At 43.4% G+C, this 60,948-nt stretch overlaps 2 long non-coding RNA genes across 2 annotated transcripts; one reads left to right on the top strand and one right to left on the bottom strand.

Moving 5' to 3' along the window:
- Nucleotides 1–491: 491 nt before the first annotated feature.
- On the bottom strand, nt 492–28,284 carry LOC128145266 (uncharacterized). The gene is made up of 3 exons (XR_008236402.1): nt 28,197–28,284; nt 28,068–28,140; nt 492–1,700 (listed from the first exon to the last, which is right to left on the bottom strand). It is a non-coding gene; the product is annotated as an uncharacterized LOC128145266 (long non-coding RNA).
- Nucleotides 24,261–35,293, top strand: LOC128145267 (uncharacterized). The gene is made up of 3 exons (XR_008236403.1): nt 24,261–24,813; nt 32,323–32,444; nt 34,248–35,293. It is a non-coding gene; the product is annotated as an uncharacterized LOC128145267 (long non-coding RNA).
- The last annotated feature ends 25,655 nt before the right edge of the window (nt 35,294–60,948 follow it).

Raw genomic sequence — 60,948 nt, 5'->3', positions numbered from 1 at the left:
TTCTGTTGCTTTTCAAGGGCATGATCATATTTCTCCTGATGTGGGAGAATATATCTTCCCTATCGAGAGAAAGCTTCTACAGCTCTCCAGCAGTTGGGAAGAACTGGCTGGCTGCCCTTCCCATCCGAGAGGTTTAAAGACGACTCAGTCTGTCTACCTTCACACCAAGTTACCTCAGGAGGCTTTCCACTCTAGCAACTGCAGCTCAAATGGCAGAAGCACCCTTAACATTTGCCTTTTCAAAGCATCATCTAAATTATTTCCCTGTTGATTATCTTACATGCTATTGCAATATTTTTTTGTTTGTTTCCTTTAGTAAAAAGATTTTCTTCAGCAGCAGAGTACTTTCATTCTCCACGAAAGGTGAGAGAGCTGTACTGGCAATTAAAGACACAGGACTCGTTAGGAAGTTGGTAGCACAACTCCCAGTGACTTCAGCACGCCCAGGAATGAAACCCAAAGCGCGTGCAAATCACTGCAGGTATCTGTAGTGCAGTAGCACGAACCTAAACTGTAACATCCACGGCAAGCATACCCATCTGTAGCTCAGAAATACTGTCCTTTTCCCGGCAGCTGTTCCGAAGGCTGATGTGAAGCCCGGTCCAAGGTGCCTGCTGTCAGCTGCTGGGATGTTATTGAAATAGGTATATGGGAAACAAGTCAGGGTTGTTCAAACCAGCCAGAAATTGGGGGAAACCAATTTCAGAAACCAAGGTGCTGTGTGTATATATAGCAAAGACACAATCCTTTGAAATTGTGCAGTGAAAAGGATACAGTTAGGAACATACTGCAAAGGGAACAAGAACATAGTTTTGCAGTTTTGAAAACTACTTTTTGAATAAGTAATCCAGTTCCCAATTCAGAACTAAAATAGCCTTCCTGTTAGTGCAGTGCTGCAGTCTGTCACAGTTGGCAACGAGAGTTTTCCCTTTCGGTCGACTCTGGGTTTAAGTAATAATAAGAATATGCCTGAAGTGCAGATTCTGTTCGCAAAACGCCTTTTTTGCACATGATTTATTAAAGGGCTGCCCCATCATTTCAACATTGTACAGTTACATGTTTTTGTAAATGCCACCTAATATGAGGTGCCATTTGAAACACGAGTGCATTTTCTACCTAAGTTTTGGTAAATGTATCTTGGGTGTCTGCTCTCACTCCCAGAAAGTCATTTGGTACTTAATCACCTGGCTAATTAAAGGTCTGATTTCAATTTTTCTTACAACTGGTGACATAAATCAGTAGGAGCATTACTGACTTCAGGCTTTTATTTACTTTGATTATATTACTAATGAAAACTTTAATATTACTTAATGAAAGCAGATGCCAGGTAAAGCAGTGGGAAATGTCCTATTATTCAGTTAATAGGGCTTCAGTGAGTCAGCCAAAGGCTGCCGCTCCTGGAACAATTTAGAAAAAGTTGATTGAGGAACCCAGGGAAGTTTGGGTGGACCCAGTGTCGCTGAGCAAGCACGTACAGTCAACCAGCACCGGACAGCAAAACGCTGGGGCACATGAGTGGCAGGGAGGAGCTCTAAACCACATCTGGAGATTTCTGCGAGCAGGCATTTCGTGAGACAGAACTGCAGTGTCGACTGTGGTACGAGAGACGGGTTTTGAAAGGAGCGGGAATGACCAAAAGTGCAGCTGATCCCAAGGTGAACCAGGAGCAGTGCAGCAAGGAATCTCAGCCATCAGCGTGTCTGAAATAAATAGAAAAGTTCTCAGGAAAAATTGCAGAGATCAATGTCCAAGCAATCCTGTGCATGATGTCTGAGTTGCTTATGAAGGAAACCAATTCTTTTGCTGAATTCAGCCAGGCGTATGAAACAATCCATCAGATTTGGAATGAGCTGTTGGATTGATTAAACACAAATGTAATTAGCTCTTTCTCTTTTGCTTGATGCTTATCATTTAAAATGATGAGGAAGCAGGAGAGAGCTCTATTGAAAAACTACTGTATTACACTTGTGAAAAATGCATGGTTGTTCTGTTTATAGACTGCTCCATAGCTGTAATCTTGAGAAACCAATAAGGAACTTTACCATCAGCGAAGTTAAATAAGAACAACCTAGTCATTGTGCCTTAGCAGTTTGCTTATTGCTGTAAAAACACAAAGTGCTAGTATTTATTTGTAAAGGATCTAGAGTGCACTACGGGCTCCTGTGACTAAAGGAGCTGTCCTCCAGTGTAATTTAAACTTCCTTGCTCATTCGTAACCACAACCACAAGGTTAAACTGACCTTCTCTGTTCTTCTGAGTTTCATCCCTGAAAAATGCACTGAACTCCCACCCCTGCCAAAACTAAGGATGTTCCCTTCACATCATTTTTAAGGCCAATACAGAACCCTGTCCCAGGTATGTGACTAAGTCTTAGTCATGTAAACAGAAGTTTTTAATTTTGAATGAGCCAGTATGTGTCCTTCCTTCTCTCACCTTATGACAGATTTCTCTCTTGAAATCTATACCCTAGTGGTATGAAAATTAACATATCAGCCTCAATCCTTCTCGATGACACTGCAAACACCCAAACCAAAAGAATGAAAAGCTTGAAGGAGATACAGTGTTCTCAGACCACTACAACAGAGAAGTAAAACATTGTATGAGATGTCAGAGCAGGCCTCGTGAAGGGAGCCAAGAGCTCCAAAGAGAAGGCTCTGTCCTCTCTGCTCCTTGAGTGTCCGGGATCTTCCAGTGTGCTCTCCCCCTGGGAAATACCAATTCAGGAGCATCTGACCCAGTGCAGAATGTTTGACTGTGATAGGCAGTCAAGAAAGTTGTTTAGAGATGTTCAGAAAATGAGATTTTAAATTTGGGATTTGGCAAGCACTGCTCTGACTTCTTACTCTTGAAACACTCTGCTGTGGGACTAGCATCAGAGGTTCACTAGTAAGTCAGTCCAGTGGCATCCAATTCCCAAATAACAGGATTGAATTGCAACCCAAAGTTAGGTACTGACGGAGACTAAGCCCTGAATAAAAGTTAAATATATGTATATACACATGCATGTGTATCCGTAGAGAAAAAGCTACTGTACTGGCTGCACTGACACGTCTCATCTAATGGCTGTCATACAGAAAGGGGAAACATACTCATGACAAACAGGCACATATTAGTTATTTTCAGGCCCCGTGATGTCATACTTTTTTTTCAGGCACTATCGCACTAAGTTTCTCTTTCTTGAGTTTCTTTTTCCTCTAGAAGAAAAAGAAACTTAGCAAGTGCTGCAAAGCACAGTCAATCAATGCCTGGATTGTGTCCAACTTACTCAAGTACATGAGAATGCATGGGAGAAATGGGTTGATTATTAAAAAGTCAAGCCTTATAGAAAGTAAAGGAAAAATATCAGCAGCTATTTTAGATGTTCTTCTTACTCTCAGTCCTTTAACCTGATTGTTTAAAGGCATGTTAAACTAAGTGTGAAATGTAGTTATCATTTCCATTACAGTGCCAATTTAGTGTCAATAGGAAATTCATTGTATCAGAGACAAGATCTTCATGGGTTTTTTAAAATAATCTGCAGCAAAAGCATAATCCATCACCATTCAGAGCGGTGAGGAAATTTTTACAAAATCGAGAAGGAAACTTAAAATGCCAAATACCTATGTTAGTGAGCTCTGGCCTATGATTTACAATTAAAACATCTGAATGTAAATGGTAATGAAATGGTCTTGAAATATCTCCAAGCACCTCTGTGTCCTTAGAAGATGCCGCATATATGTCACTCAGTATAGGAGAGCACAAAAAGTGTTCACAGCACCAACCTTACCCCATTCTGCTAGACTTGTTCTCTTAACATGAGCAATATGATTGTTTTTCATTCCTTGTCTTTCTGGTGCCAATTTCATAGTTAAAGCAATTAAGGCTACACCAGGTGGGACAGCAGGGACCATGTGAAAAACATAGTCTAGCTATGGGTGATGCAATAGGTCCATTTATCAGCTTCAGCCTTGGTATCAAAGGGGACTGATAAGGCAGAAGACAAATCATGGTCCTGCATCTTCACTTCTCAGCTGTGAGCTCACAGCTGAACTTTTGTCCACATTTAGAGAATCCAGCTCCTCTTGGCAACTTCTCATTCTTGCTCCACCCAGCCCCTTGCCTGCTAAGGTGTTATTGCAGTGTGCACTAGCAGCTAGCTACCCCAAGTTCCAAAGCATCAAGATGAGGCCATGCAGGCTTCAGCACAGGCTGCCACCAGAGTATAATGATGAGAACTTGCATTTTTATTGTGAACAGTGTATTAAATGCCCATGCTAGTACATCCTCACTGCTGCTACCAGTGCTAGCTAGCATAGATGTGCTATCCCTTCATTTTACTATGTAAATAGATTCCTTCCACATCTCCCTTCCTCCCACTGGCCCTTCCATATCACAGCAGGATTTTGTCACACTCTTAACGTATTTTTTTCCCCATCCTCATGTTTTTCTTTGAAAGCGCTCATTGCAGGGAGTGGTGGTGCTGAAGCCTGGTGTGACACCATCTGTTTAGCAATCCCAGCCTGGTTTCCAATAGTCTACCTGAAATGGATGGTTACTCCCGGGCTTTCCTTCTGCTGGAGCGCTGGCTGAGCAAGCCACCTTGCTTCTTGCTGGTGTCAACACCACAGCCTCCCTGAGCACATCAGTAGGGAGAAAGTTTTATTTCACAGCCAACACTTGCAGAGTTTCTATCAACTTCTACAGAGCCAAGATTTCACCCAGGATATCCCTGCTTCCCCCACAAAGTATTGCATAAGCACACATGTAATCCCAAGGTGGGTGGTAGGATTGGTTACTGCAGGACCCCTCTATGGCCACACCAGCTTTCTCCAGGCCCGAGCCAGACCGCATGCACTGCAATGATGTAGCCAAGTCTTGCATACCATGGGCTAGGGCAGCAACAGCAGAGAAAACTTTGCAGCTGGATGTAGCCCTCCTGTTAGTGGGATTCTGTTAGTGGGATGGAAGATGAGGGCTACGCAGCTGCTGCAACAATGTGTGCCCCAGGAAGCGTGCGATGCGCAGAGTAGTGCTGAGAGCTAGACCTCCTCAGTTATTCAGCCCACGCAGCGTAAAATAAACCCTAGGGACATATAGTATGGCCTTTGCTAGGAAAGGAAAGGAAAAGATCAAGAACAACAAAACCCCCATATGCTGAATATCTCCTACAGATTCCCCCACAGCCTGGCACAGTGCAGTGCCAAACTGACCCACTAACTACATCCAAACAAATCTCCAAGCGCTGGGCACCAATTCATTCTGAAAAGTGACTGCTCCTGGTTTAGGACCAAATATCCTTCTTTCCCATTAATGCTCTGTTGTTGGCTCCATCTTTTGCCATCATAGACCATGAAAAGCGAGCAGGAAAAAATAGATCTCAAGGAAAAGTTAATAGCACGATATGCTAATTAGCAAGTGTTCCTCGGAGTGTTAGCCCCACATAATAACTACTGACCCATTTGGGTATATTTTCAAATGCTCTTTCCTTTTTGGTGTTGGCTTGTTCTGCAGCTTTGGATTAAGCAGTTGCCTTAAAGCCTTCATTTTAAAGCATGTGTTGCACTCACCCATCTGGCAACTTTATGTTGTATAATACAAGGGAGCGCACAGTATGTGGCATAAATTACAGACAAGAAGAATGCAACAGCACAGCATGTAGGGTAAATTAAAGCAAGAATTCTTCATGGCCCATAGCAGAGAAGGACAGAACAATTTTGCATCATAAATACAGGAAAAACATGTGTTTTAAAATGAGAATTTAAAAAAAATATATAAAAAAGATATGCCCTCGGAGGCAGGCAGCTTGTTCCTAGTGGCAGCAGCAACCATGCAAGACCACATAAAGGAATAAAGAAAGGGGTAATGCTAGATAACAAGAGGTAACAGATTGCAGTAGGAGGACAAAGAAAGAAACCAAATGCTGAGATGGAGCAAGCCCCAGTGGACTTTTAAAAACAAGAGCGCAAATTGAAAATGAAAGGAGCAGAAAGCACACACAGCTCTGAGGATGGAAACCATTCTCGTCGGTTTTTGTGGTATGAATGTATGTAATGCACACCGTTTGTTAGTAACATAGCACTTAACGTCAAAGGGTTCATAAATGGTATCTACTGACCATGGTCTGGTGAACTCAGCATAGCTCCAGGAGCCAGGAGTTTCTGCTCTGAAGATGCAGAAATGCTGACCATCCTGTGCCACCCTCCAGCCTCTGTACCATCATGTGGACATATATATACGCGTGTGCGTGTGTGTGTGCATGCACACATGCATATATAGGGGAGGAGTGGGACAAATTGGGCTCCCGAGCAAACTCTGCTTGCTAGCACGCACTAGAGCAGTTACTCTGTGCCTGTCCTGCCCAGTCCTGGACATCCTACTTGTTGTTGTAGGCAAAGGGCTGATCCTGGCTGCAGGATCCTTCCTAGAGTGCTTTGCTGTCACCAGGCGGTTAGGACAGGTGAGGTTTGCAGCACCCCAGAGCAAGGGGCACGGTGCAGAGAGCGATGTGGTGGCATGGAGCTGTGACACTGCACACTGCTTTCTCCTACTCAGCACCGAGCTTGCAGAGATGGGACAGGTGCCACCTCCTCACATGTGAACTTCCATGGCAGCTTACGCCAACCTAGGGCAGGGCTTTTGCTCTTCCACTGTCCTGCCATGGCCCTTCCCTCGTGCCAGCATTGGTGCTCATATTGCTGCACTGTGAGTCGCTTCAGGGAGCTAATTCTGCTAAAGTAACCTTACCAAAAAAAAGGTGATCCTACTCTTCTCCTTGCTGGGATGCAGTTACTCAAGCCATGAGCCGGCTAAAGCCACCAAACGGGCAATCAGAGGTCTGGATTGGAGGTGTGGGACCGTGGCAACTTCAGTTTAGATGAGGTTAAGCTACCATGGAACGGTACTCTGGCTCTGTTTTCCTTTCCCACCCTGAGTTGTTTTTGTCAATTTAGAGTATGTTTTTCTCAAGGCAGGGAGTGTTTCCCATTATGTGTTTGTGCATTGCCTAGCAAGTTGGAACCCTGATCTGAGGTGGAAACTTGAGGCCCCACCATAGTACAAATAATAAATGTAACAAAGTGAAGAACAGATGCATTCACATATGGTGTATTATAATTCAGACAAATAAAAATTCTTATGGTGTATGTTAAAATCATTCTATATGTGTCACAGTTAGCATAAAAACTGAAAACAAAAACAAAACCGTGAAGAGTCAAGGCATCTAAGAGTACATACCCTACTTCTGCATCCACAAATACAGATTCCTCTGTGCCCAGTCCTCATTGCCAAGGAAATGATCATGCAACAGTGTCCTGTAACTTTAGCATTGCCCTGGTTGTGCTGTCATTTTTTTTTTTTTTTAACATTAATTTCAGAATTTCTTTCCAGCCTAAGCAAGCATCTCCCTAGCCTTCCGGCCCCTTGACTGCACATACACGCATATGGGGCTGTACATAAAATGTCTACAACGTCCTCATTTTGCATCATGCCCGAAGAGCACACCATTTTTGTCTTTTTGAGAATGTGGTCCTTAATGGCAGCATCATCCCAGGGCAGTTCAGGTTTCATTCCCACTGGACTGGGAGTAGGGATCATCATTGTGACAGAGGGTAGTTTTTCCTACTCTGTGCTGGCGTTGGTAATACTAGCAGCCACAGCTATTTGCAAAGAGGAAAGTTATTTGTGGCAATCTCTGGAATATAGAATTATTTAACTCTTTTGGAAGAGGAACCTTCAGATAAAAGAAAGAATGAATTTTTAGAGAGTTACAGCCACATGGTAATCCTAAGATGAATTATATAAGATGTCAGGATCTCATAGGCTGACAGAGATGGAAAAAAATTCTTAAAGCATGTCTGTAATAATTTTTTTAAAAATCACACTAATTCATACTTTGCTATGTCAATTTTCAGAAAATTCATTCTGTATATAACAAGTAAATGCTGTAAATTTTGGAAGGTTGCTTTATATGCTTCAAAAATAATTAAATTATTTAATTCCTGTTCTAAGCACCAAATTCACATCAGGCTATAAATTCACAAGCTTTGCCTCCATGATAATTAACATTCATAAATATAGACTTAACAAGGCTGCCTTTCAAAAGGATGATGCATTTCAGGAATACAAATTTACATATACAAACTGGATACACCAAACCCAGAACTTCTGACTTCTTGATACTGAGGTCTACCAATTTGCATCCTTGCACTAATCAATGAAGCACTAAGAAAAAAAGCAGTTTGGACAATTGCCAAAAGTACATCACAAGGAAGCATAAATCAAGGCACTAGTCCCCTATGCCAAGCATTCATTAGTAACTAACGTTAAATTGAAGTGAACCTTTTTACAAGCAAGAAAAATAGGCAATCCTGGAAATTGTTTTACTAGCAGCTCTTTATCCCCCTTTTCCTTTCCTTGGCAGCTAGAGGAAACACAGTCTAAGCAACACATTTGGCACCAAAGATCTTATATAGTTTCTACTTCATTAATGGATTTGAAAAATGTGCAGAAAATAATATGCATAGATAAGATACATAGTGCCAAGCAAAAGTCATCACTCCCCACCAGCTGTTGCCCAGAAGCAGTACATTTATTTAATAGGTATTTGTGATTGCCTTCTTTAGACACAAAAATTAACATTTCTACATCAGTCTCAGCTATCTGCTTGAGAAATCCATTCTAGCACTTAGATGTCAAGCACTGATCGTACAGAGGATCACAAGTAGTGCTTGGACTTAAGTGCTGGTTCTAGCAACTTGACGATAAGATAGAGCTGAAAAACATCTAGTATTTCTTCATTCAAACCAAACTGGTTCTTGCCAATACGGTGAAAATCTGTGGGATTAAGTAGTTGAAGAATAGGGCCAGACTCTCTCTAGCCAGTGTATGAACTCAAAAGTTTATTTAGGTTGGTGGAGCAGTGCCAGTTTACAACAGCTAAGTATATGATCCCCACAATCTTTTTTCCTTTTAAAACAGTCAGAATTAACCAAGATAAACTCTTCAGTCCTAAGCTACTGGTTGCCTGAGGAAATATTTTGAAAGGATTCTTGCCCAAAGCATGAACACCTCAAAAACTAACTTCTGGGCACACATTTGATGTATTATTAGAATTGCTGAATATCCTATATAATATGAGCATGTCCTGCATCCTACATGAAAAAAAAACATGTAGCCTGCAACTTTCTGGTACTTTTGAAACAACTGCTCACTTTTCCAGCAAAGCAGTTCACATGCACTATTGGAAGTGCTAGCATGCTATGCTAGATTTATTTTTCCTGGATTCTAGCATGTAAAACCTGGCAACTTTACGTCGGCAAAGGACTGCAGGTTCACCAAAGCCTGCCGTCTGTCTGAGCCTTAGCTCTGCTTAATGTGGGGAACACCCTGGTCAGCACCTTGGGCCTCTGTGGTCTCTACCGGCACCATGTCAGTACAAATAACCGTGAACAGCTCACCGAAGGCCAGCAGAAATCAACCTCCTTGCTTCAGAGGCATTCCTTACAGAGAACAGACTTGATCAGGCCTGCCCAATATCGCCTTCTCCCTCTGTCTCCCCACAGCGAATAGTGGGATGGATTAGCGAGAGGCCAGGGAGGAAAAAAAGCAGATCATAGCCTGCTCTGCAAATCACTGGCCCAGCTACTCTTTCCATGTCATAGAACAGAGTAAGGCAATGGACGTGTGGCCAAGGGGAACACCAGAACAGATGTACTTCTGAGACACAGCTCCTGATTTAGGTCCCTGCTTTCCTCTCCAGCAACACATACTCAATAGCATGGTGGGTGCTGGTGGTACTCTCTTAAGCTGCTTAGTTCCTCCGGAACCATACATCAGCTCTGCCTTTCTTCTCTGCACAACTCCATTCTCTTTTCTTCATGTCTCCCTGCACTGCTGTTTGGACATCCTTACTCTTGCAGTGAAGACCATCACCATCCACTTGTTACTCCCTTCTCTGATTTTCTCACAACCATCTTTCTACAGTGAGAAGAACATGGTGTCTTATGGGCTCCAGCTCCCATCCAGCTGGCTTTATCCTTTTAAAATTCTTTTTCTCTAACGATCTTAGCTGCCCCCCTCTAATCCTGGAGCCCTTTTTTGGACTCGGCATTAATCACCGTGAAAAAGAGCAACAACAAAACTTTCTCCAACCCTTTTCTTCCATTTGTACACGGTCGGCAGAGTTGCTCAGTGCTTGGGATCTGGTTCATTTGGTGAACTCCTAGTGAGTCACCAGGCGTACATGCCGCAACCCTCTGAAGGCATTTAAGCCACGTGCTGACCTGCTCCAGCCCTGCGTGGCTGGTGGGGTCTCGGGGGACTGCAGCAGATGAGTCCACAGCCAAGGAGTCAGCAGCATGGTGATGGCTAGGAGGAGCCGTGGTTTGGCAGGAGCTTCTTCCCTGAGGCTCCTTGGGCGGCAGCAGCTGGCTGGGCACCGAGCAGCCACGCTGGCCCTGGGGTCACACTCCATTTTACATCTGTGTGTGTGCACGGGCAGAGCCAGTCTGTCTGCGAGCAGGAGAGCAAGAGCCTGAGCGGGTGCATGTGGAGAGGGCAGGGGGAGAAAGGGGGTGTGTATGGGGAGGAGCTGTTTGAAAAAAGAGCTCATAACCATGGTTATGTGTTCGTACACATGTGGATCTGTAGGAGAAGAGAGAGACCAGCTTGTACGCTAGGAGTGATAGAAAAGTTTTCTGATTTTGATTTCGACAGTTTCTCCGAAGATAGCTCGCTGCTTCTTGAGCAGTTCACAGAGTAGCTGAATTATTTCTTTTCCAGGGTAGCACTTTGAGAAAAGCCTTTCTGTGAATTTTTATGGTATTTTTCTACTCGCTGTGGTATTCACAGATGTTAAGGGAGGTGGGAGCGAACAGGCCCTCTAAATCCATAATCACTCTGTGCAGTTACATTAATGAATGTCACCATTGATAAGTACTGTATGTTATATAATCAACCAAGCATTACCCAAACACAGAGCATTTTTATGTGACCCATCAGAGCTATAAGGAGACATTTTGGTGCCGGGAGTATGTCCTCCACTCCCCACTCCCGCTAGCACTTTCCCAGCTCCAAAGCTCCTTCTGGCCACCGCTGCTGCCTGCAGGTCCTCATCTTGGGTTGTAACCACAGTGACAAGAGCTGCTACCGGTCTGTTGCATTTCCCCCAGTTCAAAGTACGCCCTTCACCCCGCTGTGCCACTCCTGTCCATGCAAGCCGTGCACCCTCCTGTAAACTGAGTCTTCCCTCTCCTGGGAACGAGTCCTTGGTCTTGTGTTGCAGCCTATCCGACTTGAACAAGTTCTTTTTGCATGTACTTATTGTGTGACAATAGACATCTGAAGTATCTTCCAAAGATGAACAATCAGCCTCTTCCACTGCAATCAAGGGGAGATTTGCCAACAGCTGTACAAAAATTGGGCTCAAACCCTCATCTGAAAGACAGATGAATAAAAAATGCAACAGACATTGCTGCTGAAAATAGATAATTTCTAATTCCCACAGCTCTCTCTTTGTGGTTTCAAATAAGCCTTTCTACATTAAGACTACAGTTTTCAAACCAACAAAATTAAAAAACCAAATGTTCTTTCTGAGTGTTGTTTCAATTACGTTTCCATGAGTGTACATACGTTTGATGTGTGAATTTTCCCATTAGATTCAGATTACTTTGGTCTGGACACCATTGATGAGGCATACCCTGTACAGTGGCAGTGGGATTAGACCTCTCATTTTTACATCTGAGGGACCAAAGGAAATGAGTCAGCAAATTGGCAAGGTCCTGTCTGATTGCAAAACTGCTGAGCATTATCAGTCTTTGGGATTCAATACCTATCCCCATGCCTTGCGGCTCCAGATCATTCTGCTAAACGTTCATGGTTCCAGGGTCATGAATAAGCAGGTAACTGTTATTATGTATGCTACTCCAGCACAGGGCTTTTTGCATGGCCTATATATGCATTTTAAGGACTGACTGTTAGTCATTATTAAGAATCTTTATTACTCCTGTGATCGAATTGGCTGCTGCCCAGAAGCATTAAATTCATGTAATAGATTGATGTTACTAGCGGCTTTTGAGTTAAAGCAGACACCACAAAGATTGTCCTGGCCACAAAGAAGCTTGTGGAGGAAATCAGAAAAAGATAACTTGGAGGAGTAAGATTTGGGGTAGCCTTTCAAGAAGCAGGAAATCATCTTCTTTTCAGGGTAGAACTTGAGCCATTCACGAAAAGGACTCTATGTTCGTGCTGCCTGTGGCTGGACTCGATGGTTCAGGAGTTTTCTTCCACTTCTGTGCTCCCTGACTTCCACCTTAGGTGTGCTTTAAGCCTACTTTGTGCAGCAGGGAACCCAAAACAGGCCAAGATGGACTAAGCATTTATTTTGCTTCTTTTCTTCATGCTCGCCTCTAACGTTCTTCATCTGCTATGGGCAGCAAGTGTGAACCATATTGAAAAAATGAAACGTCAATACAGAAATAATACCGTTTTTCAGGGACGATGTAAAGAGCAGGAATACAAACTGAAGTCTCAACAGGAATGAGCGTTCCTAAATTAGTCTTGAAAAAGTGCATTTCATCTAGACAAAATGTATGAAAAGTTACAGATTTTAGTATTATTTACTCCTCTCCCATGTCAAGTACATACTGCTTTGCTGACTATGGAATATGGCTACGTAAGGAAGGTAAGTTTGCTCTAAGGAAGTCACAGTAATTGCCCCTGTACTTCCATTCAGCCCCCCTCCCATTTTTGATGTCCAACCCCTCCCATTATATTATGGCTAAATGAGGTTGGAAATCCATTCCTATGGGATTTTGCTACTGATTTGGGTTGGAACAGGATTTCATCCCGGGAATGCCCACAGACTGGCGACTAATAATGACTAGACAGCCTGTGCATCTGGGGCTTTCACCTACCCTGGCTCTGAGGGAGTTAAAAATTTGTATACAAAGAAACAAAAAGAGCTGCTTAATATTTGATTTCCAGTGCAAGTCATCATATACCATATGGTAAGGTATTTATCCCGACTACATATTGTTCAGTAAATCATAGGGGTTTGCAGGGGGTGGGGTGGGGAAGGAAGGGGGTTGTTGTTTTGATCTTAAAGTTCTGTGCGGCAAACTGTCTCTGTAAATTGCTGTCATCGCAATGGCTGTGAACCAGTCTGCTGTGTAAGTCTGATTGGAACAAGCCACCAGAAGCACTGCCCTTTTTCCTCCCCCTCCCCACACCCTTGGCGTGCAGATGGCAAACGCGATCGTCCTTCAAAGCTGGGCTGGATGCTGGGACCTTTCATGCACAGCACTGCCTTACCTGATTTGCAAGCAGACAAGACCTGTCAAACCAGGCACAGGAAAGAAAGACAGACAGCTAATACTAGCGTTTTCAACTTTGTTACTACTTTCAGTGGTGAAAAGCAAGTTCGCCTTGCAATAGTTGGGCAACTCAAGTTGCCAGAAAGGCAAATATCCAACATACACCCACTGGCCACCTCTACAGGGCTTTATGTTGTTGTTTGTCATTTATTTCTGTGGCTGGTAGTAATTTTCAGTTTGTCATCCTTTGACTCATAGAAATCCTTCCTCTTCAAAAAGGATGCATCTCCCTGTTGACCACGGAAAAAATGTGGCATGCAATTCAATCCTTTCCTGATAGCACCGGAGACAAGGAGAGGGCAAGTTAGAACACCGTGATGAGGAAGTTCTGTCATTTCCAGAAGGAAGCATGATTCACCGTGCAGAGCATTTTTGGGAGCCTGAATCAGAGCTGTCGAGGAAGTCAGTTCTTGGACAGTTTAATATTTAGTTTAACTATGACTTTACCGGTGAAACGTGTGCCTCTCCCCACGGCCAGTGGGTACGGCAAGATCAGATTACGTGCCACCGAGGAGCAGGCAAGAAGATCGCCAAGGAAATGGCTTTCAAATGTTTTGGATAAAACGAGAAGTACCGCAGAAAATCTGTCCTTAAATGTCATTGCAAAGCAGAGCTTTTCTAAAGCAGATTTAAGGGAGAAATATTTTCTCACACTTTTCCTGAGCACAGTGCAGGCAGTGGGAGGGACCTGCAGGGTGGCCATAAGGAGCCTGCAAGGGGAGGGCCATGCAGCGAGCTGCAGCCGGGCTCCTTCCCAAAAGGTCTGGAATTAGCACACTAGCGGAGAGATGGCTTCATTAGTCATGGCACAGACCTGCTAAGTAAAGCTATCCACAGAACGAGTGAGTTATGTGTTAGCTGCCAACAGGCTGCAGGATAAATTCAAGTTGTTTTTAATCGCCTATTGTACCCTAAAAGGATCACGATTTGATTAACGTAGTGTCCCCCCTCCACCGCCCGCACACACCACCTCATACACACATGCCGTATTGCAGGAAACAAGATTAGACCGGAGTGTCTTCCCCTGCTCTTTTGCCTCCCCACCTTCATTTCTCCCTCACAGGAAAGACAAAGACTTATTGGCAAAGTGCTATACATCTGGGAAGGGTCCTCAGTTCAGGAACTTGGCATATTCTTGGTCTACCACAGGTCTGAATTGCTGTCTGTTTCGGAGCAGGCGGCCAACTACGCCTTTTCTCCCCAAACATAGTTTAATAAAGTGGGGGGAGAGAAGAAGATCTATGTTGTTATACGTGATGATTAGCAGACTGTTGATGTGTTTGTGTCTCCGGGGGCACATGTATATCACTGGGGTCGAGCAGAGGGAACCGGCTGTTAAGATATTTACTGTACAGACGTATACACAAGCACCCAAAGCATAGTGCTGGAGGGCGGTGTTTATGGCCTGTACATTTAAATAAATAGAAACCATCCTTCATACTCGCTCTTTGCACTCTGCTGCACAGGGATTTACATTTCTGGCCTCATGGATAAGGAAAGACTGAGTATCAGGGAGAGGCAGAATTCCTATAGGATGTGAGAGGAGAATGGGATACACGGAGCATGCCTACGCATCCCTCGAAGACGTCACTCTATCTGGGAGCCAAAAGGTAAGGGAGTGGGTTTGCTGACTATGACACACGGTGGGAGGAGATCCGAGACACAAAGGAGTCATGGGTGTGAACCAGGAAACAAGCCCGTGCCCACCCAGCTTTTTTGTTTGCTTGAGGAGGATGTAAAATATGCTTACACCAGTTGTGCTCCAGCTCCAGCGCTAATTGTTAACAATAAAAGGTCACCAGAAAACAATTGCTGGGAACCAGAATTACACAAGGGGCCTGGGTAATGCGATCACTCCTTCGCGGGAGAATGCCACCCTGCCAGGGAGCAGGGTACGGGGCGATCCTCGGGGGGGACTCGCCAGGTCAGTCGAGGAAGGGAGGTGCGCGCTTGTGTCAGTCAAACCTCCCCCCGCCAGCTCCCTGCTCCCAGATGGACACGCACGCACCAGGCACTCTCTTTCAAGCTTATTTAGCCCTTATTTTAGGGAATTTAAATGTAAGGTGAAGTGCTCTTCTTTTGCCTGTTATCCTGGGAGGAAAATATTGGCTTCGACTTCCCTTCCTACGGCAGAGTTAGGGCTTTGAGGGGGAGTGCCAGGAGGTTTGCATGGCAAGAACGAGGACTGCCGTCTGGGGGAGGGCTGGCGTGAACTGGAAGGCTGCTAGCATAGACCAAGGGAAAAAGAGGGAGGTACCTTTTGAAGTATCTTCCTCCCTCCCAAAATACATCCATACTTCATGGGTGTGAGTACTGCTCAGGAAGAAATTTCTAAGCTAGCATTAAATTCATCTGCATAAGCATCAGTAACACCAGCAAGGGCTGAAAAATCCTGCCAGCATGCTGGGTAAGTACTTTGGCAATCCATCCCAGGCCAGCTCTGTGCTGTTACGGCCCCCTGGTCTACTTGCGTATGTCTACTTGTGTGGTCAGCACACCATGGGCTGCTCTCTGGGCATCTTGCTACTTTAACCTTCAGGACTTAGCAAAATTAAAGGATGTCTTAACCCATGAGAGATGCTTTTAGGTCATGTCCATGCTGAGAAACAGGCTGACTGTCGGCCAGAGGCTGAATCCAGGCTTTCAGCAGTCAGTAGCAGGTACAGCTACAAAAATGCTAACTGTGTGTGGAGGTGGAGGCGTTCTGGAGCACCCTGTGACTGAGCAGCCTCAGACCCTGCCTGTCCTGCCTTCACTCCAGGTCCACACAAGTGTGACTATTCCTAGAGGGTCCAAAGACAGTTATTTACCTTTTCCTATACCTTGCCCTCTGAGAAGTTGTATGTGTATTTAGCCCACCTTCACCTGAAGTCCAGGCCCCTGAGCTTTCTGTAGCTGCCTCCACGCAAAACAGCACAACTTTTCTGCCCTCACAAACACTCCCCTCAGCCACCACAAGCTCCCTCCCAGCCCTTCATATCCAACTCCTGCAACCAGATTGTATAGCCAGGGAGAGAGAACATGGTTCGTGGGACAGATACATGTGAAAAGCAGTCATTAGGGGACAGTACACAACTGTTTTCCCTTCCTCTAGTGACTGCACATGCCTGCTTCCCCCTGGTGCAATTTTGAAGCTGTTCTCTTTGGTGATGGGGCTCAAGTCTATTAAAAAAAGCCACTGCCAAAAACCAGTTTCCCAAAAATTCCATCAAGTCTAGAGACAGTGGTAAGCATGCAATGCTTTGCAAAGAAAAGAACAGATGACCAAGTAGCTGCTCTGTAGATACTCTGTACTCATAAGTTTCTCAGGAAAGTCACAGGATTAGCATGCAGTATAGCAAGATGGGGGTAATAAGCTCTCAGGCAGCTGAAGGACACTGTGAGAGAGGTTAGATGATTTATGCGAGGAGAACTTGCTGAATTCTCAATCCTTCCCACATGCAGTTCCCTCACGTGAAGGATTTTGCTCTCTGCAGACAAGGAGAGCTCAATGACTGCCAAGGCGCATCATCTTGTCCTGTGTGGCTGTGAGGTCTGGGAGCAAGAAAGGGAAGCAAGATTAGTTTGGGGCCAGGTTCTCACTGAAACACCATCATTATAAAAAGTGGAGGCAAGAGGCCTATAGTTTCCTTTGAAGGGGTGCCATGTATATGCTAGAAGCTGCTGGAGCATGCCTGGGGTTGTGCAGATGCTATATGCAGGTCATACAGTCTGGGGGCTGTGGTGTGCCCAGTACTAGTGCTAGAAAAGAAATTCAAGGGCCAGAAGACTCTAGGTGACACTGATATTTTGACTGTCTATGAATCTGGCCCCATTGGATTCAGTGAGGTCACAGCACATAAGAAAGACACAGATAATCTGGGGAGGGTCCAGAGCATTGCAGCAATCACCACAGCTACAACAAACATTACCTGTGGGGGGAAGACTGGACAAACTGTATTTGCTTACTGTAAAGAAAAGGAGATGGGAGACGATACTGAGAATGTCTTTAAATATCTAAACGGTTACTGCAAATATAGCAGAAGGATATGTCTGTGTTAGCCTGTGGTGAGCTGGAGAGGTAGGGAGAGGCTTAAACTGGAATAGGGAAGATTCTTATCAGATACCAAGGGAAAAAAAACCAACCTTTGTCATACTAAGATTATGAAGCCCTGTAATGGATTGCTTGGAGAAATTCTGGAGTCTCCAGCACTGGATGCCTTTAAAAGTAGGAAAACAGCAACCAGGAAGGACAAGCACGTAGCTGATGCTACTACCACAGATAACCTCCTGAGTTCCGTCCAGGTAGTAAGCAAGTACTACAGTGAAGAAGAGGAAAAAACTATTTTCCAAGTTGTCCCTCATTCATTCCTGTTTCCGCCTGTATCACTTTTCATTCCAAATGCATTAAAATGCGCAAAATCATTCCTCTGTTAACATATGACTGTATAGTAAAACCCATGAGTTAGGAAAGAGTAGGTCTTGTGAAAACAGAGGATATGAAAAATTTGTACTTTTATTATGGTTACCAAATCCTTCTTTTTCATAGAGCAGGTCTGATTTTGTTCACTTGCTCTTAGCAGGCAGAATTAATGGTTACTGTTTTCTGTAAAATAGAGCTTCCATTACTGAAAAAAATCATTTTACAGCACTCAGTGTTCAGCCTATAAAGTTTAAAAGCTGTATGAGGAGTTTTACATTTTGAAACGTTTACTTTTTGGTGAACTATAAAGATGAGTCTCAATGCCCAGATTTCTGAATCAATAAAAATGCTCAAATGTCTTTGACAGCAGGGTAGTGAAACTAAAGCCAAAATGCCACTAAACAAAAGATAAAATCTTGGATGAAATGCCCTAGCCTTTACTGGCATTTGTGAGAAGTGCTGCCTCCTCATATAGAGATATGAGCAAAAAGTGAGTCCTGCCACCGTGTCTTACCAATGGGTACGCTGAGCGAAACAGGCCCTAAATAGGCCAGTTAAAGTAGTGCAGTGTTTCCTGTGTGCACTGGGGCTTTCAGCACATACTTTTGATGAGAAGATCTTTATGACAGTAAGTGTAGATACTTATTGTTATACTTAAGGTTGAATTCCAGCTTTTGTCCAAATCCTACGTCCTTCTCCTCTCTGCTACATTTTTAGCTGCTCAAAACTTTTGTCACGTTTGCTGTTATCACTTCTGTGGTAAAAGAAACCATGTTAGATTGAATAACCTTTTTCTTTTTTAATTATTTGGATAACCATTAGCTGTAATTTGAAATGCAGCCCTAGCATAGCTCAGAACTAACAAACTGTACGCCCTAGAGGGATCTGAAAGAGACCTGTGAAACAAAATCAGGCCTCAGATGACAAGTGGATCTGTAAGAGTCCACTTTTTATGGGCTCACAGTCCAAGGTTGCAATAGAGCTCTCAGTGAGTAATCTAAAATTGGAAGAAAAAACCTCCAGGGTTCAGAATGTTAAAATCATTAATGTCCTGGAAAGTACTGATGTGACTGTGGATTTGAAATCTCACATTTTCTTGTCCCAAGAAGGGCGTGTGCATGTGTGCGCTCTGGTGACCCTTAGGTTTGGTCCAAAGAAAGGATGCCCCATTCTGATGGTGTTCATAGATCCTGCAGTGTCTCAGGTAACTTCATGTCAGGGAACTAAGGGGACAAATTATTTGAAGCATGATGATTAAACATGGCTTGAAATCATGATGGGGGAATGTAGACATGTTCAGATTTGGCTTTTCAGTTGTTGGTTTTTTTCCTACTATGACTAGGTAGTATAGTGTGTGCTTACCAAAAGCAGCCCTAGCCTTCAAGCACCGTGACTGAAGAAAAGCCCTTTCAGTACCTGCAGAGCTAGACTTTCAGCAAAAGGCAGCCGTCCCCCACACAGCAGAGGCGTCAGTGAGAGCCTCTCAGCCGGGGCTATGCTGAACCAGGCCCCATTTAGAAAAAAATCATTCCTAACATGTGAAGTTTTCTGATATCATACAGACCCTGAAATATAGTCCTAGCTTTCCATGGGACGGGATTTCAGGAGCCTGAAGGAATATAAATTGCTAGATTGGTAGCAACCACGGTCTACACTGTAAGCAGTTATTGTAAGATTAGTGTCTTTGCTAGGAAGGGTGGTGGGGGTGTAGGGATTGCAATATTTATCTAACATATAAATGTGTGTAGGCATCTATATCTCAGTGTTACCTGTAAGTGGAAAGCAGCCTAACCAAATTCCCTTCCTCAGGGCATAGCTTGCCAAGTGTACTGCCTGTCCCATCACGTGTACAAATCTTCATCGTCAAACAAGAACTTTCTCTGGCTGGAAAGCAGTAACTTGTAATGCAAAGCATGCCAGCGTATGTCAGCAGTATTACTCCCCTGGCACTGCTCCTCCCTGTTAATTGTAGAGTAGAAAACATTCTTCTTCAGGCTTTTCCTCCAACTACCCCAGTGCGAGAGCCAGAAACCGTGGACATTTGTGTGGAGGGAATTTGGCAGCCGAAACGCGTGGAAGCCTGGCTCTGGCATGAGCATTTCCAAGAGCAGCATCTGGACCCCTGGTTAACTTCCTGACTGATCTCCTGCCTCAGACAGGACGCCAACCACGATAAGTGCACCAAACATAAGGGGGAGGGCTGGGCAGAGGCTTGGACATTTCTTACAGTTTTAAAAATAGCAGAGCAAATCCAAAGCACATTGGCAGAAAGCATGTAACTTCAAAACTCAACTGGAAAGTGCCTCCTCCTGATGATTGTCTTGCAGATTATTCCCTGGGTTGATTTTCTGCCTGTCCCAGCAGCAAAGCCACAGCTGCAACCTCACTTACAGAAATGGGTGAATTCGGAGCTCAAACATGAGTACATTTCTCATGCATAGTGAACAGCTTCTTGGCTCGATTTACAGAGGCATCTGTGTCAAAACTACTGTGATGTTTGCAAAGTCCATCAGCGTTTTGATTGTATGGGGGGAGACAGTAGTTTTGTATGATGTGCCATTTTCCTTGTTTCCTCCATTAGAAGAAACCTTATACTGGCTTTCCAAAACAAAAGGGAAAAAAGGTCCTGTTTGGGTTACCTCCCAGCTGTGCATACATATGCGTACATACGTGTGCGTATGTGTGCACATCTATATGCACAGGAGAGACTTTCCTTCAGTGGTGAATGGGAATTTAGCCTGTGCTGACTCATAGGCTACAGATGACTGCAAAGTTATTAGGTTCTTCTTTCACCCAAACAAATCCAGCTTCCTGAGTGTTTGACTCATTCATTGGTAGGTGTTAGACTAAAACATAGTTTAACGTTGCTACCTGTCCATCGACCTACCTAGAGATAACTCTGTGTACAAGGAGAAGCCAAAACACCAAAGCAAAGTGTCTAAAGCAGTTAGCGGTATGTTTTCCAGTACCGTACTCCTGCACAGGGCTTGTACACCCCAACCCATGCCCAGCTTTCACCACCACGGTGTCTGAGCATTCAGGCATGGAAGTGTGACAAGGCTTCTGTTAACTTCTCTGGGACCAGAGACAGTCACTTTTCCTGCACGCCAATACCCTATACATACACACATGAAAACATGCAAGTGCTTGCAAATTTTATAAACATCATCCAGCACACCCTTTATACAAAAACCACTCACTTCTTTGTTGATTCACCATTTCTCTTTTCATAACAGGGAAGACTAACACTTCCTGAATAATAAGTACAAAGTATTTTGCAAGTGGGAAATAAATGGCATCAGATAAAAACTCGTGGTTGATTTCTCTTGTCCTTCTGCTGCTCTTTCTTTCCATTACCATGTTTACCCTATCATTATTGTCTAAATGTGCAGAGAAGAACAGAAGAATAACAAAACCCAAATGCTGTTATCTGAGATGTACATTGCATCCTGAGACTCCTCAGCACAAGTACAAAGTTGATTTCCTACCATGACAAGGTGGCAAGGAAGTAGGCCAGAGGAGGAAAATGATCTTTTTACAAAGAGAACCTTGACAAAGACAACTTTTTTTACCAGACATAAACTCAGAGAGTTAAAAAACTTTTTAAAAAATGGTCAGGTGCAGGGTAGAAGGATGAAGTTAGGACTTAAAAGCATTCCTTCAAAATGTGGCAAATAGATTCTGAATTCTGATCATGTCTGGATCGTCGGCAGGTGACTAATTCATCTGCAGTATGGAAAGAAGACTTTTTAACACCGTCTGTACATAGGACATACCACTGCTTAGAGGAAACACTGGCATACTTCAGTCACTAGGCAATTCTCATCAGGCCATGAAGGTATGTTAGTCATGCTTTTATTAACAAAGTTTTTGATACTTCTGCTTTGCAGTAAGCAGCGAAGCCTTTGTATCTCAGAGAGACACTCCCCCTTAGAGATGTCGTGCAACGAGTGAGACTGTAATATCTTAAATTTTGTTCCAGGTTTGTCTGATAAGTGGGCGGCAATAGTTAGAGGCCAATTTGTGCTTTTCCATCACGCTGTCTAGACATATTTGCAAGCACTGCTTTGCCTGAAAGAGGAAAGGGTATATCATATATTATACAATAATGGTTTATTTTTACTTGTAATGCATTAAGAGGCTGTTTTCAATCAGAAACCATTTGATATGAGGGTATGTTCTGGACAATAAATGGAAAAAGTGGAGCATATCCTTTTTTTTTTCTTTTTTCACACAGCAGACAATACCCATACTTTCCATATAGACAGGAAATGGCTTAGGTTTATATATAGAAATACAGTATATTTTATATGCATACATAATGTATTGATTTATTTTAAAACTATCACTGTATAATTGGTTGAAGCTGCAAAATTGATAGACACCTATGTAAATACTTTAGTACAGCCCAGAGAAGACAAACCTGGAAACTTTAAGAGAGATTCCTTCCCATGAGACTCTGAAGACATGACATGCATGGTGTGAGGGTCATGTGCCATTCCGCAGTTGCTCAGAGCCACCGTATCTGCTCTGTTCGGCATCTGTGTGTCGTAACTTATGGTCCCACTTGGCTCCCCACAATATCTTCTCAAAGGTGCGTATCTTCTCACCTCCTCTTCCTCCCACCACTCCTAACGGGCTACCAGTTCTTTGTTCTTACTGGCACTGCAACCAGCAGGGCTGGGTCTGGGGCCCAATTTGTCTTAGGGCTGCAGGCGTCCCCAGTCCCATACCTCCCATACCCCCTGGCTACCTGGTACCTCTTTTGGCTAGGGCTGTCCACTGCCGCCTTCTTTCCTGGGACCTGGAGAAGGTGCCCTGCATTGCTTAGGAGTGGGACATCTCCATAGCAGAGCAGTTTTCTGCAGGGCCACATACTGTCTGTGGGCATGCTTTCCCCAGTGGAGGGACACATAAAATCACTTTCATGGGAGGGTGACAGTTCCCAGGCAGCAGCCCTGGTTTTGGTTTTTTTTGTTTTTTTTTTTTCCTATCTTTCTTTCCCTGCACCTGCAGTTTCCTGAGGACACGGATGTTGGCACGGTGGTGAGCTGCTCCTGGCTTGCTGGAGTCCAGGCCACTTAAGCAGTTAAAGGACATCTGCTTTACCAGTACTGTTCTGCAGTTTAGTGGAGCTAAATCACTGTTTGACTCTAGCTTCTTGCAGAAAATATTTGGATTGTTTTAAGATGATTTGCCACTAAGCTAAGGCATCGGAGGTTAGGAAGGCTGGGAGTTACGTGTTTAAAACTATGTTCATTTCAAACTGGATGAATTCCTGCTCACCAGACTATGATCCACAGTCAGGCATTATGGTCAGATTATTTAATACATTAGCAAAAGTGAATTTGACGGACACAGTCACCAGCTGGACTGTGATCTGATAAGGCTGTCTCAGAGAAGACACAGTAATAGGTCAGAACAAATATATTTGTTTCTTTCAGGCACTGTAAACAGATCTGTATTTAATTTATTCTAAAGGGCTTTTTTTTTCCTGTGCTACCAACACGTAATTTTTCACTTGACTTAATATGTGTTGGATTTTGTTTGTTTGCTTGTTTTTACGTATGCTAAAACTCTTAACAGAATTCTTCAGTCTTGTATTTCATTTCATGCAGATAACAAACTTCTCCAGTGTTTCTTTTTAGATTTCTTAAGCCCCACGTGATCTTCTTGCTCTTTTTAATACATTTTTTTCCCAGCTGGTTTTTAATGAAAGAAGGAAGAAGTACGGTGAGACTACTAGGCTACTTCCAATTGCAACCATTAATGGCCATGGTAGGCAAAGATTCACAAATCCTGTTACAGATAAGAAAATAAATCTCTCTACCATGAAGCTGTGGCGTAAGGACTGAAATACTCTCTAAGCCATAAAAGTTGAACTTGGAGTGAGGAGAACTCCAGCCGTCACCTTGCATATTTCATTTGTTACAGGCCATCTGTGTGCATCATCAGGGATCTCAGGAAAATATTACTCAGCTGTCTTTTATCTCTGTCTAGTCTAGCTAGAGCGTGGGTAGCAGAACACAAAGAAAAAAGTTCCCAACTTCAGTCTGATGATAAAAGATGCTGGTAAGCTAATAGAAGCTAATGTTTTGTATTGATTAATAATACAGGGCTATAACCCGCTGAATCTGCTGCAGATGGAGCGTAGTTTAGAAAACAAATAATGAGTTTCTTCCTTCCTAATAAGCTCTTTATTACTTGTTGAAGTGGAATGTGAGAGTAGAAAGTAAAGCTCAGGTATCAAAAAAAAGTGGTGATGATGGGTTGAGGGGGGTCACTTGTGAAAACAGTGGAAATCAAATCAATTAGGCTTGTCAGCTGGAAAACATCATGGGGAATTAACACTTGTTTGTCTGGATTCCTGCAGCCTGAACAAAAGTGCACAAAAAATGTATTCAGGTAACAAAGGAAGTGCTGTATGAAAATTGTGGTTTAACTAAAAGAAAAAAAAGCATTATGTAAGACTTACATCCACTGACAAATGAAATAAGTAAATAGGATAAACCTTTAAAAACAACCACATGCTTTTAACCTTCAGAAGCAAATGCATCTGCACAGCAACAAGGGATAGAGGTAAAGGTACCACCTCTGTCAACTTTAGGGCTCATAAAGAGTAGAACCTGGCAGGGCGCTGCTGAGAGTAGTGAGATTTTGCCTGGTTGCCGTGAAACTGAAATTACAGCTGGTGGCATAAATTGAAAAGGCATGCAAAAAATCCGGGGAATATTTGGATCGTGGGGCTACAAAGGAGGGAAACCTTGGGGGCAGAGGCATTCAGGAGTCTTTGGATCTCAACCTCATTTCTGGTTTATTTTGTTTTCTCTCACTTCAAGATTGAACTATACTGAAAGGCCCTTCCCTCTACTGCAAAACAGTCGTCTTTTTTTTTTTTTTTTTTTTTCATATCGCACTCCAGGAGAGCAAAGATGGTGCCAGGGCAGCTACAACCACAGCTTCTACTGGATCAGTGCCTGACTGAGGAAAGCAGGAATTCAGAACTACGGTCTCCAAGGCCTCTGACTAAACTCATTAAAACTTGGACACAAATATTAAGCGGTGAGATGCATTGGCCCCAGTCCCTTCTCCTCCCCTAACTCTGGCAGACACCGGGGAGTGCCCCCCTGGGGCTGCCAGAGGGGTGACTGCCCCGGCAACAAGGCAGGGATGCTCTCCTGCATCAACCTGGACTAGGCAGAGCAGAGACCTGGTTACCAAAGCCAGGGGCTTGAGGTTGGTTACCTGCACACAAACTCAAGCCCCAGGCTGCCAGATAGGCTGATTTCATGGGTGCTTTTTATCACTGGTTAATTCATGTAGGTTCTTCTGAAAGACCCCAAAGACCCAAGAAATACTGGAGGAATAAGCAATAGGATCAAAATGTTTCAACAACTGTCACTTATACTAAAAGAGAAGGTGCTAGTGAATTATTTCTTTATCTTTTAAATTTGTATCTACCATTATTGATTTGTAAGTAAGTGCTGTTTTTTGATGTGAAGTGGCTGAGGTAGCATTCGAAGTCTGACTGGATTCCAGAATAACAAAAGCAGTTGTTCTTCCCCTGCTCTTGTGTTTTATATACTGACTACATATACACATTCCTGGCACACACTACAGTTTTTACAGTGCACAATTTTTAATGGAATTAGAAAAAGAAACAATTTCAAATGACAGGAATAAATTAAAGGAATGGCTTGAAGGTACAATCACAAATGGCTTAGTACTTTAAATTCAGTGGGAAGTACCTCGGGAAAAACATTTCTTCTGACTGTCTAGCAGCTTTTGAATCACTCTGTTCAGAGTTTCAAGTGTCATGGCCATCTCTAGCTGTAATTTGAATTATTAGTATGACTGTGTATAAACTTTTTTTTTTGGCTATACTTGGGTGAAATAATAGAAGAGAGAAGTGTTGTTTAACTTCTTCTGTGTTATTCCAGCCATGAAAAAACCCTGGTCACCCCTGCTTTCACATATTTTATTTTACAGTGAAGTTGGAATATTAAGTCAACTAACTTACACATTTCCATGCAAGTAAAATATAACAAAGCAAGGGCTAACTTGTGGCCCTTTACAGATCAGTGGTAGGGAAGGTGTGGAAAGCTATTTGGAGCTCCCCTGCTCACCCCTGTTAACACATGCATGTTTCCTTAAGGAAGTGGTGATTACACCTTGTTGTTGGCAGTGCAAAGCTTAGTAAATCTTTACATTTTCACTATGGAAGAAGGGAATTTCCTCTTACCTCTGTGGGCAGCCAGCCAGCGAAAGGTGATGGGAAATACATGACATCCCGTTCTGCCTACCTTTCATCTTTCCTGTTCACAGACACATTTTGAGCCTGACATGCAGGTGTAATTAAAAACAGGTTGATGCCACGCACAGCTCAGCAGATGCACGCAAAATTAGTACCTGCTGTGAATCCAAGTACATTGGCTTTTATGAAACAGCCAGGCATTTGCAAATTGTCTCTCGTAACTGCAATAATATCAACGTAAGAATAAAATGGATCGTGTGGCTTTCACTAACATGGATCGGCTCAACGGCTAGCATTTTTCTCAGTAGTACTCAAAGTAATGTAATGCTAGCTATTCATGCTGATGTTTTTCAGAAAAGTTAATAGTATTGCACTGGTGCATTTCACACTTTAAAAACCCCCTCTTTTCCTACGTTTCCTGGGCATGCTGCTCATGTAGGCAGCAATGCAGCATCTGCATTCTCCAGCTGGCCACTGCTGTGCGCTGGGGCTGGAAAGGGCTGGTGCGCCCGTCATTCTCCTTTGCCATGGTCTATAAAAGATGTCTCTGAGGAGGATGCAGCTCTCCAGCCCGCTCACTGAAGGCTTCATACTTGGCATGCCTAATGCAGCTGCCATACCTTCTCTTCCCTAAGGGAGCCAAAATAGGAGAGGGAGATGCAGGCAGGAGGTACCTGCTCTGCAAGCTACCTTGCCTGCCCTGCCGCGAGCAATGAGAGGCTGTTGCCAGGAGGGGATTCTAGGTGGGGAGACACGCCAGAAGTGGCAGAGAGCAGAGGCTGGGGCCATAAAATTTGATGGCATCAGAGCTTTCGACTGCGGTACTTCACATACATGCCACACTGGCTCCTCCCTGGCAACTGGCACCAAGAAAAACACAGTTAAAAAAAGATCAATCTCTTGTCATCTGCCTCACCAGCAGTTCAGGCAGGTTTTGTTGCTTTCAACACTGGGGCAATGTTGGCTACTAAAATTCTCTCCGCTTCAGTTTAGTGATCCCAGACCATGAGTAGGAGCAGTCATTCACCTCAGATGAGTGTAGCATCATAAATCTGTTCAGCTGCACATTTTAGCTCTGTGGTGTCAGACAGGCATAATTAGAGCTCCAGAGTCCAAGTGCCACCACACTAGTCTTACAGCAGTGCAATTGCCCACGCTTTACGTGAGTCATCTGGTGGGAGAGGAGAATTAGGCCCAACATGTCTGGGCTGAAGCAATGATTTAATCAAACTGCTCCTTGCAGCTCTGACAAGTGTCTTTTTATGGTTCATGGTGTTTAGTTTGAAGTTGCCAGTTGGAATTTTTCACACCTGTGGTTTATTTAAGCCCGTATTCTGCTGTAGCTCTAACATTTAAGACAATAAATGTGTCCTGTAGAGCTGTGAAGTATTAGGTGAGGGAGACATTTATGTGCAGGTGACGAGAATAAATGAATGATACATGCAATGCTACATTTGCTATTACTTTCCAAATACAGACAACTGCTGCCCACGACCTCCCAACTCAGAAAACTGCTGTTAAATGCAGTGAGGAGCACCTGGCTGAGTCCTCAAAGCACTCAAACTGTGTGCTCTGGCTATTCATGCAAGTAAAATTTTCATACTGTATATAAATATTCCCAAGAATGATGACATGGGCCGATTGTTTTCATCAGGAACATTTAATGAGAGAAAAGGAATGACCTCAATTTAATGCCATCACACCTGAGATCAAAATCTACTTAACAGAGAGGAAATTGGAAAATATTTACAGAACAAAAATTCCAAAAATAAATAGGAAGTCCCCACTGGAAAAAAAAGGCAGGCAATGCAAACAGATCAGACTGTAGGAGGACATTGCCATACTTGAAAAGTGGAGTTACAAAGTAACCCCAAACCATTTCAGACAGTAGAGACAGTACAGTGGGTTTATCAAGACTTTAATCTACCGGTAAGCAGAAAAGGAATTTTTTTAAGCATTAGAAATTATTGGAGTTTGTTAATCATTCATTTTCAAAATTCCTTGCTTCCTCCAGAAGTTTAAAGTTAACCAAAGAATAAGCAATTGTATCTATTTGAATTACCTTGCTTCAGAGACAGTAGAGCTTCCATTGTCAGGGGCAGCAAGAGCCTAACATTTCCAACTTCCATTCTAAGCTGTAACAATTCAAACCGATTATTCAAAAAATAAAAAAAGCAGCAACATAATATACATTATCTTGTTATAGCATCTTCTTTCAAGGCATTTTATTCAGAACAGCTGTGGTCCCTACCACTTTCCATCAGTGTCCCACTCATCTCACTTGCACTATCAAGATAAATGCTTTTTTAGATGCACGTGGTTGGACCTTGCATTTAAACAGGCTGTAATCTCCATGGCCGGAGATACCACGAATAATTGAAATACCACAGAGTAAATAGTTTCACTAACCATGTTTTGCCTTAAATAATCAGAGCATCTGGTAGATCCACATACATTTAATTAATTTGCTGTTTGTTTGCTCCATTGCATAATTAACTATTTAATTTCATTGCCCTCTGGATTTGCTCACTAATTAATTACCCCTTGCTAATTCATCGATCAGCTGCTTGTGCCTCGTCTTACTTTTCTAGCCACCATGTTTACCTTCTACTTTATTGTATCACTCCTCCTCCCTTTTCTGTATCTTCCCAATTTCCATTCCTCTTTCTTTCCTTTCTCTGCTATCGTACACTCGCCTGCCTCAGCAGTGAGCCAGCCCAGTCCCTGTCGGGGCACAACAGCCGCCCCCAGACACAGCGGACATGGCCGGGCACCGCATTCAGGTCTTGGAGAGAGTGGGGACCTCACTGACAGGGCAAAAGCTATTTCAAGTGTAACGATCCCAGGAGACAGTACTATCCTGGTTAAAATTAGTTCATTTCCAGTTATTAAAGCAAACATAGCTGTACTGGAGAGACATGATTTAGGACAAATGCAGCTTGCAGTTGTTTGAAATGGGAAGGATTTAATGACTCAGGGACTTGCTGTCCCTAAGACAGAAACTGCTCACTGGCTGATGTCTTAAACTTACTGTTAACGTTTCGTGGCATCCTGCAGGTTGCTGAGAACAATGCTATATGCACAATATGACCAAAAATAATCTAAGAAATTAGATCCTTTGGGTACACCCAAATCTTTACAGTCTTAAATAAATAACTAATGCCTAGAATACAGATTTTTTTTCATCTCCACTAAGAACTGGTGTGCTCCTTGACCAATCCGGGCTTACTTAATTCTCCCAGAAGTCTTTAAAGCTACTTCTGCTAAGCATTTTGGACATTTTTTTCTCAGAAACTGCTTTTGTGAACTTGCACTGTCTGCTGCAACCCATTCAGTCAGCGAGGTTTAGGAGTGCGATGGTGACTTTGAATTCAATCTTCTAATGTTAGACTCTCATTATCTAAGTATAGCCAATACATTTTATTTCTGTGAAAGCTTGTTTGGATTTCCGTCTGCTCCACTCTCTTCTGGTTTAGATTTCTCGTCTGAATGCTGTCCAGAATCCGGTGCTTACGCTACCATTCACCATATCACTTTTTGCTAATTGCTCCCATATTCGGAGAAGTCACGTGTGCCAAATTGCTGAATTGTGACTGCACTTTCAGGCAGCTACTAGCACCTCCCCAAAGAGGCAATTAAAACTCCAAACAGTGCAGGGGCAGGAAAATTGCCTGTGAGAGGCTCTGGGGGTCATCCAGCATTCCTTCAAAAATGTCTTTTTTGTGTGTTTGACCTTTCCAAAAGAGGGAATATTTTTATTGCTAAATTTTTGTCTTTCTTTCAGCAGACTGAAAGGTTGTTTCAGATGATCATTACTTGAGATGATCAGGCAATGTTCACTTTGACTGATGGCACAAGAGTGGCAATTCTGCCCTGACATTGGTTTGGTGAAAGACTGAAGTAGGGACTTCATTTCATGCACATGAGAAACACCGCTGACATTGTCAGGACTGTGTACAACTTTGGAGATAAGTATGTAACTGCATGTCTTGATGAATTAAGCGATTTTCCTTGAGATTGCTCCTGCAGGTTGATATCACTCTTGGAAAGGGGGCTTAGGCAACTAGGCCACAGAGGCTCTGAAACACAGAGCAAAGCGAGGCCTAGTTACTGCTAAAATCTAGTCCTAATTATGGACCCTGCTTTCACAAAACATTGACAGGAGAGAGCTTTTTATTGCTATTACCAAATAGAAGGAACAAAATCCCTTAATTCAGTATTCTAGGTAACAACAGGTGAACGTAGCAGGATGAAGGCTGGTGACATTTCTGGAAACACAAAGAACCTCCTGTGACTGAAGGAGCATCATTAAAAGTAGTAAGGACGGTGTTTTCAAAATTAGTTCAAACTATTGGGTCACACAGGAATTCATTTGGCTTATATATAACAGAGGAACTGGTGGGAAGAAAGAGGAAAAAAAGCTTTCTGCCTTGTGCTGATGAGAATCACAGAATAACTCCACGTCCAGTCCCGCATGCCCTCGGTGGTCTGGGGGAAGTGTCTCTGAGCCCCAGAGCACCCAGGCTGGGTCGTGTTTCCCCTCACCCTCCAGAGGAGCCTCCTCTGGCTACAGAGGGAGCCTAGACACTGAAAGTTAAGATGTTCATCTGCCTTAAATGTCCACCAAAAGCATCTCCATACAAAGTTTCACTCACTTTACACCTGGACACATGTTTTTGGACATGTGTCTTCCATTTGAAAACCAGAAGGCTGAAAAATGCTTCTGGGTCTTTGGAGGGGGAAAGGGGAGGGAAGGGATGGAGGATGCAGCTTTTCCAACATCAGGATCCTTGAACCCGTCCTGCAGCGGGGTCAAGTATCTCTTTCTTTCTCAAGCGCTCATTTTTATGCTGCATTATATTTACCCAGGCACCTTCCTACGCACAGGCAGCAGCTCAGGCCTGGCAGCAACCACATCTAAGACAAATTGTTCAGTGCTGGGTAAAGAGCACAATAAAACCCCAACAGCTCTTGGTACTCTAGTTTGCACCATGGCTAAATAAGTGTATCCATTGACCCGGGAGGTGGGACCGGCGATAGAAAATCTCCAAAAAGGTGAAGAAAACCTTCAGGAAAAAAGGGAAAGGCTGTTTTTCAGCCAAGTATTCCACTTCTCTATTTTGAAGAGAGGGAGGACCACACGAGCACTCAGCGACTGACGAGAAAGGTGAGGCTCTTCAGAGGTTGGGTCGTCCTACGGCGGCAGAAATGCCCCTGCTCGCCAGGCATCAGCCGGCAGGTGCGGGCCATGCGGAGGCATCCCCCCTTGGCGGGCCGCCGAAATCCCCAAAGAGGAGGACAGGCCGAGCTGAAGTGAAGAAGCGTGGGTGTGCGGTCGCTCTGGCATGGCGGAGCCTGTCCCAGACTGTCCATGGCACCGTTGCCTGAGCACAGCCCCGAGGCAGTGGGGAAGGATTAGTTATGCCCGAGGTCCGCGCATCGTTCTCGGAGGGCTAGAAATAACACCTTTTGCAGATTCAGCTCAAGTTTGCCAAATACTTGAGATACTTCTTTGCCTCCGGGACCGGTTCGCCGGTGACAGGATCAAGAGGAGCAGGAGTGTTTGCTCACCCCCGCTCCGAAACGGGGGCAACACGGTGTGTCCGCCGGGAGCTGTTGCTGCCGCGGCCGATCCCTTTCGCCTCCGCCTCCGCCGGCCCCGCGGAGGAAATGTCGAGGAGCGAGGAACAAGTGCGGATTTGTCTGGTTCAGTGGCTTTGAGACAGCACCTGGCAACGTAGCGCGGAGACAGACGCGAGCCTTCAAAAAAAGTTGGCTCTGGCCCATGGCGAGCGCCGAGCCCTGCCGGGCAGAGGGTCCAGGCAGTGGGTAGTTTCCTGAACGGACGTTTCTGGCGTAAGGGGAACCTGGCTGAAAACAGTTCTGTTTTAAATAGCTTAAAGATACATTTGCTGGGTGAAATAATTCCAGAGAGGGTTGTTTCCAGCCCCTTTGTGCGGGGAGGCCTGTCACGCAAGCAGAGGGTGACGCTGTGTGTCGTCCCTCCCTGGTTTCTGACAGATTTCTTTCCCGCCTCTTTGCCCTGACTCTTCCCTGTCCCCCGGTCATCGGTCCCGTGTCTGACTTGCTTTTCCCCTCCTCTCCCTGCAGATTCCTTCCTCTTCTGCTACTTTGTACCAGCAAATCAAGGCAGGTGAATTTCTGAACTTTTTGGGAGAAAATGGCCACTGGCACTACGCCAGGGACCTCCCTCACCTCTGGCTGCACTCAATCCCCGTCAAGTCTCTGGTGGTGGTGGGGGGGAGCAGCCAAGTGAAATGCTTCAAGCTGTGAGACATTTTCTGTTTACGTTGCAGGCCAAACCTCTTGGATTTGGACCAGAATGGCCACTTTTGTGGAGGCTGATATATCTGTGGAGAGAAGGAAAGTAGTGCGTATCCCGGTCATGCTGTTTTCCCAGGGAAAACAATAATGCGAGGTAATGCTCTTTCTGCTGCAGGCTGCGCACTGTCCTGCTTGACTGGAGCAATGGCTGGGAAAGCTGGCATTGTACCGTAAATAAGGAGCAGCTCTTGGGTACAAAACGTCACCTCTGTACAAATGCCACACTGCTTCAGATTTTCCTTTTGGGGGGGCAGATTACTCAGAAGGAAGTAGCAAGGCAAGCCCGGTGTCATGTGGAATAGCTGAAATTCCTCAAGTTCCTTTTTGCCAGGATTTCAAGCTGTGAAAGACACATGATCTCCACTGCTCGAGCCTATAACTGAGGATTTTCCCCAACAAAGGTAGCTGTACAATTTTTTTTTTTTTTTTTTTTTTTTTTTTTACATCTGCCAAAAGCCATAGTAGATTCTGAGTTAAATTGTTATTAGGGCCTGCATTTGGAAGCAGTAACCTCAGATGGGGTTTATCAAAAGGAATATATTACTCCTTATCCTCAGGAACTGATCTGGCCTACGATCACTTCTAGAGAAAGATACAATTAATTCAAATTCTGGATCCTTTTCTGCCATTCACATTGTCACAGCACCCCTTGAAACTAGGGGCTGAGGTCCAGTGGCCTCAAACCCCTTATTGCTCTATTTTGTTTCAGCCCAGGGCCAGTAACAAGCTGTATCTATAAATCTCTCTTGTATGTCTGGAGCAGGAGCTGCTGTCTGTTTTCATGTTAATAGGTAACAAAGTTTAAGTACTGAACAGCTTCGTGCTGAGATTTGCTGATTCATCAGAAGTAGATGGGATAGGCGAAGGGAGAAGCTTTACACCTTGCTACATCAGTGATTTGCTAATTGTCCAGCCCAGTCCGTCAGAGGACATCTTGTTAACTGAAGAGGCATTGCCATTTGGGGACAGAAGAGGGCTGTCAATAATCTGTGGAAAGGGGTGTTGGAACTGCCTCTTAAATAAAGTTAGAGATCAACAGCCTTCAGGGAGGGGGTAAGAGGATTTGACTTTGAAAAAAAAACTGTAGGAGGCACCAAAGGAACATGGTGTAAGCAAAGGTTAGCGTGTTTTACCCAGAAGGCCCTATGACTTTGATCTCCTTGAAAGAAAACTAAGTGTAATTTGCTTTCATTTGTCTGTCACACATGGCTTTATAAACCTTTCCAAGTCTTTCTTGTTATCTCTTCCAGATTTTTTTTCAAGTAAGTATATTTATTGAACTTAACATCAGACTTAATTTCCAGATAATTTCCAGATAATTAGCCAACAAAGGCATTTCATGCAGAAATCCTTCTCACTGTGTGTCTGGAGCAACCATACAAAGAGCCAACACTTCTGCGAGTTTCTCTGCAGTATCCAAGGTCTCCACTTTGTATGCCTCTGTTTCCCAAGCCAGCTTGAGAGCTTATAGTGCAGGAATAAGGGGAAGAAGTATTTCCTGGTGACCCTGTGCTAACCCAGAAAGACTACAGGGCAGTAAGGAATATGCTTCTATCTACAGAAAGTTAGCCACAGTTTTCACTTGGGGCCAGAATTTTACCCGTGGTCTGTCAAGCTCTTGTCTGGCTTGTAGACTGAGTGCTTTTGGAGCACGTTTGCCCAGCATGAATGACCAAGTCAGCAATATGCTGCTGCCAGCTCAGCCATGGCAGCTGCCTGGGAATGCAGGCTGAGCTGCTTGCCTGTGTAAAAATAGGACAGGTAAAAGCAAAAGGTACTATGATGCTAACACAGCTTATTTCACTTTTACCCATAGCTTTGAATGCAGCCAATTACTGCTAGTGAAAAGCAACTTTTTATCACCCCCATTTGACTTTTTTTTTTTCTTCTAATGCAGATACCTACAGCTTTGTGTTATTGCCTTAATTCTGGAGATGAGAAAGGAGAACAGAGAAGGAATGTCACTTGTCCCTGATGATACAGCCATTGTCAGACCCATGAGGGGTGCTCTGAAATGCCTTGCTCTTAGTCTTGTTCTCATTCCTCTGGGTTACAAAGACGTGACAGATACAGTACATGTTCTGTTCTTACACTCTGCACAGCAAAATCAGACAATTAAGAATAGTCTTTGAACATGAAAACTGAAGACTGAATAATCCAGACATGTACTTTCTGCTGTTTTCTTTATTTTTTAATGAAAAAAATGTTTATTTAAACTCAGATAAATCCTGTCTATCTGCCACCAGGTTAAATCTGATTCAATTTCCTCAATTCTTCTCTGTAAAGGCTCTTTTTCTCTGCTTGTATTACATTGGATAACAGTAGAATTACCATCACATAATGTTAGTCTAAAAATACATGTACCATTATTATTATCAAATAGAGATAAGTGTGCGTTGCCAAGTAAAAAGAAAGCTGTGAAATATAATGCCATGTACAAGTATCTTTGTCTTGATCTTCCAGAACATGAAGGATAGACATGGGCTGCCAGATACTCAGTTCTGATGGATAAGTGCAACTGTGGTTTCCATAGCTATGCAAGGTTTTCTATAGCACCCATCACCATAGTATCTAAGCATCTGTTGCCACTGCTGAACACTTTAGTCTACGGTGTACTGAAGAGAATTAACTGAAATAAATAAATAGAAGGTCCTTGAGCCTGGCCATCCATAGTGTGGAGTGACGGGCCAGGTTCTCTCTTCAAAAGAGATTGTTAGTTTGTCTTTTCACAAATCCCCAGTTGCTAAGCTTCTTGTTTTGGTGATACCTTACAGTAAGGGCATCTCTTGTGCTGTGGTTCAGGCTCAGCTTCCACATGCCTGGGCACACAGCTCTTCAGGACATGGCCACTGGGCACGATGGAGACCACACACAAGATCCTCAGCTATGCACCAAGCCAAGCTGCTCCATTCAGTCTCACTGGCTTCTTCAGGACCTGTGGATCCCAAGATCATGCCCACTTCTTTTGCTATATGCCCGACAAGTTTTCTGGCAGAGAGTGGTCATGAGAAGAGACTTCTTCCTCTGAGAGGATGATCATTCTGCTTAAAGGGAGGCAAACCTCACTGTCTTTGGACATGTTGGAGCAATGCAATGTCAATGAAATACTTGTAAAGTGATAAAGGAAAGTATCAAAGCTCAGACAGACCCACCATGCAAAGCCACTGGAAATGCAGACATACAATTTTTTGTCTACCATTAGTTTTAGAGGTTTCCTTCCTGGTCTTTCTAGCTGAAGACCTCTTATGCAATTGTCAGGCTTTCATCCTGTCTGCACTACAGGAAGTCTAGTCTTGGGAACTCTAGTTTCCCTATGCAGTTGAGCTGCCTCTTTGAAGATTTATTCAGATTTTTCTTTTGTCCAGAAGATTTCCTTTATCTTTAATTGGGGAGGTTTAGGTCTTCCTTTTACCAGACCATTGTTTGTCCTCTCCATTTTAGCAACACAAATATTTCTTGGGGATGGTCTGATGCAGTTTTTATTGGCTCAAATATTAAATAATTGGTGTGCTATCTCATCCTTGGCTATACTCTGTGATGATGCAGATGCTCTCTGTACTTGGAAAGCAGTATCTGAACTCAGAGCAAAAAATCTTCCTTTAATGTAATCCGTACGTTGTATAAGACCATGTACATTGTCAACCTTACTTTATGCATTCATATAAAGAGAATCATGGGTGCAAGCTTATAACTCAGCTTTGCCTGAGACCAGATACAAAAGTAACTAATAATTTTGAGGCAGTAAGAGGGCCTGAAGTAACCTGGTCCACAGGTCCTTCTCTGAGAGATTTAATACACCTCTGCATGAAGATGACGGGATCAGGTCTTGGAAGGTGTACAGGCCTGTCTGTACATCACTGTCTTTGTACAGCATTGGGACAGAGGTAAGAAGCCCTTCCTCAGGTCACAATTTCACAGATGCTTTCAGACTACACAGATCAGCACTGCCACTAATGAAGCAGTCCCACTGACCCCCAGCGCTCTTCCTTCTCCCACACTCTCCTTTTCCTTGAGCTGGCACGAACCTTTGCACCAAAGTGGTTCGGAGAAGTGACAAAGTCAAAACTAACTCATATAGACACCTCATTTTAAACCTGCCTGGTGCCCCGCTCCGGTTCATGGCACAACACTTGTGCTTAAGGAAGGAGATGGCATTAGGCAAAAACCCCACAGCTGGGACTGGAAAGCATCACTTCTCCTGACAGGAGCCCTGGCTAATTCCTGGTTTAAGGGAATTGTGAAATTGTGGCATTAAGGAAGGGTTAACTAGTTTGTGAGTGCTGAAACAGGTAGGGTACTGACCCCACTCATTGCTGAGCCAGGTCAGGTGTTTCCTCATTAAACTCTGTTGTGTGAATCCATTTTCCTGTGGATCTGTCACATAACCTGTCTTGAGTCCCAGTGCTCCAGTTTTTTCATCCATGGTTCACAAATTAGCTGCAGGACTTCAGGGGACAGTTCCTTAACCAGCCCTTTTAGAAGGACGTCCATTTTAGTGGGCGTAAATTACAGCAGGCATTTGTAGTACCCGGTTTTTGAGCTGACCTATTTCCTCTAGCTTTCTCCGTACATTGTCACTGGTTAAATAAAGCCTCACTAGGAGAGCTGGCCCCTCTTTCTGATTGCAATATTCAATTTTTTATTCATGGGTTCCTTTACTGTTTTCTGCAGTTCCTAAAAAATCTGGCTGAATTTGGGGCAGGGAAGGGAAATCTAAAATGCTCCCTCTTAGTCTGCACTAACAAATATTATAAAAATCAGATTCTAAAACTTCCTATAAACTCATATGTTTTGAGAAAAGCCTGGAGCCTCTGCTCATAGTCGAGTGGGTGGGTGTCCTGCAAGAGCAGCAATTACTATACAATAAACCAGTCAACATGTCTTGGGTAATTAGCATGAGTCTTTATTATAGGAATATCTATGGTGCTGACAGATCAGGCCAAGAAAGCCACCCTTCTCCATACACACACATGCACATATGAGCAGACATGAGGGCTAAGAGGGTGTACCAAAATAGCACCCCCCAGCTCCAGCTGAAATCGTGCTCCCTTTTCTTTCACTGAGCACCTCCCACAAGGCTGGAAATAGCTGGTTTTGTGAGACAAATGGAAAGGGGACCCAAGAAACAGCTTCCCTTTCCCACCCTCTGTCTGCCTCACCGAGGACCGGAGACCAAACGGCTGCACCAGCCACGGGCTGTGAGTGGGCGGCTGCCGCTCATGTCCGAGCTCTCCCTGTGCCACTTCAGCACTTGCACAAAGAGCTGTTGATAGCAGCAATGTTCTCTCCATGCATGTACATAGTACTCACATCCCCTGGTTTGCTAATGGGAGGGGGCAGACTCCCTATTCGCCACTTGAAATCTCACTTGAAAATAAAATGAGGAGGGGAGCGAGAGAGAGACAGTAATACAAATTGGCATTTAAATTTGTCAGTTAGATCTGCAAAGATTCACTACCTTGGATTTTTGCTGTATCACTCCCTAGTTATGCTCTTTCAATGCCTCTGTCCTGCTTCCTTCTGCAGGTTTTGCAACAGCCTCCTGTACACGTGCTGCCTTGCAGAGCACCACAGATAATTTTCTGGTTTTTATTAGCTTTCCGAAAACACATGGAGCTGAGCTCCTTCACTTCAGCCCCCTTAAAGTTTAATAGGGTGTCTATTGTAAAGCTAACTTTTTCATTCATTTGCTCATACAGGGAATATTTCCTTTGAACAGCAGGCATGTTCTGCTAGAAAAATCCCTTTGGGAAAATATGAAGCTTTGAGAAATGTTCTGTCCTCCCTCAAAGAGGTCCCTTCTGAACACAGACAACTTCTACTGCTATTTAACTATCAGTAACCCCCCCTGCTGTACCAGTATCTGCTGAAGTACTAAGATCTGCAGCAATCCGTAACTTCCAGTGAAATGTAAGCAATTAACCTGATTTTAATGTTACGCAGGTATGTTACCAACAGTCATCTGTAATTCTTTAACATTCTTCTCAGTGTAAATCACCTTGGAGGCAGGGCAGCCCCTTTTCTAAGGAATTTCAACAAATGCTGAGTTAAAAGCCAAGGAGCAGAGAAATAACTTTTAAAAGGAAACTATACCTCAAGATTTTTCACTAAAAAACCCCAAAAACAAAAACCAAAAAACCAAGGTGAAAGCCTTCATTTTAATTTAATTCAAAGTGCCCAAGAGAAAGATTCCAAAGAAAATCTTTATGGGATATGTTTCAGCTAACTAAATTTCTTAAGATTGCACATGATTAACGAAATATTTCTGCAGATTTGAAGTTTGAAACACATTTTTACATTTGGACCCAAATGTTTCAGTTGCTCAGAGACCACATAGGTGCATGGGATGCAAGTGGGTGCTGGCTGAGAGCAAAGGACAAAAGCTTCTCTTTCATTTACTTTCCAAATCCAAAATTCAGGCTTCTGCATTTAAGATCAAACCTCAAAAAGCATTGTCCTACATGTTTGCACTCTCCCATGTATGATGCCACCAATGCACATGAATTCCCACTGTATGCAACTGTTCCTCTCCCGTTGAAGCTATCCCCGAGGACTTCTCTTGCAATGGGAATGGAGTAGGCCAAGCTCTATTTTCAGTGTCACCCTGGCAACCGCTTTCCCCTCCATCTGGATGTCACATCAAAGAGATGTTCCTGCCCCCTCTCAGGTTTAACATGAGCCTTACAACTGCTGGGGAGGTCTCATGGCCCCAGCCCTGGAGATTGGAGAATATCTTTCCCCACACCTCCCTTTTGAAACTGTTGAGTATTTAGCTTTCACACAAAGAAAACCAAGAAAGTATGTCCTAGTTATATTTTTAAAAATCAGAAATCAATAGGATTACTTTTTTTTTGGTGATTCTGAGTTTATCTGTGGATACCAGGATGCCTGAGGTTAGCAGTACTGCCCACAATTTAGCCCAGAAATTTGAATTTGTATTTCTGCAGCAGATAAGTGAAATAATAGACTTTCCATATATTTTACTGGAGCACCTATAAGGAAGACAAACTGCCTAGCCAGCACAAATATCCAGGGTAGTGGGATGGAAGTTTAATCTTCCTCCCCCTCACCTCCCCACGGGAGGCTGGGCAGGTCGCCCAAAGCAGTGCCTGCTCACCCCCCTTGCCCCAGTCAGCCCTGATCAATTCTGCTCCTCCAGCTTTAGGCAACCCACCCTCACCGTGCTCCAGCGCTGAGTATCCTCAGCCCTCACTTCTCATGCACACGTGGCAGCAGCAGCAATAACATCTCTGCAGGCGGGTGAGAAGAGAGGGATTTCCACTGGCATTTTATTTTATATTTATTTTATTCCACTTTATTTTTGTGTCACTTATGCTTCAGAAGTCTCAATCTCAGAGTATCCCTTGGTTATAGAGTTACCCAAGCTGGAACTTCATGTAAGGTCATTCAAAATACCAGGACTAATCCTGGGTCAATCAAAATCAGAAGCAAGACCTTTACTTGTAATTTTTTTCTGCAGCCAGAGCTGCACAGTGCAGAGACAGAGAGGACAACATATGGCCTCTTCCTGAGGCAAATATAACAGCTGTCCATTGCGCATGCCTTAAAGCACTTTCCACCCAAGCTCCTCACAGCGTTTTGACCTGGTTAAGTATTATAATGCCCATTTTAAAAACAGGGAACCTGTGGCCCATGGGGCTTCCTACAGCCACACAAATTGTCTAAGATGATAGACTCAAGACTGCAAGAAAATATAATATGCCTTCAGCTTTGGCTCTTCCTTCCATTGGTTGTTCTTTATTGCATACCAGAAAGAAAAAATAGAAGAAAAAAAAAAAGACGAAAAATGGGACCATAACTTCTTAAGGAAAGCAGTTATCCCCCCCACAACATCAATGAAGTGCTCCCGCAGTTCATCACTGGGTCCACAGCTTCCCATCCGCCACTACTGGTAGAGGAAACCAGTAACTATTCGAAACTTTAAGAAGCTACGCAATGCCAGAGGTGAGAAAGCAGCATGGATGTTTCTTGCTGCCTATTAAGGATGGTGACAGGAGAGAAAAGTTCTTCTCTTTTGATCCACTGTGGTCTCTGCCCAAGTTGCCAGTGCCTGGGAAAGAAAAACTGATACCCAGCTTCCACACATTCACCACCGTTACTCCAGATCGCTGAAGCTGCTTTTGCCTGTACTAAGAGACACGCAGAAGTGGGCCAAAAGCAAGGTGGGTAGAAGGAGGATGTCTCAGATACCCCAATGTAACTGGGAGGTGCCCAGCTGGTGGTGACTGGTGCTAATGGTGAGCAGGTGAGGGAGCCTGTGCTGTGAAGTCCTGCTTCTGTGCTCCTTGTCAGGGGCAGTGTTTTAGGCCACCAGAACAGATAAGCCTTATTACAGGTGGATCTAGAAGCCTGATCAACACCCAAGCTTTCCATGACCATGGAGGAGTCTCATCTCCCACTCAGTCATGGAGTTTGAATGTGGGTAGCTACCAGATCAGCTAAAAGTGCTGTTCTAGACCAAAACTTTACTTCTGTCTGGTGTCTTGCCAAAAAAAAAAAAGAGACAAAATCACCTTTTAGAGAATTAATTCACAGGCAGATTACTACAAACCACTACTAAAGCCAATAGAATTTGAATGGAAGAGGAGATAAAAAGGCAGCACCATCTTCAAATTATTGAAAAAGTCCTAAGTCCACAAAGAAATTGTCCCCTTAAAATGACATTTAAGTTGAATGGCAAAAAAAACCCCAAAACAACCTTCCCTGTAAGCTCATTAATACAGTTGCTCCAGATTAACGCTGATATAACTGAAATCTGCATCCCACCCACGTAAGAAATCTGTAATTAGCAGGTGGGAGATCACACACGGTTCTGTGGAAAATTTATATATATGTAAAAAAAAAAAAAATCAGCAATGGAACAGAGCTAGTTGATTTCCCATTCTCGGTTTATTCCCAATAGTACTTTTGCAAAGTTGTGGGTTTTTTCCTCCTCCAGGCAGATTTTGGTTGTGTGAAGCAGCACAACTTCCCCTGGAGTACACTGCAAAACAGCAGCGGCTGCCTGCCACAAGCTGCTGGGCTGCGGGTCGCTGCTCCTCCCCGAGCACTGCGGCAGCGGGAGCAAGAGTGAGCATCATCCAAAGTAAGATGTGCCACCCCTTTACGTGGCTTTAGTGCTGGAGGTGGACAATGTGTGAAAGGACTGAGGAAGGCCATTTTCTTTTGAGCAGAGGCAGCTGGAAGCAGGCACTGAATGGAGAGGATGTTTCTGAAGTGCTGTGGTCCCACAAAACCCACTGAACATCTCACAGTACCAGGATTACACAGAATTTAAGAAGAGGAAAATAAGTGGAAAAACAGAGCGACTAAAACGTCTATCAGATCTGACACTCTACAAATATGGGAGACAACTGGGAGAAATGTAAACCGTACTTCGCTCCATGTCTGTAAGCAATGAGTGCTAGTGAAAAAGGACACAGGTCTTGTTCCTGGCAGTAACCGGGTCTGATACCTTTGAAGTGTTTAACAGTTTCCAGTTTCCTCAGGCAGAGGAGGATAGCAGAAATTTAGCAATCCTGTACTCCCATCACAATGAAACATGTAAGACGTTTGTAACACGTTTTGTAACACAAAGGCACAAAAATGAAGGAGAAGAGGTTACTGATCTATTGACTAATCTTGTAACATAGGCTGGAGCGGGAACTGTGATTTAAACATGCAAAAAAAACCCCAACTTCAGGGATGGCTGGGAGAGCCAACGTCACCTTCAGGAGAGGGTGTCCAGCAGCGGAGCTGCCGGGGACTGCAGATGGGAAGGACAATGTTCTGCTGACAGATCCGTGCTCGAGGAGCTGCAACACCAGCACGGCTGTGTGGCTCAAAGGCACTCAACAGCTCAGCGTCAGATGGTCCTCAACACAGCACAGGCTGTTAGTAGGTGTAGTGACTGGGCTGGCCATAAGGGTCTCTAACTGCCTATATTAAAACCATATATATGGTGTGTTATGCATTCAGTTTTAGCTAGGGAATAAAAATGAATGGTTGGGTATTTTTCCTGTGAGGGGCTTGATTTCAGGGACAGGGAGCCTGAATGAGGTTGCAGAAGCCAGTCAAGCACTCACACGCTTCTTGCATCTCTCATTCTCTGTGGGCTCTGCTCCCCCTTCCTTCTCAAGACGGGGTGCACCTTGCAATTTGGGAAACATTGCTGTAGGATAGAAACTGGAAGGTAGGCGAGGAGCTGGAGGCTGTTACAGGGAGTGTTTTAGTTTGACAGGGTAGGAAAAAATGGAGCAATCTGCAGTAACGACAAGGGAAAGTTTTCTTTTGTTTGTTTTGTTTTGCTTTTTACTCCGTGCAACTCTTTTGCTGTTTCGCTCAATTCCCAACCTCTCCCTCTCCGGTATTGCTCCATCCCTCCTCAGCCATCCCCTTATGCCTCCCACTCACAGGTTCATTAAGGATTAATTATTTCCCTTACACCCATCCTTGCCAACCCTGGCCTTCCCCCCATGCTCAGAGCTTTCCAAAGCTCCTTCACCTCTGCACAACCCAGCTTCTGCTCACTTAGAAATCCCCTGTTTGAGAGCAAACAAACTTCTATCCAACAAGCCGGGACCATTTCTTCTTCCCCTTTCCAGGACAAACCACCATCCCAGCCTTGGAGCCAGACCCTCCCTTGATATTGACACCGGGCACATACTGCCACGTCACCCAGAAAGCCTCACATCCCTGCCACCTGTTGCACCTGGGCTCAGAAACCCCTTTATTTCTTGTGCTAGCCCTGGAAAATTGAAGGAAGCAGCAGGAAACCCTATGACCAGCCTCTATCAGGTCAGTCTGATCTAGGCAGAAGCTGATGCCCTCTGCGCCTGGGCAGCCCAAGGGCTCACAGGGATGCCTGTACCCAGGGGACGCAGCCAAGCTGCCCCAAAGCAGCGTGGCCACCTGAGCTGCCACGCTGGTAGTCCCCAGCACTGAGCATACAGCAGCTTGCAGGATAACCCCCCCAACCCAGCCCACACCAACACCCGGAGTTTGGATAGCTGCGGTTCTGGCTTAATCGCTGGGGCTTAGTCCATCACCTGTAATGAACAAACAGCAGTGCAGCTACATAAAATATAGCTCGTGTGTAGGGGAAGGCTGGAGGCAGGAGAGGGGAAGACACAAATCATCCAGGCACAGAGAGGAAGAGATAATGAGGAAAGTAGGTATTTATAATTTTTTCCCCTGCAAGAACACCTACACCTTACCCACAACAGGAACGTCAAACATTCATATTGGCTAGAACCTGGGGTTTTGGGAGGTGGGATTTTTGTCTGGTTTTTTTTCCCTTTTAAAGAAAGTGTTACTCCACCTCACTAGCTGAAACTTAAGGAGCCTCCTGAGAAAGGGGTAACCCCTCCGCTGCCACCCAGTATGAATACGTTCATTTAAAGACAAAACTGTTTGCATTTAAAATGGTATGACTGCATAAAGTGTGAAAGGTGTATATACAATGCAGACTAGCGAAGCAGACTCTTTTCTCCTTGTTAGGGGGATTTTTTTTTTTTTTCCACTGTTCAGAGCCACGCGTCACCGGGAAAGTAGGTACCGATAGCGTTCTTCCTTTGCGTCCTGAAACACAGGCGGGTGTTTGCCTAAACATGCAAGCACAGAAGCAAGACTTGTGTATTTTGTATAGGAAGCTGCTTTTGTTTGCTGCCAGTAGGATACACAATGTGCTCTCTACAGGGGATCAAGATGTAGGGCTGTACAAACACCAAGCAGCAATACCTTACATAACTGGCCCTGGGGGAGAGTTGTGTGTCATGAGGAGAAACAGTTTTGCCAGGAAAGGTAAAACACAAGAGGCGATGTAGTATTCATGGAAGAAAACAAGAGGCCGGTGGAAAAAAAACAATGAACTCTCTGTGCAGATTATCACCAGGCAGACCGCTCTGAGGAAAACAGCCGCAGAGCTATGATTGCAGATTCACAGTTGATTCACCGCTTATTGCAGTGACTGCATCCATAACCCTTCCCTCGTGGGGGATTTGGCCTGTCTGCCAGCACCAGGCAGGCAGGATAACTTGTCCGACTCTTGCCGTGCCGCTCAGGTCCCTCGGTGGACACCAGCCTCTCCCGGATGGGGTTAAAGGAAAGGGATGCTGCAGCGGTCCTGGAGCCAGGACTAGCTCTGCGGTGGGAGAAAAGGTCTACTGGCTGCGTGGTTTGGGGGAAAGGGGGTTACTGTGAGGCTGGTGGGTGACCCAGGGGTGAGCGTGCTGTCCCCTGGGTCAAGCACTGGGTCAGGAAGGACCAGAGATGCTTGGGGACCTGCTAATGCACCCCTGCTCCTCTGGATGGGGCATGAGGACTAAGCAGAGCGGGCTGTCCCCAGAGGAATGGTCAGGACCTCTGTGCTCCTGCGAAAACCACCAAGGACCTCCATGTACAAAATAACCTCATAATGGCATGACATGGTCTATAGTTTGCACATGGATGAATAGACAGGTCCCCCACAGATGGCTGGCATGGGAAAGGGAAACCCTCTGGAAAGAGAGAGAGACTGGCTGGAAGAGTGAAACGGGCTTGTAATTTATTGACAGCCTGAAACCTTATTTGCAAAAAGGTGACTCGCTGTTGGGCCTGCTGAGAAATTTGGCCCATTGTAACCAGCAGCAGCTTTTCTAAACCTGAATGAAAAGAGGGCAGTCACAATCTCACTGACTGTCCCAGGGAGTCCCCTGAAACTGCCAACGCTCTGATCCTCCCTGATGCACCAACACCAGCTTCTTCCTTTTTAAGGCACCCCGCTAATACTTATTTCTGTCTGGGAGAGTCGGGGATTTCAAGTGACCTCTCAGAACCCTTGCAGACCACGTGAGGAGCAGGTACATGAAAGCAGCCTCACGGGCACTGCCCATCCTAAAGGAAGAAATTAAGGCCTCCTAGGAAATGAAAACCAGCTCTTCCCTTCTCCAGCTTCCCACTAGTGTTGCCTTCAAGGACGATGCCCCTCTATACAGATATCTTGGCAATGCAGAATGTTGTTAGGAGCTGAAGGTCTTAACCAAGACATCAGTAAACATCCAAGCTGATAAACTTAACACGCTCTTCGATGAAGCACATTATTCCTGCTACTTCAGTGAGGGTCCTTCACCTGATAGCCAATGATGTTCATCAACAATCATCGCAGACAGAGTTTCAACAAAAAAGATGGAAAATGTAATGTAAGCTGGAAGCAGCAGTGAACTGCCGTACTGTGTCTGATGCTAAGCAGGGAAATGGGTTTGATTTTTATAGATGTCTTTTGCACTTCAGAAAAGTACGTAATTGCAGATACCAAACTGAGTAAGAAATAGCAGTTCTGCTGCCAGCGCAGACGAAACACTCCCCAAAGCCTGTTATTAATAGAAAGGCAGTGGCATTGCTGGCAAGATAAAAAGGTCAGGAATAACTTTTCACCGTTTTCCAATTAAAAAAAAAAAAAAAAAAAGAAAGAAAGTAATTCTAGCCGTATTCCAAGGTGAAGCAGAAGTGCAGATTAGACTAATCCTGTATTTGCACCAGGCTGAGAATGCAAATGCATGACCATTAAATAGCTCCGAAGCAATGAAGTCTAAGGCAGACGGCTGCGCGGGGTGCGTGGCTGGCTCTGCAGCCCTGCTCCCAGCCCCGGCCAAGCCGCCCCAGCCCGGGCCCTGCAGCTGGGAAACGGGGAGTGCCACTGCCTTGAGTAAGAGGTCTGAGACCTGAACTGAAAGCACTGTAAAGAGCAGGGGATTTTTAGTATTGTTGTTGTTGAAAGCAGGAGAGCTTTGCTGAAGGTTCAAGAACAAGTTAGGAAATACTCCAGATCTGCTCGTACCCTTTCTCTGTCTGTGACAAATGCTCATAAGACCCAAAGCCTCAGAACTGGCAGAAACTTTAAAAAGAAATAAAAAAAAAATTAAAAAAAATTAAATCCCCAAACCCCCAACTCAAAAATCTGAAGATCTAGGGAATAAAAATCCCCTTCCTGAAAAGATGCATAACAAATTGTATTTAAAAAAAAAATCAAAACCACTGAAAAAGACCATACAACAAACCCCATGGAGAACAGACGCCTAAACAGGATTTCTAGAAGAATTTCCATTAGAGGATGGATTTGTGAGAACTGATTTTGCCTCCTGCTTTGCAGTATTTTTTCTTATGTACAGCCTTGTTAAAAAATGAAAATACGGAATTGACATACCCTCCATCTTTCTCCTAAAACCGTTTTTTTTAATAGCACTAATTGAACCAAAATAACTACCTGAAACCCTAATTTTAGTCAGCTCTATAGAACCTGAATTCAATTTGCAATCACGAAAGAATGAAACAGTTGATCCTGGATTTTGCACCCTCACACTTATGCTTGCAGGTCAGACACAACCATTAATTCTTTTTCAGAATTATTTAAAGCCCTGAATCTGAAAATATTTGCAGCACTGGTTTAAGTGTTTGCAGAATTGGAGCTCAATATACTTCTGAAAAAGGATTAATTGGTAACCTGTAAGTAAAAGACATTTGGGCTACAATTACAGAACAATTTTCAAGTGTGCTGCTCTTTGTAGCATGTAACACTGTCTTCTGGCTTTCTAGAATTTTACCTGAAAATCTTGATACTACAGTATTTTTGTCAGAACCTTGATAAAACAGAAGTTCAGTTCTCCTTACCACATAATTTTGACTATTTTAGAATGTAACCTCAAGAAATTATGACTTCAGATATATTCGATTTCTTAGTAGCTTGTAAAACTGTGTAAAACCCATGCAAATATGACAATGAAATACTGACAGAGAAAATTCCAAAATGTAAAATATTCTTTAACCTACCAATAAAAATATATAATTATTCTTCCATCTTTTTAAAGCACTGCAAGTACACCTGTTGGAATTACAGCTTTATTTCTATCTCCTTCAAGGCAGTAGGGTATGATGGACAGGGAGAAATAAGTCTTTCCTACATCAATAGGAAAGTTTTGCTCTTAACATCATTACATGATAAAACGGAAAGATAATTTGTGTATTTCTATGGTTTAGTTAAATCATTTATCTCTTCCAAGATATATATAATATTTTAAGAGGCTTTATTCCAGTCTAAACACTTTTTGATACAATTTAACAGATTACATAAGTTGTCAACACATCTTTAAGGGTCAGCTTTCCTTTTGATATCAATCGCCACAATTCTATCATGTAGACTATTCATTATGAAAAGTAAAAAATATTTGTGTAGCTCTTTGAAAAAAAGTGTTTAATTAGCACATTTTTATCTCTAACTGCGCAACTGAGAAAGTATAAACACAATTATTTTAAAAAGAAGTAAAATGTCAGATGCTCAGTAAATGCACTATAATTTATCATGATGTACTTTATTATATATGTTATCTTAGCATAGCATTTCATTATGGAATAATTTTCCCAAACTGTATTTAATATTCAAATTCAAAACAATTCAACAATTCAAAGTGAAATTTAAAATCCTACTTTTGGGGGAAAAAAAGTCCAATTCTGTAACAGTAACTGTGGAATTTTTCATACTTTTTCTTTACAAAATTAATACTATATTTGTTTATTTTTTTCTTACTCTTCCCCTCCATTCTCAGTAACACCCCCCCTTTTTTATTCATAGAATCATAGAATAGTTTTGGTTGGGAGGGACCTTTGAAGATCATCTAGTCCAACCCCCCAGCAATTAGCAGGGACATCTTCAACTAGATCAGGTTGCTCAGAGCCCCATCCAACCTGACCTTGAATGTTTCCCGGGACGGGGCATCTACCACCTCTCTGGGCAACCTGTGCCAGTGTTTCACCACCCTCATCGTAAAAATTCTTCCTTGTATCTAGTCTAAATCTACCCTTTTTTAGTTTAAAACCATTACCCCTTGTCCTATCACAACATGCCCTGCTAAAAAGTCTGTTCCCATCTTTCTTATAAGCCCCCTTTAGGTACTGGAAGGCTGCTATAAGGTCTCCCTGGAGCCTTCTCTTCTCCAGGCTGAACAACCCCAACTCTCTCAACCTGTCCTCATAGGAGAGGTGCTCCAGCCCTCTGATCATCTTCATGGCCCTCCTCTGGACTCGCTCCAACAGGTCCATGTCCTTCTTATGCTGGTGTCCCCAGAGCTGAAGGCAGTACTCCAGGTGGGGTGTCACAAGAGTGGAGTAGAGGGGGAGAATCACCTCCCTCGACCTGCTGGTCACACTTCTTTTGATGCAGCTCAGAATGCAATTGGCTTTCTGGGCTGCAAGCGCACAGTGCTGGCTCATATTCAGTTTTTCATCCACTAATACCCCCAAGTCCTTCTCCTCAGGGCTGCTCTCAATCCCTTCCACCCCCAGCCTGTACTGATACTGGGGGCTGCCCCGACCCATGGGCAGGACCTTGCACTTGGCCTTGTTGAACTTCATGAAGTTCACATGGGCCCACTTCTCGAGCTTGTCCAGGTCCCTACATTCTAACCTCCAGATAAAAACCAGCTAACATTAAGACATGCAAATTGCCAACAATCTTAGGTGGTTTTCAGTGTTAAAAATGCTGAATTATGAACACTCTTAAAAGGCAGAAATTCCTGGTTCAGGAAGCGTTCCAAACAGGCTAGAAAGAAGTTGCATGTAAGGGAAATGTAAGTCTTTTTTTCCCTAGGGTGAATGGACATCCATTTTCAGATCTGTGTCTCATGTTCTTTGATCTGCTCTTTCCTTTATACTTTAGATAGAAAGAAAGTCCAACTGTAATATGAAATTGCTTCAAATCAAAACAGGTCATCCATGCAAAGCAGCTTGGACTTTGATGAGGTCCTCCCCGTCTCAGCTATTTGGGAGCAGTTCCCAGCCTCTCATGCAAGTTGGGGCAGTACTGCATTCTCTATGCCAAATGAATATTGCATGAAGTACAACTTGATAAGAACTTAAGGATGTTTCAAAAACTACAGCAAATCATATACTTTCAATACGCCAGGCTAAGCAAAAGTATTACCTGCTTACGTGCATGATGTTAGTGCATGGAAGTTGAGGACATGATACTGTGTTATCCTTGAGCTGCAAGACTGCTAGCATATAGGAAGGAGAGATTAATGGAAAGGTTTTCCTTTACACGTGTTGGGCACAAAAAACCATCTTCAGCTAGCCGTCTGATTTTGGACTACAATTAAAGAAAAAAGTTACAGAAGGGATAGGGAATTCATATCTTCATATCAGTCCTAACATTAATTTTGGGTGCCATGTCTATGTCATAACAGAGGGTGAAGGCTGCAGTTCAGGTAACCAAACTTCTTTATGCATTGCAGGAAAGTCTATTTCTATTAGATGAGGAGCACAGAGAAGTTCCTCATAGTACGTATGCTCCCTGAGGCAGTATTAATTCATACTAATGACTATTATAGAATGACTATAATAAAAATAATTATGACTAATAATTCATTAATGATTGTCTTGAGTGTCTTATTTTGCATGGATCCCAACCTTGTGCCAGGTACTGTACAGCACACAGCAGTCAGGGAAATACCTACACTGTATCCATCTTTATCATCCTCAAGGAAGAGGCCAATATGAACGTTTTACTACAGCAGCTAATACCAGAAGCTATTCCTTTGTTTCAAGTGGAATGTGCTCATCTTTTAGCCTTGAAGCTATTGATTTCAAATCCTACTAATCCTGGGCAGGAAATACTATACCACACACCAATACTGTCCACATAGATTTTGTCAGAATGTCCAGTTAAAATACAGAAAAAAGACCACCTGATTTCCAAATACTCTTACAAGATTTTAAGCAAACTATTTTAAAATAAGTGTTCTCAAGCACACCAAAACCTCACTTTTGTCTCTTCTCTGCTTTTGAATTTTAAATTGCAGCCACTTATCAACAATAATAAGGATGGAGAGAGGTACAAAAAAAGTTTCCTTTTGTGTCTATACACAAATCGAATAATATTTTCACTGCGCAAAATTTCCAAGGAGCAAATGCCTTTCTCCAGTACCACTGCCAGAATATTACGGATTTTCTGGTCTGCTCCTGCCTGCACTACTCTTCTCCACCTTCAGTGCTTGCAAGCCACCCTTCCTCCGGTTCAGAAGGCAGCTGGTGAGATAATTGTATTGATTTCCTTCACCCCTCCTTGTTCTTATCTCAACTCCTTTCTCCACATCCAACTTACCTCACTTACATAGACAAGGCTTTGCTGTCCAGCTCTGGCCCCGTGACCCAGACAGGAGCCCAGCAGTAGGATCGGTTCCCACCTCCCCTCCCACTCCTGTCCCTGATCCGAGTCCTTGTGCGTTTTCCTCTGCTGATCCTTGCATATAGGGGAAGCGAAGCTGCCGAAATCTCTAAACCCATTAGCTGTTCCTTCTCCAAAGGCACCCTGCCATGGTGGTTCTCACCTGAGAGTAGACTGTGCTGTTGTGTGTCTTCCCCTGTTCATACTGTGCTCAGTTTCATCCACGTGTTTCCGATCTTGAGCATTGCTCCTTACGGGTTACAGCACATTGTGCCTAAGCACACCGGCAAACACACTGTCAACAAAATGAGCATCCAAATTAGGAAGTTAATAGCTCAGAAATGGCCACTCAGAAGAGCAGCAGCAAGAGCTGCCTACACAGTGTGTCAGCCTGGAGACCTCCAGCTTTCTTACTTCAGTTTGTGTCTTTCCTGGTATCCCTCACCACAAAAGAGAAGTGAAGAAGGAGCCATGGGCACTTTTACTTTCCATATTAACCAAAGCTGTTTGGGATACCCTTTTTTCCTGCTTATTAATTGTGAGTGGGCTCTCTCAGTTTCTGTGAAGAATTAGAGAGTGTGGCAGAAAATGAGCGTGTCCCACACAGAGTGGTGAAGCCTTTTCTTCGTTACTGTCCCTGGGACTGAAGCTGCCCCTGCAGACGAGACGGCGGCAAGAATGGGCTCGCTCTCTTTCTTTGCTGTTGAGAAGTGGGTTTGGGTTCACACTTTCTGCTTGCTTCTTTTTTGGCATCTGGTGCTACCGCACAGAAAGCCTCAGCAGCACAGAAATCAGGCAGTTTCTCACAAATTTGCATTTCTTGTGAAGCTTTATTCCAACAAGATCCCTTTATTTATGCAGAAGAAGGATACTCCTGTAGCTAGGGCTGCAGTCTAGGCCTCGTGCATGTACTTCTGCTTTGCTCCAGGCTTTTCATGTGGCTGGGGGAGTGCAGTATCACCATGCCTTACCCTCACGTGTGCAAGGGAAATGTAAGAGCCCTTTCGTACTTCACCCTGATTCTGGGAGTACAAAATATCTAGGAGACACTCTGCTGTCACACCAAGTGTTGTGGAGAGACAGGACTGCAAGCTTGTCACGGGGTCTTCCTGGAAATCTTTCCACGATACAAAATTCTTGCTGGGTTCAACTTAGTGGTTTCCAAGCGCTGCACATGAGCATTTGGGCTTGTCAAGTTTTAAATGACCTGGAGAGCATGGGTTTGACAAAAATGTGCCTTTTGAATAGTTCTGGAGCGTGGGCTACTAGGCTTTACATCCCCACACTAATTATCTCCTGCAAGTGTCAGCAGGGATCCCATGGCCCTGGGTCTCTGGCTCCAAGGCAGCAAGAATATAATAAATCTTCCAAACTCCCCATCTATGGTCATGAAGCCAGAGTCTAAACCACTCGTGGATGTGAAGGAAAGCTTGCATTCCTGTAATACATACTTATATATATGTGTATATATATACCTATATACATGTATACACATTTATCAACTGAGCTATGAAAATACATTGCGTTGTCCTATAAGACCTGGCAGTCAGCAGATGCCTGGGTGCAAGAATCTTGTTTTAATGTTTCAGAAGCAGAAGACAATTCAAACGTGTCTTTGTTTATGGGAAATAACAATAATTTTGGTTCCAAACTTCAACATAGCAAAAACCTTGACAAAGCAGAAATCTTGAGTCTCCTAAATGTCAAATATGAGACTCCAAATGCAAATGAGTCTTTCAAAGGTTTACTGAAGGAATGCCTGACCACTGCTTTACCTCCCAGTCCCCTGTTTTCTACCCCTTTTAGATAACAGGCTGACTTTCCTGTTTAGGGTTGAAAGTATAAAGCTGGTTTTTCAACATCACCAGTCTGCATGCTGAATCCTAAGCTTATACTTACTGACCTGGAAAAAAAAAAAATCCCCATTACCTTCTGAATCAGCAGTCATTTCAATGCTGTGCAGAACTCACAAAAGTAGATATACAAAATTTAACACCAGTGCAAAGCACATGAGTAGCAATCAGAGCGATGGAGGGCTGAAACAAACAGTTTGATGAACCTGAAAGCTTCATTGGAAGAATACTGATAGTCCATTTGCAAGTGGGAAAACTGCCTGAAACTTCAGAGCTGATTTTTTGGGAAGTTTGTGTAGAGGCTTTTGTTTGTTTTGGATTTCACTACAGAAAAATAACATCTTCATTTATGTATTTTACAGTCACTTGTGCGAGAATGAGAAATGTAAAGCAGTACACAAAAAGCAGTTAAATGCAGCTCGCCGTGAGAGTGTAAGTGCTTTGAGACAGTAAATATATGAAGAAAACTGACAAAATCTAAACATCTGATCTTTTGCGTCAAGGCACTATGCAGTGCTCAGCATGTGGTCTAGAAGCACCTGTGTTACTCAGTGGAGAGAGAAGCACATTCCTACACAGAAATTTTATGCTCTGAAACTAGATGAAACTAGATGATATCTGGGGTATAAATAAGTACAGAGGCCATCCATAGCAAGATCAAGACCTATGACTCAGGCTCCAGGACACCGAAGGGTTACAAATAAATACTGTGAAAAGTAAATGCAGACTCACTAACATGCAAAACCTGAATTCTGTAAACCTCGTAGACCCTGATTAGACCTTTCAGTCTCTGAAGTTTTGCTGAGGTTGTGTCTGAGTATGAATTTACTCTAACTTTCTATTTTGTGGACATCCTCAGGAAAAAAGGGTGAACAGCTGAGGACTGTGGAAGTCAGTGAGGTACCACATTAAAAACACAGCAGGGCAGAAAGATGTAATTTTGTGCTAGGCTGCTATAACATCTAATCATCCTTGAAATGTCTCATTTCTGTCATGAACAAGTCTACTGTATGAGTGAGTAAAAGAAGTAGGAAGGAACAAATCATTCTAAAAATTCAATGTGGTTGATGAGGCACCATAAAAATTTCCTCGTGTTTAGTATAAGCAAACAGACGTGACATTATGCCAACAGAAAGATGATTAAATGCTCCTTCAGTAGAAAAGGACACAGAAAGTCCACCTGAGAGAAATAGATGAAAAAAATGGAAACACCAAGAAAAGGGGAACAGATGGACCCAAAGGTCCTTTAGTGGGCTGGTAAGGGGCAGACCTGGTTTGACTGGCATTCCTGTCAGCCAGATAAAGTCCTAATTGCATTAAAACAGGGAGGATTTGATTCAAATTTTGCATGCCATGAAAAATGGACCCCCAATTTCCTCCTGAAAGGAGGTTGTAGCGAGGTGGGTGTCAGCCTCTTCTCCCAAGTAACAAGTGATAAGATGAGAGGAAATGGCCTCAAGTTGTGCCAGGGGAGGTTTAGGTTGGATATTAGGCAAAATTTCTTCACCAAAAGGGTTGTCAAGCACTGGAACAGGCTGCCCAGGGAAGTGGTTGAGTCATCATCCCTGGAGGTATTTAAAAGACGTGTAGATTTGGCTCTTAGGGACATGGCTTAGTGGTGGACTTGGCAGTGTTAGGATTACAGCTGGACTCGGTGACCTTAAAGGTCTTTTCCAACCTAAATGATTCTATCATTCTATAAGCAAAATTGCATATGGGGTGAAGAAATGGGAACCAAGACCACCTTGGCTACTTTTCCTTTTGCCTCCTCCCCGTGCCCTTCTCTTAGCCTTTTTATATTAAAAATTTGAGATAACCTTTGAGTTACCCTTGAGATAACTCTGCAACAGGTGAATTTAAACATGGGGAAAAAACCCAACCGTGCTCTTCAAAGAGCAACCCAGGCATGCTGCAAAAGTCAGTTTTTTCCTCCAAAATGAAAGCCTAGGCAGACCCTACCCATGCCTGTGAGGAACCCACAGGCTGCCCAAGCACCCTGGTGGTGTGTCCAAGCCTGGCCTGGTGAGCGGGTCCCCGTGGGGTGGCTGCTCCTCTGCGGTGCCCCCAGGCCGGTGGGACGGGCTGGGCTGGGTGGACGGTTCACCGGGGGTGTCCCTTGTCCCAGCCCTCCCTCCCCGCGACCCTATGTCAGCCTCATTTACATTCAGGGCTGCTGTCCCAGTGTTGCCTTCCGCGCCACTGTTGCAGCGGTGTGATCAAACCGGCCGGTGAGTCAGCTCACGCGGCCGGGGGAGCTCCATCTTCTGCCAGCACCAGTCCCGCTCCCACCCGCACCCACGCGGGCACTTGCTGAAGTGGGTCATCCCGGGCCTCCCTGCTTTGCGGGGTGGCTTCTCGGCTTCTGGAGAATGAGTGCCTCCTCCGTACTTTAATTCTGCCAACTGTTAGAAGCATCTGCCCTTTGCTAGCTCTCAACGCCAGGAGCTCAGGGATGTGAACTCATTTTTGAGGATAAATGTATTCCTCCCTCTCCCCCTCCACAGCTCCCCATTTCTCTCTTCAACCCACCTCCCAAAAACCCCCACCCCAAAACGCAATGCTCACACCTCCTGTCTCTGAAAGAATCACTATAACTCAACTGTAAAAAGGAGGGAAAGGAAAAAAAAAAGAAAGAAATGGTTTCCATGGCAAATTTGCAGGATTTAATCTCAGCACAAAAAGAAGAATTTTAGCATTCTTTCCCTGTCTTAGAACATGCTGGAGAGCAAATGAAATTGTCTGTTGTGTGTTGGCTTCAAGGGTATTGCACTGATTTATGTCCACAGAGACTTTGTCCCGTTATTTTCTTATTTTGTTCTCGTAACCAGAAAGTTGCTTATCACTGCCCTGTGAAGTAGATTAACATAATTTAAACCAAGAGCTTTGTACAAAAGCTACTCAGAAGCCTGCAGAGTTTACTAGGAAATAACCAAGTTTCTAGAGGTTTCTCCCTTCTGAAATTCCCTGTTGAAGCACTGATGGCAATAATACTATTTGGTTCTTCCAGGTGGTACTGGACACCCTCATGGAAATTACCCTTTCTTATAATGCTCCAAAGGTCTTTTCTCTAGTGGCTGCAAATAACTCATTTGTTGACATTGTGACCCAAGACACATTCAGTTTACGGATGTAGCAGGACAGACTTCAGTTTCCACTGGAACATCAACAGTGTCACACTGCTTTTGGCTTATTTTTTCCCTCGTATGGATTCAATCAAATTGATCTGGGAGGAGAGAGCCTTTCTGCTTGGCACCAAGTTTGCACACTCTCCAGTTTTGCAAGTACAGATATAAACACATTCAAACAAAGCCTGCAAATGATCAAAGATGATTAAATAAATGGATCTTTTGTCTTGTCTGTCTTTCAGCCTGGTAGCTGTTCTCAAATGTTCTTGATAAATAGCTCCTGTCCCACCCCTCGGCTCCACCTTCTTCTGTGATTCATACAACTTCAGGGACATACCAGGCAGTAAATCTCCTAGCTATATTTCCAAAAAAGCAGCATCCATACATTTAGTAAAACCACTTCTATACTTTACTGACACTTACATTTCCTACCATAGCACACCTTTCTTTGAGAAACAATAATAAAGGGAAACACTAGGAAAAAAATCTCAGTCTGCATTTAATTTATGTAAGTGAAACAAGGTTTTTGACTTCTGGTTTTCAGCTGGATTGCTCCTGTTACCTGGAGGGATTTTATGTAAAAGTAAAATCAGTATTTGTTTATTTGTAGATAACTTATTGAACAAAAACCTATATACTGAAAAAGGTTAACATGTACAGGTAAAATTGAGTTACATGGGACCTAATGTGTTCTTCAACTTTAAGCACCTCTTCTTTGGTCATATAAGAATATATGTGCTTCTATATTGTGCTAACTTCAAATATTTTCCTTGAGACCTTCACCATGTTTAGTAATTGTTTGGCCTCAGTACACCGAGTACATATGTATGTCTAAAACATCAGCAAAAGCAATAAGGTTTTTGAGGATCCTGACCATACTTGCGTCCACAGAACAATTGCTTACTGCAGACAAGAGAGAAAATATATTACAATATTTGTAAAAATGAATATATATGCAGATTTTTTTTTTGCTCTCCATTTCAATTTCTACACAATGTTCCAATGAGAAGTAGACCAAACATGCAAAACAGATCTACGTTTTTGAACCACTTTGCATTTATAAAAAACCCCACACAAACCCAAAAGGATTTGTTTGGACTCTCTTATTTGTCCTAAAATACACTCATGCAAAACCTAAAAGGATCTGCCAAATTTTATACCAGAATCAATGTCTGCACTCTAGGGCTATTTATTATTTGTGTGGTGGCAGCTCCTAGAGGCTTTGGTGGTGGTCTGGGTGCTTTCCACCTGTGGGACTTATTCTGTTTCATTTTAAGGTTATAAAGGCTAAACATAAGAATCCTCTTGCCACCACCAGAATATAAATAGTAACAGAAATGGCAGTTCCTGCTCTAAAGTGCCCACAGTTAAAGGTTTGTTGTTGGGGTTTTTTTTCAGGAAGAAACAATACAATAATCCTAGATAACTAGGTATTATCCTTTTTACAGACAAAGGTAGGATTGGCTGCTTCTTATGACTAATGAATACAAATAAGTATAGCATAGGCACATGCTCATTTTATTGTATATACTTTTAAAATGCTTGTGTAATTATGCATACATGTACATTTAATTGATCTATTGTATTTTTTCAAAAGTTGTAATAAAAAGCTTAATCAACAGGACTTAAACATTCAAAAGTGCATGTTAAAATATTGGATTAATGGGAAAAGTTCATGTTGAGTTAAAATTTTTCGAAGAACATTTATAACAGAGGCACCTTAATTCTGTTGGGTTGGCTCAAAAGTTGCTCAGAATCTTTTGAATAGTTTATTCTAAATCTAACAAGATATGCCTAAAAGGAAGAGATTCTGAGAAGGATCTTGGGATAAGAAAGGAAAGTGTTTACAACCCATCTTAATCGGGATATAGTGAAACTGGAATCCATCTGTAAATCATTTGTCATCACACTTCCACCTCTTAACTTTCTTCCTCACTAGTGGCTGCTGAAAGGAAAGAGAGAAAATCATTTGGCATCAACAAAACATTTTGTTACAACAGGTACTTTTTCAATCAATTCCCAACATAGAGGAACATTTCTTTGGGTATATTGCTTGCAAGTCACAGACAGTGAAGTGGAAGACGTAAAACTTCATTGGGCATTGCTTCTCTAAGGATCCCTTTACATGTTAGTCTGTACATCAACAGATTATTTTTGCAGATTAATCAAATCTGCATTTCTCCTGAGTGCAATACTAAGGTTAAGTCCTGCTTACAGAGATCCTCATGGTTTCATTTATTTCAGCACACCCAAATTTACACAGTGGCTCTAGAAGGCATTTTTAATTGATGGTAATTGTGTGTCAGCCTCCTAATGAGTCAGATGAGCTCTTGCTTTCCTTCTGCATTTCAATGAATTCATCTGGGTGTGGGAGCCAGAGAAAGCTTGTTAAATATAGAGCCCTGGCACTGAGAGACAAATGCAATGCTGCAGGACCGCTGCTATTTCTTAAGAGTTTGGGCTGGGCGAGGGGTGTTCTCATTATCATTTCATATTCTTTCGTAACTTTTTTTCTAAATCAAATAGCAGAATAGAGAGTGTCAAACATACATTAACATTATTTACTTGTCGCCTTCATTTTCACCTTCAGAAATACAAACATTCTGTATTTGTGCGTCTCTTTTTCAGACAGATGCCACTACCTGTTTTACAGGTACTTACATTAAAGAGGTTAATCTCATTAAAAAGTCTATCAAGCACAAAACTTACAAGAAAAACTGGAAAAAAAAGTCTACTTGTTAATTACTGAACTGGCTTTGCTGAAATTTTTGCAACAGAGTGCTTCAGTGCAATTGCAACTCTTTTTCTTAGTGCATTAAACACAGGTAATATTAATTGAATAAACACAAATCAGATCTTGAAAATATTCTCATGGAATATCATCATCTGTCATCTTTGCCAAAAGTACAACTGCACAGTATGTATGTATCTTTACTTTATACATACTGCTCATCTACAAACACTGCACAGTGCACATATTTCTGGAGGTGATATACATTGGTTTGAATCATGATTCTACAGATCTTCTGGCCAATGTCCACCCCCCCCCCCCCCCCGAGTACACTCCATATCTCAGTGTAGCTTTGCTTAATTCATCATAAAAATGCAAGTAGAGCTGATGCAAAAGGCATAGTATTTTCATCTGTATATGAAAGCTCTGTAGGAACTTTCTGGGCAACCTGGGGTCACTGTCCAAGTCTCTAGACTTCCAGTTTGACATATTCACCCAGCTGGAAGGCTGCTTTTGCAAGTGCCATTTGGTGACAGCACCATCTATTATGTAGCAGAGAATTTAGTTGGAGACTGGGTTTTTTGTAGGAAGAAGCTTCAAAGCGCAGAGAGCACTGCAATAACGGAACAGCCACTTAGGCGTGAGGTCCATGTTCTGTATGTCAGAAATGTCTTTATGATAGGAAACCAATAAATTTGATGTGGAAAATATGTCAAAGTCATGTTGTGGTCTTCAGCAGTAAAGCCTGGCCACAGCACGCTTGCAGTCATGACGTGATGAAGAACATTTCTAGTTCATTTCAAACAACATGCTCTGGCTAAATAGTCAGGATATAAATAAGATTTACCTAATGATTAATATATGTTATACCAGCTCAGCACAGCTTTTCAGTTGTTGCCTTTGGTAACATTTCAGACAGATCTGTGCTAAGGACGAAATCCTATAGAATTCCTTGCAACTATTAAAAAGGGGCCACAGAAATTTAATTATGGCCAACTTCAGATTATTACTCGTTAAACAGGCTAGATTCCTGGGCTTAATTTCGTTACTTGCTCAGAAAACACTGCAGAGACTAGTACGGGATGTAAATGAAGAAGTCAGGTATGTCTTCAAAAGGAAAAATTGCTCGGGGTGTTCTTTTCCTGAGTTTTTAATTTTAATCCCTTCTTTTCCATGGAGCGGCTGCAGCAGCAGGTGATATATAATGGCTTGCCAGTGACTCTACTGCAGCAGAGGAGTAGAATGATGTGAGTGTCCTGGGCTTCGGTTCAGGCTGTGGTGGGGAGCACCTTCTTCCCACTCTCCTCGAGTTTTGGTTTCTCTGCACCAACTTGTCCTCATGTCTTCTTCTCATTTGTGGTACTTTCTTCCCGCACTCCTTCCCTTTGCCCATTAGCTCAGTCCTAGCCTACAGTTCAGGATTTCCAGCCCCAGTCTCCTCATCCACCCCATCCTTTCTTTCTTCTTTTTCCTTCTTCTATCCCCTCTCTCATGCACAACCCATTCAAACATACACTTCACGCCTGTGGTCCCAGGTCCCTCCCTCTGGTTCGTCATCTAACCTGCCTCTTTCCTTCCCCCATCATATTTTGTCTTCTTCACCTCTTCACCTGGTCAGGCAAGATGTGTTCCGTACATCTCCACTGGGCTGCTTCTCTCCTCTGACAGAAAATGGAATTTGGGATTTATGCCCCATAAAATAGTTGTATAACTATTTTATGCACTTACAACCTGCTAACAAGGGAAAGGGAGGTGGTGCTGCTCTCTACTACCTGTACCAAAACCACTCACATGATGCCTTAAAAAAGAAAACTCAGAGTTATTTCCCAAAGACAAATAACTAAAAATGCTCATGAGTAAGGCCATCATTCCTTCTGCCTATGTGTAAATGTCATCTCCATGTTCTCTACTTCTTCATTTAATCAGTTCCCACAGTTTTTCCATGGAAGGCCATTTGCTGCCACCCCTCCAGCTTTGCCTGAAGCGTGCAGGGCACCTGCCTGAAAGCCCCGTTCATATTAACAGGACGGGAGTGAACACAGTGCACACACAATGGGGTGTACAGCATTTCTTGGGATCAAGCCCTGCAGTAGTAGAAGTCCTTGAACCTTGCTCTTGATTATTCACTTTTCTCCCCCCATCAATAGAAATAATTTGCCTTTCAATTCCATGTAGCTTTACATTCCCCTGCATGCTTATTATTCAGTTGTATTTTAAGTGCTCTTCCAGTTTTCCCTCTGCATGTGACCACCCACTTCTCCACCTACAGTCTCTATAATGTGATTTCTATCTGCTGTAGCTTATAATGGTTTAAATTATGCTAATTGTATTCAGAGATTAAAGTAAAAATCAGTACGACTATTATTCTGCCCATATACTGTACCAGTGCTGGTAGTTATTCACTTCAGAAATGAACATGGCTAATAAGATAAGAAAATTACACTTGCATACCGTTAGTCAGTTTCATATTTAATTAGTGAGAAAAAATTATTTCCATGTCTTCTTATTGAAGCAAAATTAACTCTTTTGCCACTGACTATGCTCACTGTCGAAACTCCAGTTCATACCACGCAAAGTGCTCTCCACAAGAGCTTGAGATTTGGTTTCCTAAATCACTTAGGCTGTTTCGATAAAAATGTTTTTCTTGAAATGCCACAGACAAACACATCCACACGACATCACCATGGATCATTGAG

This window comes from Harpia harpyja, chromosome 8 (genome assembly GCF_026419915.1).
Source record: "Harpia harpyja isolate bHarHar1 chromosome 8, bHarHar1 primary haplotype, whole genome shotgun sequence".
In the NCBI taxonomy this organism is placed as follows: domain Eukaryota; kingdom Metazoa; phylum Chordata; class Aves; order Accipitriformes; family Accipitridae; genus Harpia; species Harpia harpyja.
The sequence above is the reverse complement of the archived record's forward strand: the minus strand, read 5'-3'. Positions and strand labels throughout refer to the sequence as shown.